General features: G+C 37.9%; 6 protein-coding genes and 2 pseudogenes across 8 annotated transcripts; 4 read left to right on the plus strand and 4 right to left on the minus strand.

Annotated features, from left to right (window-relative positions):
• Positions 1-18153: 18153 nt before the first annotated feature.
• LOC143563255 (MADS-box transcription factor PHERES 2-like) lies at positions 18154-18657 on the minus strand. The gene has a single exon (XM_077050842.1). It carries the CDS (start codon positions 18655-18657, stop codon positions 18154-18156), a length of 504 nt encoding a protein of 167 aa, XP_076906957.1.
• A 13910-nt stretch (positions 18658-32567) lies between these two features.
• On the minus strand, positions 32568-37777 carry LOC143563245 (serine/threonine protein phosphatase 2A regulatory subunit B''beta-like). The gene is made up of 12 exons (XM_077050836.1): positions 37464-37777; positions 36891-37100; positions 36630-36735; positions 36432-36531; positions 36247-36349; positions 35867-35957; positions 34913-35054; positions 34672-34819; positions 33801-33910; positions 33576-33732; positions 32874-32999; positions 32568-32791 (listed from the first exon to the last, which is right to left on the minus strand). The coding sequence occupies exons 1-12, from the start codon at positions 37593-37595 to the stop codon at positions 32651-32653; spliced, it is 1566 nt and encodes a 521-aa protein (XP_076906951.1). The 5' UTR covers positions 37596-37777; the 3' UTR covers positions 32568-32650.
• Positions 37778-41661: 3884 nt separating this feature from the next.
• Positions 41662-43838, plus strand: LOC143563213 (pentatricopeptide repeat-containing protein At5g27110 pseudogene; annotated as a pseudogene).
• Positions 43839-43846: 8 nt separating this feature from the next.
• LOC143563214 (HVA22-like protein i) lies at positions 43847-45669 on the minus strand. The gene is made up of 6 exons (XM_077050806.1): positions 45638-45669; positions 44876-44974; positions 44745-44801; positions 44528-44591; positions 44230-44436; positions 43847-44135 (listed from the first exon to the last, which is right to left on the minus strand). The coding sequence occupies exons 1-6, from the start codon at positions 45667-45669 to the stop codon at positions 44046-44048; spliced, it is 549 nt and encodes a 182-aa protein (XP_076906921.1). The 3' UTR covers positions 43847-44045.
• A 5857-nt stretch (positions 45670-51526) lies between these two features.
• Positions 51527-52003, minus strand: LOC143563236 (glutathione S-transferase T3-like). The gene is made up of 2 exons (XM_077050830.1): positions 51916-52003; positions 51527-51840 (listed from the first exon to the last, which is right to left on the minus strand). The coding sequence occupies exons 1-2, from the start codon at positions 52001-52003 to the stop codon at positions 51527-51529; spliced, it is 402 nt and encodes a 133-aa protein (XP_076906945.1).
• Positions 52004-53134: 1131 nt separating this feature from the next.
• Positions 53135-55188, plus strand: LOC143563215 (uncharacterized). 3 transcript variants are annotated; one of them, XM_077050807.1, is made up of 4 exons: positions 53135-53332; positions 53405-53484; positions 54567-54824; positions 54923-55188. In XM_077050807.1, exons 1-4 carry the CDS (start codon positions 53221-53223, stop codon positions 55079-55081), a joined length of 609 nt encoding a protein of 202 aa, XP_076906922.1. In that variant the 5' UTR covers positions 53135-53220; the 3' UTR covers positions 55082-55188. The 3 variants fall into 3 exon arrangements, with proteins under 3 accessions (XP_076906922.1, XP_076906923.1, XP_076906924.1); XM_077050808.1 differs by having other exon boundaries at positions 53408-53484; XM_077050809.1 differs by having other exon boundaries at positions 53411-53484.
• Positions 55189-57039: 1851 nt separating this feature from the next.
• LOC143563246 (plastocyanin pseudogene) lies at positions 57040-57760 on the plus strand (annotated as a pseudogene).
• A 5839-nt stretch (positions 57761-63599) lies between these two features.
• On the plus strand, positions 63600-67545 carry LOC143563216 (RNA-binding protein 1-like). The gene is made up of 2 exons (XM_077050810.1): positions 63600-63878; positions 66592-67545. Exons 1-2 carry the CDS (start codon positions 63654-63656, stop codon positions 67363-67365), a joined length of 999 nt encoding a protein of 332 aa, XP_076906925.1. The 5' UTR covers positions 63600-63653; the 3' UTR covers positions 67366-67545.
• The last annotated feature ends 4287 nt before the right edge of the window (positions 67546-71832 follow it).

Consider the following 71832-nt stretch of genomic DNA (forward strand, 5'->3'; position numbering starts at 1 on the left):
AGGAAGTATTACCCACAAGTGGAGAAAATGCTAAATCAACTAATAAGAGTACTCCACTCAACCCATATGTCCCACCTTATGTGAGACGTATGGTTAGTAATACTGCCTCCACATCTAAAACAACTGCTGACAGGAAAGCTGATTATAGATGTTGTTTTAGATGTAATCAAACAGGGCACCTTGTTGCTGATTGCCCTCTGAAGCAGCGTTTCAGAGAGGTGAGGCCCTCGAAAACTGAGACCAAGGTTTTTAGTAATCGTTTACATGTTAAAAAAGAAAACCATTCAAATTTGAGATATAATACCGGTTTTCAAAGAAACACATCTCGTTTTCACACTACTAATAACCAAACCAACTGCTATAATTCTTTTAATTCTCTTAATGTTCGTCGGTTTGGTAGGCCTCACTATCAGTCTCCAAGGAGGTATCCTGTTAGGACTCGTGGAAATTTTTATAATGCTAACTTTGGTCAGCCAAGGTGTGTGAGTTCGGTTGAGAAGGTTAATCGACCCAAGACCAAGAGGTCTTGGGTCCCCAAATTTTAATCATCTCTTTTATTTGTGCAGGAACAGTTGAACAGGGCTTCCAATAATCTTTGGGTTGTGGATAGCGGCTGTTCCCGGCACGTGACTGGTAACAAAAATTTGTTACAAGATTTAAAACCTGTTCAAGGAGCGAGAGTCAGTTTTGCCGGTGAGAGTGGAGGCAAAATATCAGGAAAGGATACGGTAACTAACGGGAAGATGACGTTAGAAAATGTGAACTTTATTGAGCTAAACGGGATGATCAATCCCGAGTAACCATGTTTTTCTTCTGAGTAAAAAAAAAAAAAAAAAAAAAAAAAAAAAAAAAAAAAAAAAAAATCGTCACTAATCGCTTAAAATTATGTCGGTTATCTCAGTTGGAAGGACATGTCTTAGGATATGTTTTGGTCCTCATTTTCTACTTGTAGATTTTGAGGATAGCCATTAACCTGATGACTGAAAGTGACCGGGGCGATTTATGATGTGTTTTCTTTCTATCGCTGAAAATTAGTCGTTCATACTTAGTTAGAAGGACACATACTTGTATGTGGTCGGTCCAGTTGATCCATTGGATCTTCAGGATTGCCGTTTACCTGAAAAACTTTGACGTGATCGGGGCGAATTGAAGTCAAAATTTTTTTGGGAAATGAAATTACTTTTCAAGTCTATTACTTCGTTTTGAAGTAAATGTGCTATGTTTAACAGAAAATTGATCCAACCTTGGAAAATGATATATATACTGATTGTGTGTGCTTAACTAGTGAAGTTATTAGGCTTAAAAGGCTTTAGAACAGTCATTGTATGTCATGGTAATTTTAATGGTGCGTAAAAGTGTATGTGATACTAACTTAAATTTACTCGAATTTATGTGGAAACTCCTTAAGAGTTTTGTATGTCTTCATACATATCTTTTCGAAGGATAGGCAGAAAAGCGACTACCCAGTCATACACGAGCCCGTGAGTGTTCTGATTCCCGTGAAGAAAGCATTTCAAGACACTGCAGTGATCCAGATTCGGGACTTGCAGTGGTTTCATACTCCGAAGTCGATAAAAATGTTTATAAAAAAAAAAAAAAAAAAAAAAAAAAAAAAAAAAAAAAAAAAAAAAAAAAAACGTGTATATTTTTAAGTACTTTCGAGACATAGTAACAATCAAGACTTCTCAAGTCTGGAGTTAGAAGAAAACGGGAAGCAGACATCGTGTATCTACAAGATAATCAGACACTATGGGTCGAAGTCAATTCGGGGTGACTTGGGTATAGCCAAATACGCTTTGAGAATAGATAGAAGACATCATTATCTCTGAGATGTTGCCATCTTAAATTTTTGAGCTTAACTGAACCTTAATCCGTATCACAGAAACGATGAAAACCATTTAAGTTATTTACATGCTTACAACCTGTCTCTTTATGTCATAATACAGCTAAACACGGATCCAAGTGACAGTCACATAATTAGTATGATTCCTGTTAGGATCTTTTCTAAAAACGTAGTGGTCCCTGACTAGACTGAAATTTGATCCCTTATACTTTAAATGTTTTAAGTTTTTGTACTTAGATAGTTTTATGTTTTTCTAAACTGGTTACTTGGACTTGATCGTTTCATTTAAATTCTTAAAGGGAAGTTTTATAACTTAATTGAAAAATATTCAAGCCTAGTGGAAGCAATTCAACTACATGCAACCCTCCTGGTTGAGCATGGGAAAGTTATAGATGTCTTGAAGGTGTTCTTGGCATCTCAGGGGGAGATGAGGTGTAGAGGCGACAAGCTGAGGACGCAAAGAAGAAATGATCGAGACAATGATCCCAATGCACCGGAAGGTGCAGGTGGTGAGTTGCCAAGAACTACTATAGCTCTTGGGACTTCCACAGCTGAGGGGGAGTCTGCAGCTGGTGATGATGTGGTTGCTGTTGGTGATGATGTGGATGTGTTTGAAAATGTTGAGAGTGTTGATGATGTGATAGATCCACTGAAAGAGATAGACGATGTGCTGTTTGATTAAGATGTGCTGCCAAATGATATTATTGAAAGGAACTCGACGTGATTGATATGTGTTTGATCAAGATGTATTGAAGAGTCTGAAATGGTGGTATGTAGACTGCCAGACTGCTGAAGCTGTGCTGGAAGACGAAGACGAACAAGAAAGTGCTGAGGGTTTGTGATCCGATGCATCTTGTTAACTTATCGAAAGCTGATCTGAAAGTACTCAACGAGAAGAAGATCTTCTACATTCCTGCTTGGAAGGATCAAGCTAGGAAATATCAACGGGTAGTGTCGGTTTGTGTGAGAGAAGGGGCGCACGCGTGAAAGTGCAAGATTACAAGACTCAGAGATCAAGATATGAAGCTACTGCCAAGGGGGAGTCTGTTGGTACATGTTTGTCAGTAGTTCATAGTCTAGTATTTGTTATCGAGTCTGTAATATAGTTAATGGTTTGTTTATGGTTTGTTTTGTAAACTAGCGAAGTTATCAGCAAGTTCGCTATGGCGAACTTGCTGATCTAGCGAGGTTACTGACAACTTCGCCAGTGGCGAAGTTGTCGTGTTTAAATAGAACGTTTCAGCAGAGAACGTGAGTTAGGGTTTTGGTTTTACGTTTTGTTTCGTTTTGTTCTCTGTAACAGTGACCTACTGTCACGTGTTTGGTTATTCAATATAACGTGTTTACCTTATAGCTCGTGTTCATTGTTCGTGTATTCAATCTCTACAATATCTACACTCGTACCTATATACGCAGGGATTCCGCACCTGCGTTGTTAGAGATTTCCCGTGTACGATCCGCGTTCAGGAACCTACACAAACACATCCGAAGATAAGTCCTTCAAACAGAAGCAACCGACATAATTCTAAGCGGTAGTGACGTTTTTTTTTTAAGTAAAAACGAAAAATACGGTTACTCGGGATTGATCATCCCATTTAACTCAACAAGGTTTTGAAAGCGGGTTCTATCAAACGCTTTAGTAAAAAGATCAGCGAAATTATCCAATGAATCAACCTTTTCGAGCACTATTAATTTCTTCTCAGCACAATCCCGTATAAAATGATGACGAATGTCAATGTGTTTAGTTTTGCTATGTTTTACGGGATTGTTAGTTACTGAGATTGCAGCAGTGTTATCAATACAAATAGGAGTTTGAGTGAAATTCAGACCGTAATCGCGCAATTGCTGTTGTATCCAAAGAACCTGGGAGCAGCAGTTTGATGCTGCCATGTATTCTGCTTCACAGGTAGAAATGGCTACAGAGGTCTGCTTCTTGCACTGCCACAAAACCAATCTTCCTCCCATAAACTGACATCCACCGGTCGTCGACTTCCAGTTCTGATTGCAACCTCCATAGTCAGAATCTGTATAAGCGACCAAATCCAAGTCTCCTCCTTCGTGTACCACAATCCCATCTTAGGCTTGCCTTTGAGATACCGCAGTATTCTCTTCACTCCCTTCATGTGAGATTCCTTTGGGCTTGCCTGAAATCGAGCACAGAGACAAACTGCAAACATAATGTCAGGTCTAGATGCAGTTAAATACATTAAAGAACCTATGATTGCTCGATATTGAGTGGGGTCCACATCTGCGTCACTGTCTGAATCAGCGCCCATCTTGTGGTTGACGCAGACCGGAGTATCAAATGGAGTGCTGTCCTCCATCTTGAAGCGTTTGAGAACATCTTAGACATATTTAGTTTGATGGATGAACATCCCATCTTTCTTCTGATCGACCTGCAACCCTAGAAAGAAAGTTAATTCACCCATTGCGCTCATTTCAAACCTCTTTTTCATGACTCCCTCGAATTCCTGACACATAGCGACTTTTGATGCAGCAAATATGATGTCGTCCACTTAGACTTGAACTAGGAGAAAGTCTCCCCCCTTTTTCTTGACAAACAGCGTGCTGTCGATCTTTCCTCTTTCGAACCCATTCTCAAGTAAGTAATCAGACAAGGTTGCGTACCAGGCACGAGGGGCTGATGTAGTCCATATAGCGTTTTACTTAACTTGTACACGTGATCAGGAAAGTCTGGGTCAGGAAAACCTGGAGGCTGCTCAACGTACACAACCTCTTCGACTTTACCATTAAGAAATGCATTTTTCACATCTAACTGGAATACCTTCAACTCATTATGTGCAGCAAATGCCAAAAACAAACGAATCGCTTCCAGTCTTGCCACAGGAGCAAACACTTCATTGTAGTCGATCCCTTCTTGCTGATTAAATCCTTTTACGACCAGCCTGGCCTTGTTCCTGATGATTATCCCTTTCTCATCTCTCTTACATTTGAAAACCCATTTGGTGCCAATCGCATGCACATTCTTCGGTTTTGAAACCAATTTCCATACCTCCATCTTCTCGAACTGGGCTAACTCTTCTTGCGTGGCTTCGACCCACGAGCTGTCTTTTAGAGCCATTTGATATTTCTTTGGTTCAATCTGGCTGATGAAGCAGGTGTATAAGCACTCGTTAATGATACCTGTTTCTTTAATGCTTGCGTAAACACAGGTGTGCTCATTCAAGCTTTGTCTTGTTTGTACACCGTCAGATAGATCACCTATCACGTTCTCTAAAGGGTGATTTTCGTGAACTCTAGTAGTCGGAACCGAACTGACTTGCAGATTGTCTTCCAGGTTCGAAGAGAGTTCATCAATGGGCGATTGTTGTTGAGAGTGAAAAGGGTTGTAAAATTCTTCTTCAGTAGAGGCGGCAAGTGCATTAATGGCACTTGACGTGGAAGGTTGACTTTCATCGTGTCGTGGACGTTGCACAATGTTTTCCTCCTCGTCATACATGATCTGTGAAACAATTTTCTCATCAACTTCTGCAAAATCCAAGTAAGGCATATTAAAAGATTTGAACAGTTTATCATAGTCAAAAGCTTCAGCGGGTCCCGTGCTGGGCATTGGTGGTTTGTAACTCGTGATGTCGGTGTTACATACCACTTCAACCTTGCTGTTCGATAAATCAAAGACTCTTCTGTTGGGTGTCTCAACTACATATCCGACTAAAATACCTTCGTCGGCTTTCTCACCAAATTTAGAGTTTGTCTTTAATATCGTACATGGGGACCCGAATGGTTCGAGACCATTCAAGTTTGGCTTTCGAACATGCATAAGTTCATAACAAGTTTTATTTAGCCTTTTAACAGTTAAAACACGATTAAGGATATAACAGGCTGTGGCAACTGCTTCAGCCCAGAACACCACGGGAAGTTTAGCATCAGCCAGCATGGTTCTGGCTCCTTCAATTAGCGTCCTGTTCTTCCTCTCAGCCACCCCATTTTGTTGCGGAGTATACGGGGCGCTGTACTGGTGTTCTATCCCTTTCTGTAAGCAGAACAGCTCCATTTGGTAGTTTTTGAACTCTGTCCCATTATCACTCCTGATGTACTTAACCTTTCTCCCCATAATATTCTCAACCTTGGTAATCAAGTTAATTACCAACTGAACCGTGTCATCCTTTGTCTTCAGAAAATACACCCAAGAGTATCGCAAGTAATCATCAGTTACTACCAAGCAGTATGAAGTTCCACCAAGACTCTTTACATTCACGGGACCAAAGAGATCCATGTGAAGTAGGTCTAGTGTACTGACAATTGAGTTAACCATCTTGGAGTGATGAGGTTTCTTGTGTTGTTTTCCCTTCTTGCACGATAAGCATTGATCTTCAAAGTTGAAATTCTTTAAGGGAACACCAAGCACCAGCCCATTCTTGACAATGTAGTTCATTTTTCGAAGATGTATATGCCCCATTCTTCGATGCCATAACTCGGACTCAGATTCAGTTGCCTTTGACAGAAGACATGATTCTTCAGTTGTCATCTCAGTTGACCTCATATCCATGACGTATGTGTTCTTTTCTCTTGGAGCTTTCATCACCACCCATGCCTCTGTTATCTTGAAACCAGGATATAGAACAATTGCTTCATCTTTAGTAAAGTGCACTGTGTACTCTTTGTCACAAATCTGAGATACGCTCAAAAAATTATGCTTCAACTCTTCTACAAAATTCACCTTCACCAATTTCATTTTTCCATTTGTTACGGTTCCAATACCGGTGATTCTACCTCCGCTCTCTCCAGCGAAACTAACTCTTCCTCCTTGAACAGGTTTCCATTCATGTAACAAATTCTTGTTACCAGTCATGTGCCGGGAACAACCACTATCCACAACCCACCGATTGTTTACAGTCCTGTTCAACTGTTCCTGCACGATTAAAGCAAAGGATTAAAATCTGGGGACCCAAGACCTATTGGTCTTGGGTCGATTAAATCTGTTAAACGGCATCCCGTACTTTGGCTGTTCAAAGTCAGTTTGAGAATAATTTCTGTAAGTTCTATAAGGATACCTTCTTGAGAATTGACTATGAGGCCATCCAAACCTTAATGAATTAACTGAATTATAATTGTTGGTTCGGTTGTTTACTGGGAAAAACTGAGATCGATTTCTTTGAAATCTTGGATTAGTCCAATGTCTGAATTTTGGAGAGTTAGCATTCTTACCATTATAGTAATTACTATTAGTTTTATTCTCAGTTTTCGGAGGCCTCATACCTCTGAATCTCTGATTTAGAGGGCAATTAGCAATTAGGTGTCCGATTTGATTGCATCTGAAACAACTCATGTGTTCAACTTTCGTCTCAATAGTTGTTTCAGATGTTGAGGTTGCATTACTATTCGTTTGTCTAACATATGGTGGGACAAACGGGTTTAGGGGAGAATTCTTTTCAGTTGGCTTATATTCCTCCCCACGTTTTAGTAATACTACCTCTTCTTTTATCTCACTAGATTCGGATGTCTTGTCCGAATTTGATGAGACAGAACTAGGGACAGAAATCTTAACATTCGAAACAGGCTTACATGTTTCGCTTTTACTAACTTCGGGTTCTTTAATCGAAACTTTGACAGGAACTGTCTGACTAATTTCAACATCAACAGATTTCTGATTACTAGGATCATACGTATAGTTATGGTTATATGGTGGTGGAACTTCAGAATATCCAATTCCCCCCTTTTTAACTGGGGAACGTTGAACACTTACGATGTGATCAAGCATTGCTGAGGAATTTCTAAACTGTTCAATTTTTCTGTTTAGTTCCACCAATTTTACCTGGTAATCAGCTATCTGTTTATCCCTTTCAGCAATTAGTTTGGTTTTCTCTTCTAACACTTCATAACTAAGATCAATTACTTGTATTTTTTCAGCTAGACTGGCTTTAAGACTTCTGATATCCTTTTCACTAGCTTTTATTTTTACCGTGTAACTGTTTTCTCTAGTTTTAGTGTAATGGTGATCTTCTTTTAACGTTTTAAATTGAGCGTCCAAACTAACAAACTGATCAGTTATTGTTTTCAATTGTTCAGACAGATTTTCGCATTGCATACAAGGGAGTTCAGAACTTACCTCGGAAAGCTGATCGTTCACTTCTGCCATGTAAGCTTGATTTCCCCCCTTCTCCCTCTCGCTTCCTCTAGTTTCGATGTTAACTAAATTTGTCTGTTCGAAGACTTCCTCAACCTGTAGATTCCAGTTATACCCACTATTGTGTCTAGATACCATAGCCTTATTCTCACTATCTCCCCCATTCTGTTGTGCAGGCCTGGTCTGGCTGCGTTCGACTCTCTCATTTGTACATTCCTTGGCAAAGTGACCATTTTGTTGACAGTTATAGCATCGAACCTTTGACTTGTCAAACCCTGGTCTTTCACCAACGAACTTTCTACCCGTTTTCTTCATGAACCTTTTAACTCTTCTTACTATCATCGCCATCTGCCACTGCAGATCCATCTCTTCCAGATCATCAGCATCAAACTGATCATAGTCTTCATCCAAAGTTGCGGGATCGACTATTTTACCTTTGATGTAATTTTCATAAGATGTAATGAAAGATGCATAGAGGGCAAACTGTTGTTCAGCTGATTTAACACTCATGGGCATCTGTGAGTATTTGTTGGTTTGAGCATTTGATGAAAAGTTACCAGTTGCGGCTTGAGGTTTTGAAGAATTACTTCCTCCAGCTACAAAACATACATCACCATCCATGTTGAGAGTCACATGACCGTCATGAGTTGAGTTTGAGCTTGAGTCTCCCTTTGAGTAGTAAGCAGATGATTCTGATCTTGAACTTGAACTAACTTTTGCACCGTACATACCCGGATCCTGAACCTGATCAGTTGGTGTCTCTTTCCGAACCATGTTAAGTTCAAAAGTTCGTAATTTATTGACTGTTGTTTCCAAATCAAAATCGGCAAACTCTTTATCTTCTGTCATCAAAACCGTGTACATTTCCCATTTCGGTGGAAGAGCATCAAGGAGTTTCTCTACTATCTCCTCTTCTTTGTATACAATGGAGTAATTTCTGAGTTCGGTCATTAGGTGATAATATCTTGTGATGATATTATCAACTGATTCATTTTTCAAATATTTGAACACCGAGAATTGGGTTTTTAGTAGCTTAACTTTGGATGCACGTATTCCCACATTACCTTCATATCGATTTTCTAGCGCTTCCCATAGCTCTCTAGCGGTTTTGTATTTCCTGAAAGTGTGAAGAATCTCTTGTGGAAGAGCCATGGTGATCGCCACATAAGCTTTACTCTCTGCCTCATACATTTTTCTCTCCTCCTCATCCATCTAACTGTACTTCTTTATTTGATCACGACCCTCAAACAAGGCCGTTGGTGGAATGTATCCATCTTGTATGCACACCCACATCTTATCATCTTGATATTTAACATACTGTTCAAACTGATCTTTCCAAGCAACAAAATCGGTACCCTTAAGCATTTTCGGAGCCTTAGTAGCAGAACCTGCTTCCACCTCCATTTTCACCAGTTCCGTAATATTTATAGAAGTCATCTTTGAAAGAAATACGACTCGAAAACACAAAGAAACCCAAAAATAATATTATATTATTCTGAACAGTACCCAGTAGGCGAAGTTATGCTTAACTTCGCTTAAGCTTAACTTCGCTTATACTCAACTTCGCTACAACCTTAACTTCGCCTGATGTTAACTTCGCTTAATGACAACTTCGCTTAATTTAAGCGAACTTGTGAGACAGGCGAAGTTAAAGATAACTTCGCTTATACTTATATCTTCGCCTAAACCCTACAAACAGTGGCGGCAACTTCGCCTGATGAACACAAGGTTTTTGCAGGTTTGATTTTGACGTATTGCGAGGTATGCGAAGGTGTAATGGGTTATTCTTGATGGTGGGAGATGGGTAGGACACAAAAAACTCGATATTTCAACGTAAACTCATCCCGCGAATAGTCGAACGGAACGATTTCTACACTCGTGTGATAATCCCGAACCACACAATCACGAGCAAATGCTCTGATACCAATTGTAGCTTCCCAGCCGGATCTACACGGAAATATCTCGTATTACGTAGGTGCGGAATCCCTACGTAAGACGATACGAGTGTTAGACGCAATATACGTTAAACCCAAGTACAAAGACACGTTACAATACTCAATAGACACGTTGTATTGCAACTCCTTTAACACGTGATAGCCAAATCACAATTACACGTACTGAACCACCGTTCCAAAATAACCCGTACATCAAACATATATAGTTATCGACAACTTCGCCTAACAGGCTAGGCGAAGTTGTTGATAACTTCGCTTGTTCCACAAGTTCGCTTATAACAGGCGAACTTGTGAGACAAGTTATCTAAAACACATAAACAAATCCAACTAACACGATTACAGACACTAGATACTGAACTACTGACATCATGTACCAACAGGTACTGCTCCGATAGCCAAAGATCCATATTGCTTAGCGCCGACTGAAATGAAAAAGTTAAAGAAGCAACTCGACGAAGTACTGGAAAAGGGTTTCATTCGACCTAGTTCTTCGCCTTGGGGAGCGCCAATTCTATTCGTCAAAAAGAAAGATGGTTCCATGCGAATGTGCATTGATTATCGTGCGTTGAACAAAGTCACAATCAAAAACCGATATCCACTTCCTCGTATCGATGATCTTTTTGACCAACTTCATGGTGCTAGCTGTTTTTCAAAAATCGACCTTCGTTCCGGCTATCACCAACTTAAAGTCCAATCCGAAGACATTTCAAAGACTGCTTTCCGAACAAGGTATGGACATTATGAGTTCACGGTTATGCCGTTTGGACTTACTAATGCTCCGGCCGCATTCATGGACATGATGAACCGAATCTGTAAGCCCTACTTAGATAAATTTGTTATCGTCTTCATCGACGGCATACTTATTTATTCAAAGTCAAAAGCCGATCATGAAATTCATCTTCGAACGTTGCTCAAAATCCTAAGGACCGAGAAATTGTACGAAAAGTTCTCAAAGTGCGAGTTCTGGTTGCACGAAGTGCAATTTCTTGTTTACATCATAAATGTTAACGGTATTCAAGTGGACCCCGCTAAGATTGAAGCCATCTCTAAGTGGGAGGTCCCGAAGTCACCAACCGAGATCAGAAGTTTCTTGGGTTTGGCCGGCTACTACCGTAGGTTCATCGAAAACTTTTCTCGTATCGCCGTTCCCTTAACTTTGTTAACTCGTAAAAACATCAAGTATGAATGGGGAACAAAACAACAAGAGGCGTTCGATATACTTAAACAAAAGCTCACCCCGGCACCTATCTTGACTTTGCCAGAAGGTACTGAGGATTTTGTAGTCTTTAGTGACGCATCACACTCGGGTTTGGGATGCGTACTAATGCAACGCAAGAAAGTAATTCCTTATGCCTCTCGTCAACTCAAGGTGCACGAGAAGAACTATACAACCCACGATCTAGAGTTAGGCGCCATAATCTTTGCACTTAAGATATGGAGGCACTATCTCTATGGAGTAAGATTTATCGTGTATACCGATCACAAAAGTTTGAAACACATCTTTGATCAAAAAGAGCTCAACATGCGCCAACGGAGATGGATGGAGACTCTTAACGACTATGATTGTGAAATAGTGTATCATGAAGGCAAGGTGCCTTAAGTCGTAAAGAACACGAGAAGCCCAAAAGGGTCCGAGCTTTGCGCCTAGAACTCCAAATTGATCTATTTGAACAAATCAAATCCGCGCAAACTCAAGCAATCAACGAAAACCAAATCTCCGACGAAAAACGCAATGGCACCATTGACTCGTTAGTCAAAGGTGACGATGATATTCTAAGACTTGGAAATAGGATATGGGTACCAATCGTTGGAGGCTTGCGTGAGAAAATCTTGAGCGAAGCTCACAAATCGAAATACATGATGCATCCCGGAAGTGATAAGATGTACCATAATCTAAAAGCGAATTATTGGTGGAACGGAATGAAAAGGGATGTCGCTTCGCATGTTGCGAAATGTTTGACATGTTTGAAAGTCAAGGCTGAACACCAACGGCCTTCGGGATTGCTACAACAACCCGAACTTCCTGTGTGGAAGTGGGAGTTGATTACTATGGATTTCATTACCAAACTCCCAAAGACAACTCGACAACACAATGCTATATGGGTAATTGTGGATCGTTTGACAAAATCCGCGCACTTCATACCCATCAATGAGTCATACTCAATGGACAAACTAGCGCATATTTATGTGAACAACATTGTTGCTTTGCATGAAGTACCACTGTCTATAATATCTGATCGAGACAGTCTTTTTGCGTCTCATTTCTAGAAAAGCTTCCAACAAGCTCTTGGTACAAAGTTGAATCTTAGCACTGCCTATCATCCACAAACGGATGGGCAGAGCGAAAGGACGATTCAAACGTTGGAATATATGCTCCGAGCTTATGTGATCGATCTAGGTGGAAGTTGGGATGACCACTTACCCCTAATGGAATTTTCATATAATAATAGTTATCACGCAAGTATTCAAGCTGCACCATTCGAGGCGTTATATGGTCGAAAGTGTAGAATGCCTGTGTGCTGGTCTAAAACTGGAGATAATCAATTGTCTGGACCTGAGATAGTCCAAGAAACCACCGACAAAGTCCTTCAAATTCGAGAGCGACTTAAAACGGCGCGTGATCGCCAAAAGAGCTACGCCAATGTTCGACGTAAGCCATTAGAATTCAATGTCGGTGACAAGGTTCTGTTGAAAGTCTCGCCTTGGAAAGGCGTAGTTCGCTTCGGTAAGAAAGGAAAATTAAGTCCTCGATTCGTCGGACCTTTTAAGGTACTCGAACGAATCGGCACTGTTGCATACAGTTTGCGAATGCCCGAGGAAATGCAAGGGATATATGATGTATTCCATGTTTCGAATCTGCGTAAGTGTTTGACTGATGAATCTTTGGCTATGCCATTGAAAGACGTAGAAATAAACGAAAATTTAAAATTCGTAGAACGTCCAATTAAAATTGAAAATTCGAAAACAAAGAAATTGAAAAGAAAAACATTGAAAATAGTGAAAGTAAAATGGGACTCGTGTAGAGGGCCTGAATATACTTAGGAACTCGAATCGGAAATGAAAAGAAAATACCCACACTTGTTCGAGTAAAGCAATCTCGAGGACGAGATTTGTTTCAAGGTGGGGAGGATGTAACAACGTAAAAATTTCGAGTTCAAAGTATCAACTTTCCAAAGTCTAAGGACTGAAATTGTCAAAATCCAAACTGGAGGGTAAAAAAGAAATCTGATTTCCTGACACATCGCGCTACGCAATAAGTCAGAAGAGAACCCCATCGCGTATCGCGATGGGGCTTCTGACAATTTGTGACACGTGTGCCACGTGGCACACGGTGGCACCGGTTGTCGCCACGTGGCAACACGTCCGCCACGTGTCGCCACGTGGAGCGGTGCCTGCCACGTGTCGACACGTGGCAGACCTACCCGCCGCGTCATCTGACCTATATCACGGTACGCGATAGGTCAGCCCAGGGACCCATCGCGTACCGCGATGGGGACCAAATTTTCGTCTATAAATAACAGGCATGGGATGTTCATTTCTCACATCCAAAAATCAACTCTAACCTCTCTCTACTATCTCTTTAGCCTTACCTCGATAAGCGTGCCCCGATCCCTCGTATGTGTATAATGTTTCCTCGAAGTGTGTGCCACCCTCCACCCACATACAACCAAAATGGTATTTGTTCTCGAAGTTCGTGCCAACAAATATTGAAGATTTGGCGTGCCTCGAATTGCGTGTCGAGCAAAGTAAGCGGCGTTGGAGTGCTGCCCAAGTCCCTAGAGTTTCTTTACGCCACTTAAGGTTAGGCGTAATATCGAATTCATTACGATCTAATATTATATTCAAGGCTTAAGCTTTAAGTCGAGGATATACTCGATACCTCGATAAAAGAGAAAAGAAAACATAACAAAGAAACGAATGAAAGTATGATTATTGAATAATTGTTAAATACGTATATATGTGTGTAAGTATATATGTATATATTCTTTGTTATGAAATTATTATTTATTGAATAAGAGTATTCTTAAATAATAAAAGAAAATAATTACGTTTCTTGGAGAAGAAGAAACGTCGGGTTTTGAATATAAACTAAAAGTTTATAACTTACTTTTAAACTAAAGGTTTTCAAGTAAATAAAGAATTGAACTAGAAGTTCAATCGAGGATTGATATAAGACTAAAGGTCTTAAGCCGGATCGTGTATCCGATTAACAAGTATTTATACTCGTACTATAGGTGCGAGATAAAGAAAGGGAAAGACCCTTGGACGGTGAGTAAAGCCGATCCTAAAGAGACGAGGTGAATACGCCCCCAAACTTTTACTTATTTAAAATGAGTCAACTTGCTTTATGAAATTGTTTACAAGGAACTTGGTGTTCCTAAAACCTTTATGAATAAGGGTATAAACCTAGCCCTCAGGCTGTGGTATACGTATGTCTGGATCCTTACATAGGTGGTACTATGTGATGTATGTGCATGATCGCACCACCCTTGGTCGTAGGATGCTCTCCTGCAGGGAGTACGACCGTTGTGTATATTTACGGGTACTTAACTAAGTTGGACGCTGCGGTGTTTGCTGAGGTGACCTAGCGTAGAGGCTCGTATTTATAATGTGTTATTTGACTTGGTTATTCCTAAGCCACGTTGGGCCGAGGCAGGCGTAGCCTCGAAGGGTAATTAAGTAAAAGAAATATTTTTGAGTCAGCGTGTTCACCAGCATTCGATGCTGACGTATTTTCTTACATTTTGCAGGTGAACAAGTTTAGCACTTGGAGTAACGAAGTGCCTAGATATATCCGATGGCTCGGATTTCTTTTTGTAAACTTAAACATATGATGGTTTGTAAATTATAAACACATAAATATTTTGTTAACTTAAACGGGTGTTTGAATCCCAACTTTTGATATATGTAAATATTACATTTTCGATCCTTAAAGTTTATAAGTCTTCCGCAAACTAAAAGCAACTCTGATTTATTAACAATTACGATACCAACTTATGGGTCATACTCCTAGGCCTTAGATGGGGGTGTGACAATCTGTTTATACATTCTGTTTAAACATATTATACGTTCTGTTTAAACGTTCAGAACATAATCAATTAAACTTTAAAAGTTGAGTACAAAAAGTTTATACGTTTTTAAATAATGTTGTTTATAAGTTCAGTACAAATATTATGTTTAAACGTTCTGAAACAAAACGGAATACCTTTAAACGTTCTGACCAAAAAAGAACATCTTTAAACATTCTAATACATTCAAAGAAGATCTGGGTGTTCAAAAAAGTATTGAAGTTCTGATAAAGTTTAGAAGTTCTAAGAAGTTCTGGGTGTTCAAACTGGTAAAGTTTAGAAGTTCTATGAAGTTTTGGATGTTCAAATCTGATAAAGTTTAGAAGTTCTAAGAAGTTCTGGGTGTTCAAAACTTCTAAAACTAACAAAAAAAACTAAACACCTGTAAACATGAAATTGAACATTGAAATCACTTCATATAATCTCATAATCATCAAACAATCGTCAATCGACTATTAATTTGATCATTGATTCGATCATATGAACAACAAATGGAACGTCTGCAACTGGGTTTACTCAAAACTCAAAATTGATTAATTGAAACTTCAAATTGATGATTAATTGGACCAATTTCAAAGTTTAATTGGTCAATTAGTTCAACAATTTCAATTTTAATTGGTCAATTTTATCAACTGACCTGTGAAAAAGGCGTGACGAGGAAGATGGTGTTCACGACGGTACCGTCGACGGTCGCAGCGGTAGATGCAATCATTGGACGGTGACAGTGAAGGCGTACGGAATTGATGGAGCAGTGGAGCAGAGGATCAGAACGGTCGCGTGTTTTTTGAAAATCGATAGTGAAGAAACTCGCGTAGCTATTGTATGATAAGGGATTATTGTATTTGATCCTTTATCTATATATATATATATATATATATATATATATATATATTAACAACCTATATACCAATTAACCAACTGTAATTTGTTGAATTGTGGAATATATGCACGTATATAAGGTGTAAAAATATTTGTATCCAAGGGGAATTCAAGAATTATACGTTTATTTGCTTGGGTTATTCGTTTGTATAGCAAGCCTATATGATCTATACCAGATCTACAGGCTTGTTTAAGAGATGGAATGACTGATGTGACGATATGTGGGTCCACATATGTCACACCCCGGTTTAGGGCCTAGGCGTGTGACCACAAATTGGTACCTGTTTTGTAAATATATCAGAGTTTATGGGTTAATTTTAGCGGAAGACTTTAAGTTGAATATAATATTAATTTGCATTGAAAATTTACTTGGGAATTAAACACCCAAGTATAGTTTACAAAATATATGTTTCATAATACAAGGATTTGTTCATAAAAAACGGAGTCATCTTGTACGCGCTTCTATCTTTATAAGACTCCAATCCTTGCTAATGCTACTAATGCTTAATTACCTGCAACGGGTTGGACGAATACGTCAGCTATATGCTGGTGAACACGTATGACTCAATGAAACATTTGAATGACATTACAATACAAATATAGTTTTCTCTACAAGCTCAGCAGAAGCATTTCTACTTCTGGTCTATGTACCACTGCCCTACACACACAATTGTTCCCGAGCCACGTAGCCCTTACTAGGAGACTAGTTATGACCATTAGCCCGCGGCCACGTAACCTTTGAATGATTAGGCTGAACGGTTATGTTTGGATCCAGACACATGTGTATTTGGTCTGAGTTGTTTTTATTTTCTACTTTGTATTATAACGTTTTAGAGATCATACAACCTCATGTAAACATTGATTGACTCGTTAAGACAAACACCCGTTCGTCTCATTGAGTATAAATATTTTTGACTGATCAAAAAGGTTAACGTATTCACTTGTACCGTCGGTGTTGGAAAACCTTGACTGATTGATTGATTGTGAATGATACTTAACATATACATAAATAGGTTCGTATGAATGTTTTGAATGATGTTAAGCTATGATTGTAAGCTTAACCTTGAAATCGTTTATCTTTGATTGTGAATGAAAACACTTGTTTTATGTGACGTTTGATATAGCATGCTTTGGCCTAATAGGTTCTATCACGTTGGTAAGTTTCTCCAGGTAAGTAAACGGGTCCCTCCGTTGATTGAGATTTATACGAATTACTTTTCCTTAGGCAAGAAACTTATTACTAGTGATATCCCCCTTCCAGTTACTACATGCCCGTCAAAATATATCTTTCGTTTTAATATTACTTCATCATGAAGTAACGTTTATGAAAACATGATTGTGAATGATTTGTAAAATACGATCAAGGTTAAAGGCCATAGCCTCGATTGATAGTCTAAGCAATAATAACTTAAACGTAACTCCTACCTCGGATTGGATGCTTAGATTGATAATAAGAAAAATGCAGGATCTTGATCTATTTGCTTAAGTGATTGTTACTTGATTATAACTTCGTTTCTTGCACGAAATACGAGAAAACAGCACGTCGGCTTGTTACGGCAATGGGTCACGCTTTCCAATACTATATGTGTGTAAAGAGAGGTGTAGTTGGGATGAATGGGGTTCATGCCCGTCACCCCCCTTTTATAGCCATTTTTGAACCCCATCGCGGTACACGATGGGTTCCTTGGGACCCGTCGCGTACCGCGGCGCCGCCTTATGCGGTGGTGACACATGGCCTGTCACATTGCGCCACGTGTTGACACGGTGTTCGACACGTGTCGGGTTACTCACCAAGCCCATCGCGCTACGCGATGGGTTGACTGTTACCCCGTCGTGTACCGCGATGGGAGCAAATTTTCAGAATTTGCACTTTTGGTCCCTGTACTTTCTAGGTTAGTATTTTTAAGCCTAACTTAAAGAGAGTAAAGGACGCGATGTTACAACATATGTTTAGCAGTACCAGGTTTATCAACATATTTTCGTAAAACACGTAATATTTAGATTCTTACTAAATGAATTCCAATTAAAATAATTAACAAATTATTCTTCATAGTCATAGCTTTCTGCATTTACAAAAGCCATATCAAGAAAAGTTGACTTATGTCAAATTTGTCGATTAGTCTGAAAAAATGTCATGAAAAAGATGGAAAAAGTTATTGAAAGCAGTCATTTTCTAGATGCAGCTTGCAATTTATATGGGATATTTTTAGAAAAATAAACATGAAAAATAAATCCAACCAAAGGCCATTCTTTTATTCAGGTAAAACTGGAACATAGCGACTCAATCGCATACATATCACATTCTCTCAAAACAAGTTCTTAAACCCCATTTGGTTTGCTGCTGGTTGATGTGCTGCTACTTGCCTCCTTTTCCTTAATCAAAGCATTCATCACTTTCTGCTCTCTAACAAGCATATCACGCATTGCACTCAATGTCTCTTTACATGTGATCTCGCTAATTGCATTCACATCATACAGATTCTTCATCATAAGATTCCTCATATACTTCTCCTTCTGTATCTCGAACTCCTTCTTCATTTCGGCTACCCTTTTCTCTAAAAAGACAGCGTAGTTCTGCATAGCGTTTACACGCTGCCTTTTCGATTCATAATACTTTTCAATCAAACGGTGTGCTTCAGCAGTCGATGGCCAAACAGTAGGAGGGCCACCTTCTTTGTCATACATGACAAAGCATGCATCGACATCACCAAACTTTGTCAACTCAGACATCTTCTTGATCAGGCATTTCTTCCCCTTCCTCAGGGTTTCATTCCTGGCCTCTTCATCTTCAATGAATTGGTGCTTATTCGTTGAACGAGGCATGGTGTTTGGTGACTAAAACAAATGCATATACACATCTATATATACACATGAAATGCACATATGATATCTTGGTAAAAAGATATCAAATTATTATGGTCAACAATATATATTTCGCATTTATGTTAAAAGTTTTCTCGATATTAAGTTAATTAATATTATATAAAACTATAAACGATCTAACATCGCATTTAAGTAAAACTTATCCGAATAAAGTTAATATTATATAAAACTATCAAAAAATTAATTTCGCATTTAAGTTGGAAGCTTTTCTAATTTAAGTAAATAATTTATAAAACTAGTTAAAAACGTGTTTTAAATTTGTAGAGAATGTCTTTTTACTAACCTTGTTTTGATCTATATCAAATCACACGCCAAAGTTTTATGGTGGAGTAAAGCGTTGGCAATTTTAGTGTTATTAGATTAACTTTTTGATCGAGGAAAAAACGTTAGAAATTAAATGAGTTAGGTGACACAGGAATGTGGGCTCAATTTAATTATAAATGTTATTTTGGGCTTTATAATAACACTGGTTTATTATTTTAGCATTTGGGCTTAAGTGTTATGTTAGTTGGGCTTAACCGGAGGCCTTATTGTTTTAACAAAAAATAAAAGGATTGATACAAGTATTACATCTTTCCTTTGAAAAACATTCACAAATAACAATCAGAATTCAATTCCATGAACAGAAATCTCGGTCTAATCGATAGATCATTGTGTAACCAACAAATAGGTTTATCTGATAGTAATTCACGATTCAGAAATCAATCCAGATTTGATGCAATTGTTTACAATTACATACAATATTAGGAGGTTTGTTTTAAGTCAGAAGGTTAATTATTTTTGTTGTTGGCCAAGGGATTATCATTAGGATCATGAAAGTAGTGTGTTATACATGTATGGCCATGTATGAACAATTTTACACATATAAATACACAGATGAACATATACACATGATTTACTAGCCTAAAACCTAAATATATACTTTTCAATGCATATAATAATATATATCAATGAATCTATACAGTAATGTAAATACATAAGCGATATCCGTCGTGTATCATATTAGTTTAAGTCGTTAATAACAGGAACAGGTCTAAACGCTAGTAAATGTACACATGTGACTCTTAGTAGCTTATCTTATAGATACAGGAGTTGTTTGTTTCTAATATAGCTATATACGTATAGCACACCCAAGAAAATAATAATCGAGTATGTAGAAAACCACGATGACTAATGAGAAAGATTATTATCAATAAGATAAATGTACGATTATCAACTAATATTCAATTTTGACATTACATTACATTACTTTATTTAGATGCTTCAAACCAGAGTTCTCGCTTTGAAAACACACTTCTAAACATATGCTTTCTTTGAGATAGAGACATTTGCGTCAACCTGTTTTGATGTTCGACTTAAAGGAGCTGCACCAAAAGGTGTTTTGAAGCTCATGAATTTTAAAGGTAGACAAATTATTGTGTGAAAGACCATTTGCAGGTATGTAATAAAGTGTTTCTTTCTTTCATCCTCTTAATCTTGAATTGTATTTTTTCTTGCATTTGTTCCTCCTTTTCAACTGACTATAGTATACTTGCTTCATCGTTTCTTCAAACTTAGCATTCGTTCCTTGAGTACTTAACTTGAACCATGTTGCTATTTTCTTTCTCAACTCGCTTCTTCTCATCAACTCGTTCTTGACTAATACTTTCGCGGACTCCAAACAAATCATTCGGAATCGTTCCAAACCGAATATCCTTCACTTTCATAATCGGTTTCACATCATAACTTTCACTCTTTTCAACTTCAAAGCTATTATGTTTACAACATACAAGAAGCTGGATGTTGTATGTCATATTCAGATTTCTCTGAACCTTCATCAACAATCTCTCTTTATGATCATATAGCCTCAATATCCCATTGGCTATTTCAATCTTACATCCTTCTTCATCCAACTTTCCCAAACTAAGAAGATTGGTCTTCAACTTAGGGATATAGAAAACATCACAAAGCGTTTTCTTTTCACCTGTCTTACTTACCACAGTCACATTACCTTTACCTTTGATTTCGATCTCGGATCCATCACCAAACTTCACTTGACCCGAAACTTGTTCATCCAAGGTACTAAAGAACTCTTTCTTTCCTGACATATGATGACTTGCGCCATTGTTTAAGTACCACGTTCCTTCATTCTTTTCATCTTTTTCAAACACACCAGGGATAACCCTTTCTTCATTCAGACTTACTTGTTTCTTTCTTCATATACCTTCAAACGTCTAACCACATCTTCAAACGCCATTGTTTCGATGTTTGCGAGTAGCTCCATCGAACAAACAACAGGTAAATATTTATCCGGCATAGAGTTCAAGAACTTTCTTACCAAAACCTCTTCTTCAAGTACCGCTCCCAAGCTCTTGTACTTTGACTGTACTCCACCCAACTTCGCAGCATAATCATCAATACTTTCTGTCTCTCCCATCTTCAGTGCATCTAACTCGGTTCTTAGCATTTGAACATGAGCCTTTTGAGTTCTTTCTGCACCAAGATAACGAACTCTTAACGCTTCACAAACATCTTTCGGTTTCGAATACTTGGCCATCTGAAGCATCACATCTTCAGGTAGGGTTTGAAAGATAACACCCAAAGCCATAAACTTCTTTCTTTAATTCCCGCACCCTTTTCTTTATCAATCACATCGTTCAAACCGTTCGCACCCAAAATAATTGTCACCATAACCGACCATGACGCGTAGTTGGTCGAAGTTAACTTTGGTGCTTGCAAAACAAAACTACCTATTGATTCTTTCGTTGTTCCTGAACTTCCTGCTTCTTTATCTCCAGCCATGACTCCTTATATTTTTAAATCGTAACTCTTAAGTGGCGGATTCAAAAAGTGACAAGATTTTATCACTCCACAATTCCGGTCCCCAAGAAACCTTAATATGCCTTCCTATCTATTCTGTGTGTTTCCTTATGACCAACACGAAAGGAACCCTGGCAGTAAACATCTATATATAATATATAATCTATGGGTGGAAGTAACTTTTCTCCCAAGAAATAAAATAAACAAATAACTGAAGTTGTGGTGATGCTATTTCCTTTCCAATTCGAGAAGCAAAAATAAGAATTAATTTCTCTTCAAACAAGGTGCCAAACAACTACCAAATAACACTTTCAAGATCGACCAGGAAAAGAAACAGGACGACACCGCAATTCAAATCAACTGTGTGTTCAACGAGCCAAAGTTCTGATACCAATTGTTGGCCCAGACGGATCAAACAATCGAATCAAACGAACTTATCAAACAAACAAACACGCGATATTGGGGTGACAACCCTCGACTCTTTTCATATAATTAATCAAATGAACTTAACAAACGAACTTAACGAACTTATCAAACGTACATGGAGATGAGACTCCTTGACTCTCTCTTAACTCTCTCTCAACTCTTTTTTTAAAATTAATAATCTAGACCCTATATATAGACCTACTTAACTTGATCTTCAAGACATACCTTTCATAAACCTACTACAATTCAAGTAACTATATTATAACTTAATAAAATAAACCTTTAACTTTACTAATAATTCAAGATTAATCCTTCAAAACACACCCAAGAAACATGATTATCAATAAGATAAATGTACAATTATCAACTAATATTCAGTTTAGCATTACATTACTTTATTTAGATGCTTCAAACCAGAGTAGTCGCTTTGAAAACACACTTCTAAACATATGCTTTATTTGAGGTAGACTGATAGAGAGACATTTGTGTCAACATGTTTTGATGTTTAAGCACACCAAAAGGTATTTTGAAGCTCATGAATGTTAAAGCCTTTACAAATTATCATGTGAAAGGCTATTTGCCGGTATGTAATAAAGTTATTTGTAACATTCATCATTGACTGAAGATAGTTGGTTTGACCACCAAAGTCAAAGTAATGACCCATTTCAGATTGATATTTTTTGTTTTGTTTCAGAAATATAAAATAACCAGGTAAAAGCCACAGTTATCTAACCGTTTCGAGGTAAATTTTACATCTATTGATTCGTATCCTTCTTTCGATCAAAATCCCTAAAGCATTTGTTTGAAATTAGGAAAAAACTTAATGGAGTCAAGGTTTTTCAATTTTTTTTTAACAGAGGTCCAATGAAAACAATTAGTGTGAAAGGCGGGTCCGGTGACAACTATTTTCTAAGGTGTGGTTATTATCAGCCAACTACAAAAAGGTGGGATTACTAAATCAAATTTGCTTGTTTAAATAAGAAAATTCTTGGTTTAATAATATCGTTAATGTAGGAACATAACAGAAGAAATCAACTTATGTTGATGAGATTGGAGCAATGGATATTAAAAACAAGTTTGTTTCAACTCTCTAAATGATCAACAACTTTTTGTTTTCATGGGCCAACAGTTCATAACATCCCATCAATATGTTAAATTATGTATATAGTTGTATACTAGATGGAATGATTGATATGACGATGTGTTAAGTACGAATTGATAACGGAAACACAAACGAGCACACAATATATAGGGTAAACTCACGTATTATTATAATCAAGAAACTAACACAAAACTTGAATACAATAATCCCTCTCACTTATCCAATAACCCTAACATGGTCATGTATTTATAGGGAGACCCTAACTTGGTCAACAAGTAATTACCAAATAAAAGCCCAGTTTTAAACCCATTACAACATTAATGAATTCCATAGGCCCAATAAGTCCAACCCGATCACCTACACGTGACAGGCCTAATAAGATGGAAATTACCCGCAATGTGTGGGACTGTGGGTGTACGTTTGGTACAACCCCAAAGTGTTTCTTTAGAAGTACTAGATTTATCAATGTAACATCCCAAAATTCCAATCCAAAAATGACATGTTAGTAAAACTAAAGGGGTTTAAAAATAAAAATCCTGATTTATTGACCCATCGCGGTACGCGATGGGCATAGCCAAGGAGACATCGCGATACGCGATGAAGACATCACAGAAATCCAAAAAAAACGGTGTCGTGATACGCTACGACTCAAGACATCAATGACTAGGATAATGGAAAGGTGACACGTGTCAACACGTGGCAGAAGGTGTCTAAGAAAATGACATGTGTCTGCCACGTGTCAACACGTGGCATAAGGTGTCTAAGACAATGACATGTGTCCGCCACGTGTCAACACGTGGCAGAAGGTGTCTCAGAAGATGACACGTGGCGACACGTTCAGCTATAAATAGAACGTTTCATGGCTCATTTCATACACACAACTCCACTATCTCTAGAAATATTTTCTCTCTCTAGAATACTTTCTCTCTACCTCGATTTCTATGCCACCGACCCGACAACTATAACCTCGTAATCCGCACCATATACCGACGACACCTCGAAGTTCGCACCAACAATCCCGACAACCGGCGCACCTCGTTTTGCGTGCTGACCTCGAAACACGTGACGACCTCGTAAACCGTGTCAACTCGAGAAGACCCGACATTCCACCTCGAAGTACGTGCACGACCCGGCGACTCCCGAACGTTGTCTCGATTTGCGTGCTGAGGAGTTGTTGATCAAGATTCTCAAAGTACGTGCAAGCGTCGAAGTGCTGTCCGAGAATCTATAAAATAATAACCTAAGCAAGTATGAATTCTGCCCAAATAAAATATTATTATTTCAAAGGCTTAGACCCTAGTCGGGGGTATAGCCTAGACCTTGATCAAAGAATTATAAAATACAATGAATAAATTAAAATAATGTTTCTTTGAGAAAGATGGAATTTTTAAAATAAGAATATAGTTAGTACAATATTTCTTCATTAAGAAACGTAAGATATTAACAAAGAATAGAAATAATTTACGTTTCTTCTTGAAGAAGAAACATAACATATACATTTCTTCTTGAAGAAGAAACATAACACATAGTTAGCAAATTTAAAGAAAGAAATTCATATCATAATATTTCATTCAATTCAAACAAAAGATCAATCAAGGTTTAAGTTATCAAAACCAGACTAAAGGTCTGTAGCCGGATTAAGAGACGATCCGAGTATTTATATAAACCTATTTTATTATAGGTCAATCATTCATTCATTCACAAAAAGTTTTCAAACGAGATCACCACATCATTCAGAACAGACAGTCACAGGTGAATACGTTAAACCTTTATCAGTCAAGATAAACGGGATGTTTATCTTAAACAAAGACAGTCAAATAAAGATTTATGGGATTACGTGATCCCTATTAAAATACAAGATAGAAAATAAAAACAACTCAGACCAATTACACATGTGTCTGGATCCAAACATAATCAATCTAGTCTATCAGTCAAGGCTACGTGGCCGCAGACTAGAGGTCATAATAAAAGTTCTCCAAAGGGTATCAACTCCCGGAGAACCGTAATTGTGTGTGTATGGAAGTGGCACAATCCCAGAAATAATAGACGTTTCTGCTGAGATTGTTTCATGAAAACTATTTTGTCAGTCAAGGAAAGATTTATAAAATGTTTTTAGAGTCAACGATTCACCAGCATATCGCTGACGTATTTTCCCCCCAAAATATTACAGGAAATAAAGTTAGCACATGTAGCATGGAATTATAGCCAACTCATGAAGATAGATGCTCGCAAGGTAGAGATGGTTCAATATTTTAAATTATTAAAATATTGCAAACAATATTCAAACAAGTTTTATAAATAAAACAAAGGTTTGAAAAATCAAACTCTTGAATATTTATTATTCGAGAAGCTTTATATTAAATCAAAAATTTTATTATATTTTAATATTTCAAAACATAAATATTTTATTATAAACTAAAGACTTCCGCTAAAACTCTGATATATTTTCAAAACATGTACCAACTATTGGTCACACGCCTAGGCCATAAGTGAGGGTGTGACAATCAACATAGTTTCGAATCGTATAACACATATTATTTAAATTCCAATTTCAAAGTTAATACGGTATCCGAAATGGTATTAATTATCCAAACATTAAAAAAATTAAAAAAAACAAACAAATTAATTTCAACTAAAATCATTAACAACCTTGTTCTGTCATAGCTTTGTGCATTCACAGATAGCCAAATCAACAAAAGTTGACTGACGTCAATTACTTTATGAAAAAAATCCATGTAAAAAGATGGATTTTTTTTTTGAAATGGTGACTATTTTGTTTATGTTCTATGTTGTGAGAGCTTCACAACAAACCAAACCACGTCCAAAACGGAGTTAAGTTGAATGAGAAATCGATGCTCGAAGTTAGGTGTTTAGATTGCTAAGGCTGTCAAACTCAGTAGAAGTGGGAACTTGTCCCACATTGGTGAAGAGATAACCATGAATGGTTTATAAGAAAACGCCTTGAGAAAGATGGTTCGAATTTAGTTCTGTATTTTCTTCTCCAACCAACTTAAAAGCACATCTATAATAAACAGGTTTGTGTTCTTGAGTGTTGTTTTATTATTTTTGTTTTGAAAATTTGTGTTCTTGAGAGTTGTTTTATTTGTGTTTCGAAAATGATTAGATATGCTCTGTTGTTATAGCCATTGCCACAGATTCGCAGCCGCTAGTGCATAACAACCAATAAAGTGTTTTTTTTTAAAGATGGTAAAATTTATCTTGCTATATGCCAGTATATTTGATACATACGTCTCTATTGATACGTACGTATCTATACCGGATGAAATGACTAATGTATAGATGTTGTAAGACACCCTTTTGGGGGTTCTCCTTTAGCAGGTGCCAAATTCATCTACATATATTTGTGTCGTATAACACACTTTATCATACGTGTTGTATATTACAAAATCGTAATTATGACCCAATTTAATTATTTTTTGTTGGGTGAATTCCCTTTTTATAATTTTTTTTACAATTCTATAAGGGAGAGACAATATATATTAACAACCTATATAACAAAACTGTTAATTTGTTGATTTGAGGAATATACCTCGTATACAAGGGGTAAAACATATTCGTATCCTAGGGGCATTCAAGAATAATACGTGCGTTTACCTGGGTTATTCGTTTGTATAGCAAGGCTATATGATCTAAACCATCTACATGCTTGTATACGAGACGAAATGACTGATGTGACGATATGTGGGTGTACATTTGGTAAAATCCCAAACTGTTTGTTTAGCGGTACCAGATTTATCAACATATTTTCGTATAACACATATTATTTAGATAATTATTAATTTTAAAGTTAACGCAGTATCCGAAATGGTATCAATGATTCATACTTAAAAAATAAAAATAAACACCAACCAGATTAATTCCAATTAAATCATTAACAATATTGTTCTTCATACTCATAGCTTTCTGCATTTACAGAAAGCCAAATCAAGAAAAGTTGACTGATGTCAAATTATCGATTAGTCTGAGAAAAATCATGAAAGAGATGGAAAAGATTGAAAACAGTCATTTTCTAGATGCAGCTTGCAATTTTGATGGGATATTCTTAGAAAAAAAAACATGAAAAATAAATCCAACCAAAAGACCATTTTATTCAGGTAAATCTGGAACATAGCGATTCAATCGCATACATATCACATTTTCTTAATAAAAAAGGTTCTTAAACCCCATCTGGTTTGCTGCTGCCTACTGTGCTGCTACCGTCTTTCTTTTCCTCAATCAAAGCATCAATCACTTTCACATCTCTAGCAATCATAGCACAAAGTGCACCCAACTGCTCTTTACATGTGATCTCGTTGAGTGCGTTCACATCACGCAAACACTTCATCATAAGAATCCTCGTCTTCTTCTCCTTCTGCATCTCCAACTCCTTCTTCGCTTCGGCTATCCGTTTCACCAAAAAGGCAGAGTGGTCTTGCATAGCGTTTGCACTCTGCCTTTTCGATTCATCATACCAGTTCAATCAAACGGTGTGCTTCAGCAGTCGATGGCCAAACAGTAAGAGGACCACCTTCTTTGTCATACATGACAAAGCATGCATCGGCATCACCAAACTTCGTCAACTCAGACATCTTCTTCATCAGGCTTTCCTTCCCCTTCCTCAAGGTTGCATTCCTGGCCTCTTCATCTTCAATGAATTGGTGCTTAATCGTTGAACGAGGCATGGTGTTTGGTGACTAAAACAAATGCATATACACCTCTATATATACACATGAAATGCACATATGATATCTTGGAAAAAATTAGGGAAACTCCAGCAGAGGTTTGAGCATGAAGAGGGCGAGGGTTAAAAAATCCCTTACCTGGCCGCGTGGCGTTCAAAATCTCGTGGCCCGGCGGGTAGACCTCCACGAACCTATCCGCCGTTTGCTCCAAAATGGGCAACTCGTTCTCATCAAGAGCACGAGTACCCAGCCGAGCGGGACCACCGCTCTCACGCGGTTGCAGAAGCGACTGCAAGTTGTTCCCCTCTGAAAATAAACAGAAAAACAGTTAGAAGAAAAACCCTAAATCAGCAAAAAGAGATGGAGCATACCATAGGGAATAGAATTCGAACCGTATTCGAGGACGATGGGAATCTGTGGCGCCTCTGCCCCAGCATCCTTCCATACCCGGCTCATCTCAAGCATCACCATCCCAGACTCCGCAAAGCGGTAAACCGGAGTCTGGATCCGGGAGATCTTGGTAAACCATTCCGCCTCCTGGTAGTTGGAGGCGTGAAGGTTGGGGAGTGCCCTCCCGTTCTTGAATGTCATCACAATAGGGACGACACGGGCAGAGATATAGAAGAACTCCTACTTCCAAGACCGAAGACTGCGCTCGGTAGCACAGATCTTCAAACCCTTGATCCGAGTGATCAAGGTGTACCAGCCCTGGATGCACCTCCAGGAATAGAAGGTCATCAGGCGGTCGACGCCATCGGAACCTTTGCGATCGCCATCGGGTGCACCTCCGTTAAGTGTACACCGTGTTTCTCCAAAACACAGTACACAAACTTCGTCAATGGGAACCTGAGATTCCCATAGATGAAGAATGCAGCATACACCCCTATCTTGCCCTTGGGGGCATCGTACACCGTCTGGTGAGGCTCAGGAAACTCAGGCTCGAAAGGCTCGAGCATGAACTTCTTGACGATGTACTGATAAAGGTCGACGGAAAGAGCACACTGGCACTCGCCAGCAGTACTCTTATCGTCCTTGTCAGACGCGGACATCGGGTTCTCAGGGTATACGTCGGACTCTTCGGCAGTAACCTCAGGATCATGAGTAGAAGACATGTTGAGGTTGGAAAGAAAAACGATTTCAGGAGAATGCTCGACAAAAGTTAGAGTATTCGCCGGAAATCGCTTAGAAGAAGAAGTGAAAGTGTGAGTTGAGATGCATCCTCTTCCCCCTTTATATACCCATCGCAATGAATGCGATGAATTTAATGGGGGGAGAGGGAAAAGCGCAGACACAATGAGACAACGACACGTGGAAAGCAAGCTGGCAACAGCTGTCGACAGAACGCGTGCCGTAAAATTCGCGCCCACGCGCCCGAAAACTCGCGCCCACGTGCCTGAAAAATCGTCTGGAATGACCATATACTGTCACGTCGCCATAACTTCCTGCACGTCCTGAAACTGTCAGAAGAAACCGTCGGACGACGCTAACGTCCCTTCAACAGTTTGGACTGTTCTTATCCTTTCACCAACTCTTCGAATTTCAAAAAGATTCAAAAAGATTCAAAGATTCAAAAATAAGAGGGAATATACCCCCTTACCTTGGTAACCAAGAAACCGTAAGACAAGTGCGGGTACAGTGTCAAGGCGAAACCCTTCACATACTTAGCACCTGCAGAGAATTGAAGCCAAGAATACCTTGGTAACCAAGAAACCGTAAGACAAGTGCGGGTACAGTGTCAAGCGAAACCCTTCACATACTTAGCACCTGCAGGGAATTGAAGCCAAGAATACCTTGGAAGTCAAGTAACTATAAGACGAGTGCGGGTACAGTGTCAAGGCGAAACCCTTCACATACTTAGCACTTGCAGGGAATTAAAACCAAGAAGGATCTTCTGGGCCATGCTTGTGGAAAGGGAAATAACATCCCCGCATAGCGGGAACGTTGAGAACTAGATTGTTTGAAGCTCCAAGATGGAATTGGTTGTTTAACATAATTGATCACTATGTCTAAAACTACCAAAACCTCGTGGAGAATCTACACAAGTGAAACTCAACGCTCCTGACTTGCGAGGAGGTTACACACCTACCCGCATCATACCCAAAGATCAAGCAGAAAAGTCGGGAATTTCTGCACGTGACATTAGGAAAACCGCGGGAAGAATCCCCACGGAAAACCTTAAAACTAAAACCCTTTTCAAAACCCCTTGCTTAAGTCCAAAAGTTCACCTCACTTATTAACAATTCATGAGAAGAACATTGGACTGGGGGGACTTGAAGAGGTAGATCCCAGCAGAGCCCAGTTGGACCCGCAAGACTCACCTTGAAGAGGGACGTCTGCGCAAAGACCAACTGGTTCCGCAGGACCCACCATGCTCAGAGAGATGAAGACCTTACGCGCAGTACGCCAGCTGTTCCCGCAGGAAAAGCCACCCAATGGTGAAGTACCCCGCCTGTTCCCGCAGCTGCGGATACAAGCCATCAGGGAAGGCTACCCGCACTAATAGTAAGGCTACACGCACAAGGCACTAACTCTCAATAATTCAGTAATGTCACCTGAAGAAGGAATGAGCAAGGCGGGAATACTCCCGCCCAAATGAGCCAGTCCGTACGCTTCTGGATGATCTTTTGTACTATACCTGCCAAGGTATGGACAAAATAGACAAGATCTGACCAAAGCAGCCCATCACAGGGTGACAGCTCACTGACAACAGTACGAGGAGGAGCACGCTCTAGTACAAAATGTCACTATCAGCCGCTGCCTACTCACCAACCCTCATCGTGGCACGTACATAGCCTGCAGTTGGTGGAAAAGGAATAGTACACAGCCGGCCATGTCACTATCAGCCGCTGCCTACCCACCAACCACCAGCACGGCACGTGCGTAGCCCACAGTTGGTAGAAAAGGAATATTATACAGCTGGCTGTACCTGCTTGGAAACCTATCTTCGGCTATAAATACTCCAACACCTTGGAACGGTATGAAAAAACACATCTTATACCATCATTATCATCTTATATGATCTCAGATTATTTTATGCTATCGCATATCATCTGATATTATCTTATCTACTCTAGCTATTTCTCTTAATATACACTTATATTCAGAGCAATCTAGTCTGATTCTCACGCCGGAGGGTGGTCACAAGGAGGTACCCCCCCCCCCTTCTCAGTGACGAGCTCACGGTGTCTGTTTTGCATGTCATCAGAAGAATAATCATCTTTGCCGGACCTAACCCTCGTGGGAAACATCTACTTAACCCTAAGATTATCCGTAATCTGCCGGGGTCACTTAGTGTTTCTTCACCTATCATTTTATTCAAAGATTGAAAATTATTATAATAATTTAATTTTAAATTTGTTGCATTTTAAAGGGTTGTAACATTGATATCTAGCTATTAACTTAATCAGGAGCGGATCTAGTATGTAAGTTGCGGGTTCACGGGAACCCACTGAATTTCGTTTTTTAAGTAGAATGCCTATATAAAATATTGAAGTGAACCCACATATAAAATGGCAAGTGAACCCATAAACAAAATGAATTTTGGTCTAGCTGTCAAACTTTTACTCCCTACAGTGAGACAACCTAGGTTCGAAACCCCTCATGCACATAATTCCCTAAAGCCATAAAGAAAAATCTAGAACCCGTTTCTTCTTTATCACTTCCATTTTTCATCTACCAATTTTATGTATTTCACATGATTTGTACTCTGTTCATGAACAACTTTTCCAAATATTATGATCTTCATAGAAATTTGTTTACTAAAAAACGACAAAAATTAACTTCAATTTTGGGCGATTCAGCTATAATATAATTTTGGTTTTGATTTGAATCATTAGGGTATCTGGTCAAACCATAGGTAGTTTTTTTAGTTTGAAAAGAATCGAATTTATATTATGTGTTTTTAGATTTCTAATGACGATGCTTGTTTTTTGTTATTGTATGCATTTCTATTATGCGATGAACCTTACCAACCCGAACCGTTGAACCGACCTGAAAATTTTATGTCCAGTCGTATAAAATTAGAGCATCTAAAACAGTGAACCCACCGAAAAAAAAATTCTGGATCCGCCACTGCCATTGAACTTAATGCATTATACACGCATACACAATTCGGCAACTTTGTTTGTGAGTGTGATGTAAAGTTTTAGCCACTTAAAATTTGCCATGTGGCGTTTAATTATTTTTTTCTACTTTCTGTTTCTCCCCCTTATAATATAAAGAATATACACTTTTAACCCACTACATTTTTTAATAACTTATTTTTCTATAATAACTTGTGTTCATTATTTTTTGAAAAAAACTAAACACGTGGTTATTTTTTTCTCAGCATTTTGATATAAATTTTATTAAAATTGGACTTGTATTCGAAATAAAGTTTTTTAGTTCCGTAAACCATACCGAGTCCTGGCACCGAAACGAACCAATACCGACCGAACATGGTAGTCTGGAATTGGTATTCGTTTATGGTTTCGATCGATGTAAAATGTGTGTCAGTATCCTTTTGAGCATATAATGACTTTAATTTTTGGGTTATGCGAGGCAACTTTTCTATAATCTAATCATTGTAGTCTTGTAGATAGACTATTTTATTTTGTAAAACATATCGTTTTACCAAACCTAACTGTACGAGTAGTCGAGTACTGCCCGAACAACACCGCTACTAGTACCAATATTCAGTTTTTTATAGTTTTTGGTTTTGATACGAGTATTTTTATTAGTATTTTACCATAGTGCAACGCATTTATGTTTGTAACTTTTATTTTATTAAGTTTGAACCTATTGTAAACATTATTTATGTTTTGTGCATATTCCAAATTCCAGTACTTAATTACTTATATACATTTCTAAACTTATTAAATCTACATTAAAATCACACATTTTAAGAATTACTCTAATAAATGAATACCTGAATTAACAGTTGAAGTTAAAAGGGGGCTTCAAGAGACTCATCCCATACATCTGCACTTCCGTTAGAAGCATCATCTGCATCTTCCTCCATTGAAAGCCTTATATATTCCCGATGTGCAAACCGATCCCACTCAGTTAATGTTGGATTCTCACGCTCCTGTTTACCACAAAACGGTTATTTACGTTTCTACCCTCTATTCATTTTAGTAGGAAAAAAGTTTAAAAAATGGATTGCATACTTGGCGAATGAGAAACGGATCGCGAGATTCAAAGGCCATGAATTTGTTAAGGTTAAATAGGATATTAAAACAACTGCCAGACAGCTTGTTTCCTTTCAAATCATGTAAAGTAAAATATGCCTCGTCCTGTAGGTTGAATATTTCTTCATTACATGAATAATATGAGAGCTTTAATAAAAATTTTATGAATCCGTATTTTTCCGGTTGCGTAACTTGCGTTTTTATCTAAATTAGATTAAACAAAATCGTGAACACGTTTAGTAAATAGCTAATGGGTTGTCTGTCATGTCTGCGAATTGACTCATTTAACTTGTTTATTTAAAAAAAAGTTTTTATGTAAGAACTTAAAACTGGCAGGTAAATTTATGTCAAAATTCATAAAGAGAAAAGATAACTAAGAATCATGTTTTATAGTTTAAAAGTAACTACTTCATATATATTTGTATTTTTGTAGTAAATTTAAAGTTTATATTATTAATATTGAAAAAGTAAAATAAAGTTTCAAGTAACATGTGTCGTGTTCGTGTCAGCTCACAATACAAAATTTAGCTAAAAGAAAAATGGGTCAAACATGATCCTTTCCCCCCTCAAAAACCGGTTCCAACCCAATCGGTATGGCCAGAAAATGGTTTGACTTTTGTTGACACAACCAGTTTGGGGCCTTTGGGCCTGAACCGGGAATCACCAATAGGAAGCAAGTACCTGTGGTTTAATCATGTCGACTATCTGACATAATATGTCCTCAAAAAGAACAGGCTCTTGGGCCATACATTCCATCCTATGCAACTGCTCTTCATAGAAAAACTGTAATTCATTCCTAGTCAGCGCACCGTTTTCATCTAAATCTATGCACTTAAACCTGAAAACAAATTTTCATTTTTTTATTATATTACATATAATTATATCATTATAATAATAGAGCTATACCAGCATTCAAGACTAGGCTCAGAGGATTTATCCTCTTCAGACAAAATGAAGTAAACAAAATCTTCATATCCCATTTTTCCCTCAACTTCACTTGTGAACTTTCTTGGAACCTGGTATTTTTAAGTTAAGAATGGCAGGTTAAGTAATCAGGAGTGCATAACGTGCACAATGTGCTAGTGATATCACACGGCACTCTAAATCGCAAAATGCGTGATGCGGTCTGATGCGTGAATTTATGAATTAAATGAGTTCTTTCATAAGTTACTTGTACCTTATGCATAGACTACATGTACAAATAATTAAAGAATTATTTTGGTTATTCATAAAACTTCTTTGATGGTACTACAGCTTCTTTTTAAGTTACTTATTTTGATCTCTAATTTTTTAGTGTTTAAAAGTTAACAAGTTAACTCGCATGCATGATGCATGCGATCGCACGTCGGCTTTTTGGATCAAAATGCATCGGAGCGCACCACACACTTTAAAACCAAGATTCGGGGTGACCTCAAAACATTCTTTGTCCGTTCTTTTTAAAAATTAGCTTGTTAAATATGAAATCATACCCTTTTTCTTTTGATGAAATGGTTAAAGCAGTTAAATAAAACTTTTGACCTTATTCGACTTGTTTCCTTTTAACCTACTTTTTTTATACTTTATTTGTTTAACCCGTTAGAGATACGCCATTATCTGAATCGGCCCGTTTATAATAAACGGGTCAGATTGCCACATCTAGAATGTAGAGGTGCAAAAATGGGAATGTTGGGTAATGATCAAAAGTCAAAACAAGCCGTTTTTGTATAGGTGAAACGGGTTGGCTTGAGTTGACCCAGGAATCCAGTATATTATAATTCTTCAAATAAACATTACAAACCTGAGAGAATATTCTGTCAACAATTCTGTAGGTAAGCGCGTGGTTACCATATCTTATAAGATTCTCTTTATCAATCAAGAAATCATGATCAGTGTCAAGTTCCCAGAACTTGCAATATATTACATAGAAGTGTTCATAAGAGAAAAACCTGAGTTAAAAAAAAAAAAAGAATTTATAAATATTCCTGAGTTAAAAAGTTAACTTTAAACTTTTAAAATTAAATTTCTTGATAAACTATTACTTTAAAACTTTGTTTATGTCCTCTTCTTCATCAGCATGAAGCATTGCAGCAATTAAATTTCCACATTTGAGTTCCCTTAGTGTAAGAAGACCGTTACCCGTTCGATTCACATAGTAGAATATTCTGTATATTACCGTTTCAGCTGAAAATACCAATAAAATTTTTTCTTAAAATGAATACAATAACTAATAATAGAGAAAATGCATAAAATAGGATCAAACTTTAACACTTTCTCCTTATTTTAACAATCAACCTTAAGGCGCAAAATGTAAATCACCTTTACATTTTAGAATCAGTTTAACAACTAACCTCATTCTAACTGAATTTATGTTTAAACTTTAAGGGTGTAAACGAGCCAAGCCGCTCGTGAGCTACTCGAGATCGAATCGCTAAAAGCTCGAATTGAGCCAAACTTACACAAGCTATAGCCTAAAAAACGCTTGTACAATAACGAGCCCGAGCCCCAGCTTCGCTTTTCAAGCTCGACCAGGCTCACAAGCCTAAACGAGCTGGTTATTTATATAGTTTTAATATAACTACTTTAATATATATTCACATATTAAATAAATATGTAAAATTATGATAAATACATTAGATAATATATATTATGTAAAATATAAAAGCTATATTTACAAAAATACCTATAAATATACATATTTTTTAGCATAAAATAAGTTGAGAATATTAAACAAACCAAGCTCGAGCTTGAAAAACTACTCACGAGGTGAGCTCGAGCTCTGGTAAGTTAAACGTTCCTAGCTTGAACTTAGTCGAGCTCGGGCTCGGCTCGTTTACATCCTAGTAAAACTGCTTATTTTGCACTTGTTGATGTATCTATCTGCCAGCACCACATATGCAAAAATTCTTATTGAAAAAAATCAAATTAAAATTATTTAAAGTAAAAAAAAAGATCTTTAAATAACATTTATTAATAAATATGTAAAAAGAATATACCATATCTCTCTTGAAATTCAGGTGTGCTTTGTAAGAATTCCAACCCTGGATGAGTTGTCAATAGTTCACGAAGAATGGGTTTGAAGTCCTCCTATCGCCAAATTAAATACCAATATTCTCAATTTACATACGCATGACAAAATAAATCAATCAATAAAAGAACCATGGTAATGAAAATTAAACACTAATGATTCATTAAGATTCATGTTAAATCGTTTCAAAAGTCGATATATCTCTAATTTCTAACAATATGTAATTATTGTTTCAAGAACTCCAAGAAAGACAACAACGTTGTTTTAATAATGTACGTTGTTTTTGGTAGAAATTACTATACCAAAAAAAGTAGCATTTTTTACATCCAAACGAGTAAGAAAAACGACCTGAGTTAGACATTTCAGATCCGGCTGCTTTAATAATGTAAATATCTGAGTTGCTTTGTCTTTTGTCAGCATGTTATTCACCCAAAAATCCACAAATGCATCCCTGAAAACAGATTCATGTTATTAATTAGCAGCAATATAGATTAAAATGGATACTTAATGTTAAAAAATAGTAAGAATCTCACTTGGTTACAATGCCAGTATTAGCAGTATCTATCTTTTTAAAAAGAGTGGCAGAGAAAAATGACGGCAGCATGCATATTTCCTTCGTAACAGGTTTGAACTCTATTCATTCAAACCAAAATTAGCAAAATCCCAAATTATTTCAGTTAAACTAATTCATGGTCTATAAAAGGTTACAAAAACTTAAAATCAAATTTCACCGTCTAAGGATAGGCCATTGGCATGACCATAGAAGAACTGGTTGCTTCTAAACAAAAACCGTTCGTTTAGCTCGTTAGGTAGCGGACGCCCATTTTTAAAATAAAACTGCAACAATAACAACTATTTTAGTTAAATGTAAGCATTAAAGAAACATTGTTACAAACCAAAGATGGCAATTTTCACCATTTACTTATTTTATCCATAAAAGGGTAAATTTGGCATTTTAATTATTTAAAAATGCAGTATTTGGGATAGCAAACCTGCGGTATTAACTCTTTGACGGGCTCGGTGATTACTTTCAAAGGAGAACCTAGAACAGACGGGCCCACCCGCTTTGTTAACCTAGGAGAACCAGAAGAGCTTCTTGGTGAAAGCGGAGGCACAGAGTTGTACGGAGACTTCGGGCTCGAAGTTGCTCCTGATATGTTTATTGGCACACCAGCCTTTGCCTTATTTAGGAAAGACTTCACCTGTATTAAAACAAAACAAACATGTAAGCATAATTATAAATTATTATTACAGTCCATATATTAACAGTTTATTTACTAAGAATTCTATCATTATTTTTGTGTCATAATGTGGAAAGCTTAATTGTTAATATAACTTTAAATTTCACTTATTTGAAAGGGTACTTTAATTGTGTGTGCTTATCATTATACATAATCATACTTCCATTTATGAATATTGATATCTTAACCCGAATCAAAACGGTCAATTCCCGATTCATCATTGAATTGGTATAAATAAAGATTGCATATATCTATATATATTCACATTTAGATCATAACAACACCCATCCAAATTGAAACCAAATAATAATAATAATAAATTACCAAAGCAGTGGTTTCGGGCAGCGAAAGCCATTGATCGAATAGGTTATCGGCAACGAAAGAATTGGACTTGATTGCCAAGGAAGAGACTTCATTGAGCTGCAACAATTCAGGGTCGAGACGAGCCATATCCATTATTTTAATTATTCAATCAATGTATGTATATATATATATATATATATATCATCCAGATCTCAAATTGAAGGATCACTGATTAACCCGAACAACCCATCGGTTAATTAATAATAACAATCAATTGAACGAGGGCCAATGAATCTGGTACATGTTGATGTTAAATAAAATGGAATGAATTGAAATGGGTTTTGTTTGTTTATGTTGTTAGGTTAGTGAAATTATATTAAAAATAGTTCCAATATTACAATAAAGAGGTAGGTAAGCCGCCACCCCTTTTGAATGATACAATCGATTCTACTGAAAACAAAGTTATCGTTCTTCGGCGTCGATGAGTTACTGTGCACGACCCGCTGAACTCTTTTTAGAAACGCAACAGCATCGGGGGCAAGAGACCCAAATGTGTCAAAAGCAAAAGGAATGAAGGCGTGTTGATTCTCCACACACTCCTTCTCGTGCTTAGCAATTTTTCCTGCTTCTGCCTTTAGCACGGCATGCCTAGCGACAAACCCGGTGTCCCTAAGCCCGACAAGAGGGGACACCCCAGTAAGGTCCACACAAGCATGTTTCCCCCCGCCCATCCAAACACAAGAATGTCCGCTGGTCGGAGAGTAGACCTTCCTTCACGTGGATCCGACAAGAAATTCACAGGAGCCTCTTTTCTGCCGAGATTCCCGCCCGTTTTAACACATCACAAAGGACATCTCTGACCAAATCATGTCTATATTTGAACCCAGGGAGTTCTTTGCAATGAATCGCGTGTTCACCAAAATTATCTAAACAAACCTTACGACAGACCGGGCATGGCTCATCAACTGGGAACAGTGGGATCATTAAACGATATTTAAGAATGGCTCGGTACTCCACTGCTGACATGTGCTGGCCTAATCCTTCGATTGGGGTGACAGTCAAAAAGTCTTGAGCATGAGGAGCCTGAAGACATTCTAATACCGCTCTTTGACGAGAGGACATGCCAAACTTTTCTCCCAAACTTTGGACGGTTTTACTATAAAGGGCACTCGCCAAAGCATTTTGGGCTTTAGGGGGGGCGGTGTCCTTATTAGCGAACCCGCCAAGATCAAAATCGGGAATAGAGTTGTGCAAATAATCCATCGCACACCCAAAATCGGAATCCAACCCATCACCACCACAATCACGCAAAATGTGGTCCTGTAACTTCCAAGATTGTGCTCTCGAGGCGACGAAAGCATAGGTGGAAACATTCTCAGCTGAATATAACCCTAAACTACCGAAATGGATATGGAGAGAGGCTAGTCTCCATTGAAAATCCCCAAAAAACGGACCCCCACATACCACAATATCCTCAATCGCCGCTCGAAGCCCTTTGTCAAAAACAGAGACAGCTTCCTTAACAAACATAGGCTGACATGTTCGGAGTCCAAACAACAATTTAGCCACCCCCATACATGAGCGAAGCAAGAGAAGCTCACATTGAGGGTCATGCAAACAAGTAAGACATCTCATTAGTTCCACGGCTCTTGAAGCTCTGGTAATGGCCAAACTACTGATAAACCCAGCATCCCGGCTAACCGCACCTCCAAGGAGTTTTACCCCTAACTCCGGTCTCCCAATCCCTATAGGAAATAAACCTATTTTTGCCTTTACCCCATTGCACGACGGCCAGTATACTTCTGTCTTTTTAATATTAAGCTCAAGCCCTAAACTTGGCCCCTTAGATCTAATTATATCCAAGGCTTTAGCCACTTCAATGGCGTCTCCTATAACCGTGCCATCATCTAAGTACCATGCATGGAAAAGTAACTTGCAACCATCTCGTACTTGATGAATGAGGGGGTGTAAAGCTAAAGCAAAGAGAAGGGGTCCTAAAGGATCGCCTTGTTGAACCCCAGTAGTTGACTGGATACAATCATTCCCTACATATAGCCTTGCAGGTTGCCCGTAAAGAAAATTAACCCATAGGGAAATAGATGGCATCTGGCACGAACTTCCTGCAGGAGATTGGTCCTATCCACCAGGTTGAAGGCATTAGAAAAATCTACTGTAAGCAAAGCCAACGGCCCATCCGAGTGGAACATATTAAGAAATCTATTTGCGCTATGAAGCACCGCCTCCGCTCCACTCGGGACGCCCACCCCGAATTGAAAATCACCAAGGTATTTTGCCATCTCTTTCCCAACACTCCTCATAGCCACTTTGGATACAAGTCTTCTCCAAATCGCGCCAACGGCAATAGGCCTAACCCGATTGTCGGGCTTAAGCAGTGGCGTTAGAGGGGCCGAGGCCACAAACTCCGCCAAAGAAACAGGGCATCTCCCCCCTAACCACAAGTTAACCACCTCAGTGATAACCTTAAGCAACCCCACGGCAATCACGGATCCTTCCCCACATAGGGCATCCAAAATATGTTGGGCCCTAAGCCCATCTCTACCACATGAAGTCCCTTTAGGAAACAATTTAATACACCCTAGGACACTTTCAACGTCCACAACCAAAGGGGCCACCGAGAGTAAGGCATCAGGCAAGACGGGCGGAGGCAAGACGAGATGCTTATCAAACAACGCTTTCATAGTAGCGTCAAAACAAAAGTATCATGAAATGATGATGATATTCATATTATTATTCATCAAGGTATGAGACAACCCAGGAAGTGGGAGGGAGGGAGGGAGGGAGGGAGGAACAGAAAAAAAAATATGTAATACCTTTTTCTTATATTATTATTATTTTAATATTATTTTATCTACACTTTAATAATTTAATAATAGCTTTCAAGCAATGTGTTACACTTAAGTGCGATCCCTGTAATGTAACCACCATTTTGTTTTGTGTGTCACCTGGTGATGAAACTGGATGAGTAGGCGGTGATCGCTGTTTCGATTCTTTAACTGAACGATTTTTGTCTCACGGCACTGTCGTGTTTTTGGGCGAGTATTTAAGGGTATCAGTCTTAGGTGAGGGTTTTCCTCGGATCGAAATGCGGGTGTATCCCGATATGGTGAATTTCGTTAGTGGCTCATTTGGACGATTCGTTGGCTGTTCTGGAAAAAAAAGTAAGGGTGTTTATTAAACCCATAAAAACATTAGTTTTTCGTACGATTTTAGAATGCAATTGAACGATTTGGTTTGTGCCTTGAACTAAAAGTCAGTTTTAAAAACTTAAACTGGATTATTGATGTCAAGGAAATGAAAAATGCAATAATGCAGCGTATGTTCTACTTTTTTTAACTTGAATAGCCTTGCTATTCTTGTTTGCCCGTTATTTGTTGTCTCTGTTAGGAAAGGTTTACCTAACTTCTTTAAACGTATATGTGATAAATTGTAATGGATACAAAGCACTTATTTGAACTATAATCAAGTAACACATTGGCAAGTCTATCGCTAACGAAGAATGTACGTGGCACAACTTTTGTCAGGCCAGCAGTCATGTTGTAGGATCTCCTCTTAAGCCATAGTATATCATTCTTTTATGTGGCTTGTCGCCACTTGTCCCTTAGATTTCCCATGTTTGTATTATGCAACTTCGAATAGTTAGGTTTGTTTTGTCCCGACTATCGGGTCTCATAGCACGATGTGTTTTTGACATTGTGTAGCCAAATGTATGTATGTGCCACGCTTTAAGTAATATCCAAACCATACCTTACACGCTACTATGTAGTTTTTATGATACTTCTTAAACTTCAACATTATGTAAGATCCTATAATGATTAATAAGTGGTTTTGAATAATTTTTGATGGATGTTAACGAATACATCCTTTGTCCATTACTCGATCTTCAACCGAGAGTTTATCTTCACTAAAATCTCTTCTGTGAGTCGGTAGATATCACTATTAAAACGTATCTATAAGAAGATAGATAGTGATTGATCACCTCTCACAATCGAGTAATGATCACTTTTGAATGTTTAAAGTCATATTGCTCTTGACGACGACGGTGAAATATAATATAATGACTATTAGGGGGCAATGAAATGAGGAATAGTTGAATTATTATTAATTTGCCTTAAGATAAAAGCTTGGCCAAAAGGTATCACACTCACATGATCCAATCACAGGGCTCTGTGTTCTGTTTTCTATGAGTCGAAGCTAATCAAGATTTGAATGGATCCAGCAAAGCTAATTCCTCTAATAAAACTCGCCACTGAATCAAAATCCATCAAACACGCCCACCTCATCCAACAAAAGGTTATCACTTCCGGCCTACAAACCAACATTACAATATGCAAAAGCCTCATCACTCTCTTATTTTCTTGCCAATTAATCCAACCTGCAACCTTAATTTTCCAATCCATTCATAACCCATCCGACATTACTCTATGGAACTGTTTAATTTCCAATTACACCAAAAGTTTCATGTTCAATGAAGCCCTGCAACTCTTCCAAAACCTGCTGCATTTCGGTTTCTTGAAACCCGATAGTTATACTTACCCAAGTGTTTTAAAAGCTTGTGGTGGACTAGGGTTAGCTAAATTCGGTAGAGTGGTTCATACCCATTTGGTTAAACATGGGTTTGTGTCGGATGTTGTTGTCACAAGCTCTTTGCTTGGTATGTATGCGAAATGCGGTCAGGTTCGGGTTGCACTCCAGATGTTTGATGAAATGCCTGAGAGAGATGTGGCGTGTTGGAACACGGTGATATCGTGTTATCATCAAGATGGGCAGTATGAGAAGGCGTTAAGCTTGTTTGGGCAGATGAAGGATCACGGGTTTGATCCTGATTCTGTGTCGTTCACTACGGCTATCTCGGCTTGTGCTAAGGTTATGAATCTCGAAAGAGGGAAACGGATACATGATGAAGCGGTTAGAAACGGGTTTGTATCGGATCGGTTTGTTCAAGCGGCTTTGGTTGACATGTATGGGAAATGTGGCTGTTTGGAAATGGCCGTGCGGGTTTTTGATCAAATTCCGTTCAAGAATTTGGTTTCGTGGAACTCGATGATTGCAGGATATGGTGTAAAACGCGATAGCGAATCTTGCATACATATGTTATCAAGAATGAACATGGAACAAACAAAACCTAATTCCACAACTTTAAGTAGTTTGCTTATGGCGTGTTCTAAATCAGCAAACTTGAAACACGGAAAATTCATCCACGGTTACATTATAAAAAACAATATAAAATCCGACGCCTTTATTCACACCTCGTTACTAGACATGTACTTTAAATGTGGAGCAACTTCATCAGCCGAATATGTGTTCAACACAATGGTTAAAACACATGTTGTAGAGTGGAATTCGATGATTTCCGGATATGTGTCAGTGGGCTTGTATCTTGAAGCTCTGGAAGTTTATAATAACATGATTGCAGCCCGTGTAGAACCCGATTCCATCACGATTACCAGTGCTTTATCGGCATGTTCACAGCTTGGAGCGTTAGAATGCGGTAAAGAGATTCACAAATCTGTTGTTGTTCGCAAGTTTGAGTCAAATGAGATTGTTATGGGAGCACTTTTAGACATGTACACCAAATGTGGTGCAGTAGATGAAGCACGTCAAGTGTTTGATAAAATGCCGGAAAGAGATTTGATTTCTTGGACTACTATGATTACAGCATACGGGGCACACGGGCAAGGTTTCAAAGCACTTGAACTCTTTCAACAAATGAAGAATTTGGGTATAAAACCGGATAGAATCGTGTTTTTAGCGGTTATTTCGACTTGCAGCCATGCTGGATTGGTTAATGAAGGGTGTTTTTATTTTAACCAAATGGTTAGTGATTATGGGATAAAGCCGAACATGGCAGACTACTCGTGTCTAGTGGATTTACTCAGTCGTGCAGGAAGGTTACATGAAGCTTATGGCATTCTACAAAGAACGGCAAGTATTAGAGACAATGTCGAGCTTTTGAGCACATTGTTTTCTGCTTGTTATTTACACGGGAATTTGGAATTAGGTGAGAAAATTGGGGGTTTGTTAGTTGACAAGAATCCTGATGATTCATCAACGTATATTGTGTTGGCTAATATGTATGCTTCGATTAAGAAATGGGATAAAGCAAGAAAAGTGAGATTGAAGATGAAAGAAATGGGATTGAGAAAGAATCCCGGGTGTTCTTGGATTGAAATTGATAAAAAGATTGAAGCTTTTTTTGTGGAAGATAAGTCGATCCCGAAAGCTGATTTGGTGTATGAATGTTTGTCGATTCTTTCTGGTCATATGAATAAGGACGAGGCTTTGTTTTTGAACATTGTATCAGATACGTATGAATGTTGATAGTTTTTTGTTACTAATTTTATTAGTTTGTTGTGCTAAATATATAAGCTTATAAAGTGTTGTGTTAAATATTAATACTAACAAGGTAGTGTAATAGAGTAAATTTATAAAGAATAAATATACACAGTGAAAAAAAAAGGTTACATCAATCTCAGTCACAATGCCTAAATAATCACAACTTGAAGACTAATTAACATGTGGAAAAAGATGACCTGTGCATTAATATTATAATATACACATCAGATAGATTCAGGTGGCACCGGTTTATTTCCTCAACCTGGCACCGTTTGCGTCTGTTGCAGTAGAAGTTGCACTTGCAGCCGATGCCTTGCTGTCCGTTTGGGCCTGTTGTCCCTGCATATTATTTCATTTCATAACTTTTATACATATATATATAAAGGTAATCAAGATTCAAGACTCGGTTATCAAAGAGGAATGATATATATACCTGAGGGGGAGGTCTTTGTATAGATTGTGCCATAACAAGTTGTAGAAGATCAAAAGACCTTGTTTGAGCATACGATAAAACTCTTTGGAAGTAAAGAGATGCAGAATCCCCAGCCCTCGTTTTGAATTCGGACAGGGTACGATCAATCTCCGGTTCATGCTTTGAGATGAATGGTTTCAAAAACGACTCGTAAATATACTTTGTTCCCTGCAATAATTCCACCAAAATAAACATAATGTGAACAAAAACATCCATTTTTCATCTGATAAATTTTATTAATGATAAGGAGAAATCTTACTTGTGTCTTGGGGTACCACAAGTATACACATATTATCAGCTTTGTTTCGCTATACATTGGGAGCCTACAAAGTAATCTTAAATGTGTTAGGATTATTTTTTACACGAATAAAAATAATCTGTCATGTTTGAGTCCAACAATTCTATCAGTCAACTGACACGATTGACACCCTTATATTAATTAGTAGACTTTTAGTCATCGTATGTTATGTAGTTACCATCCAATGATAGCATCACCAAAGGGATCCCAAACGGTCATTACAGCAATTATTAACCTGAAAACATGACGAGTATAAGCGTTAAGAAATGCGTTGCCTTTAAGTTGAAACCTATAGTTATAAATTTATACCAGTATTGGCACCAAAAGCGAAGTTGTTCCACATCTGGTTTATTTTTCTCTATAGATTTGAAGCATGCATAAGCAGGATAAGCATATGCAAGCAGTAGTCTATACACATCAAGTAACATGTATAAGTTAAATACAAGGATAAATATTATCACTTAGTATTTAGTAATGCATGATTAAGTATTCTCATTCAATTGTTAACTAAAATAACAAAATTTAATGATATTATTTTTTAAAAAAATTGTTACATAGTAACCAAGTTTTTATAAACGTTTATTCAAACTGATTCAAAGGCTTTTTTTTAATGATGAAACATAATTGAAACCATAATAAAAAGAAAAATTACTAAAGAAGGACATAAAAGGAGCCAATTATTTTAATGGAATATACTTAAAGATGAGACTTATAACTAAAAAAACATCATAATAATGTGTTAGAAAAGCATATATACATGAAGGGTTGGGTTCAATTACGTAGTCTTTTTAAACTAGGAAGAGTATCAAATGGACCTGACTGAACTAAAACTAGCGGCATTGAAAGTTTGAAACCATCTCGCCGAACTCGATGATATTAGATTTTATGTTTTCACTTTTCGATTTCTAGCTAGCTTGTAGATTTTAGAATTTTTGTTCAGATTGTGTTCTTTGTTTATTTTTGTCGTTATGTCTTTTTTCCTCGACATTGTGTGATATTACTCAGCATTATGTTATATTTTGTGATCTATAGATTGTGTCTAATTTGTAACCCTATACAATGAAACCATACATAAGCAGACGGTTGAGCGTATATCCCAGCATCTTGCCCTGTCAACAACAACAACAATTGATCAATAAATACGTATGTATAATCCTCCCAAACACATATAATAATTAATATCACATTTTTGTAGGTACAATAATAAACGGTTTAAAAACAATAATAACAAAGGTTAAAAACATTCAAACCTATAGACAATGCATGCATGCAAAACATATAAAAAAACGATTTAATAACAATTAATATTAGTTACCGATCGATATCTGAAGGAAGTTAAGGAAATGTGTACGGTGGAGAATGCAACGACGTCGCCGTCAAACCGTTGCGACGGTTGACGGAGGAGAGAGAGAGAGAACGGAGTGGTTCGTTAGGGAAACAAAGCCTCCCTCTATATATTTATTATTATATGGTTTTTGTTTTTTCACATGATACAAAGTATTTATAGGACTAGACTTTTATCAAATAACCATCCAAATTGCAACAAACATGGACGGTTTACAATTAAACCCAATCCCATATCATGTAGTTAAAAGAATTTCACATCATAAATTTTTAAGAATTAGTTTATCCTTATACGAAACAGATCAAATACATTTTATTTTTGACATGAAAACAGTGATAACCAATTTGTTGTTATTATTAGATTTTTTTATAGGTGTCTGCTATTATTTTTGTTTGTGTTTGCTAATTTTCGATTATAAGACGTTATAAGTATTTTCTGATTTTATTTTGTTGTTATTATTAGATTTTTTTCTTTTGTTGTTATAAGTATTTGTTGTTATTATTTTGTTCTTGATTTTATTTTTTTTTTGTAATTTTTAGGTTTTTTTTTGTTATTACAAGTCATTGTTTATGTATATTGGTTTTGTAGTAGATATTGTTTCTTACGTTCTCATTTTTTTTATAAATTGGTATTATTTTCTACGTTCTTATGTTAATAATATTAAAATACAAATGAACATTCCCCATCCTTATACAATTTTGAATAATGAATAAGGGTTAAAACTCTGGCAAAATAGTCATGTCAGATAAAGGATCTAACATGTTTAAGTTAAACATGTTGTTTTAGAGAAGTATCAATCGGTTTGGATCAAAACTTGCTCTAATGAAAATTGGATATGATTAGTTTTAAAACAACATGTATCACAGTAAGCTGAGTTTATCTGTGTATATTTTACATGAAGACTGGTGATTAAGTGGAGGACGCGGAAAATGTTACAAATTTAGGTGACTATATCGGAGGCAATAATGGGTGTGCCAGTAGCTAATACACAATCGCATATGTTGTCGCAAGCGATGGCGGTTTTGATTGTGATGGGTGGTGTGGGTGGTGACTAGTAGTTGCGGTGACTGGTAGTGGTGGTAGTAACAATTAATGGTGGTGGTCATGTTGGAGCCAGGTAGTCATGTTAGAGCCAACTAGCAAACCATAATGATGATTTAGGCGGCGGTGGTGGTGATGGTGGTCATTCCGACCAAGTGTAGCCTAGACAATTATGTTGGGTGGTGTCGGCTTATTTGCACTCATTCTAAGCTAGCAAGTTTGTCAACAATGAACCCTTTAACTTATTGTATACTTTGTGTTATCTTTAATCAAACCACTTATTAAACATAAATACATACTCTTATGTAACATCCCCAAAATTTCGATCCAAATTTAACAACTTAGGAAAGTTGAGGGATCAAAAATAATAACAAGACAAGTTATGAGAAAATAATAAATAAAGAAATATAAGAAAAATAATGAAATAAAAATATTTCCTAAGTTAAGTCTACTTACATGAAAGAAATTACATCCCACATTGGAAGATATAAGAAAGTGGAAGCATTCCACTAAGGTGTAAATAAGGAAGATGAAATCAATTCCATATGAAAAGTGGTAAATAAATAGAAGCTCTTTATAAGGAAGAGATTTTCCATAGTAATATTCTTTTATGAATATCATGCACCAAGTGGTCCTAGCGGAGGGTGCGTAGCACCCGACGCGCACGGGCTCGGGCGAGGACGAGGACTAGGACGATGGCGACGGCGATGGCGAAGGCGAATGACATTGGGCGCAATGTGGCGCTTTGATGGCGCACTTTAGACCAGAAGTGTCAAGCTACAAAAGATGAAGGACTGAAAATGAAAAATAATAAACAGGGACCCATCGCGCTACGCGATGAGTCCAAGGAGACACCCATCGCGTACCGAGATAGGCCGTGATGACGCATCACACACGTGTCACAACCAGGTGACACGTGGAGACAGGGCATGACGTGTGGCAGAACGTGTCAGACCACGTGGCGACACGTGGCAGACGTGTCAGACCACGTGGTGACATGTGGCGTGACCTCAGGAAAGGAGCCGTCGCGGTACGCGACGGCGGGAGAAGTAGGACCCATCGCGTACCGTGATGGGATCCAAAATTGGCTATAAATAGGAGGGGATCGGCTCATTTCACACACACCCACAGCCACTCTCTCTTTAGAAATCACTCTTTCTCTACATCGTTTTGCGTGCCACCGACCCGAAAATATCACCTCGTAGTCTGTACCAAATACCCGGTGTTTTCTTCGAAGTAAGTGCCACCCAAATAAGTTGACTTCTGCCTCGAAGTACGTGCACGACCCGACGACATCTGAACATAGTCTCGATTTGCGTGCCAAGAAGGGTTGATCAAGAACGCCTCGATAAACGTGCATAGAGTAGAAATGTTGCCCGTATAAACTTAGGAAATCTAACTCCGAATACCCGTGCGAGGTAGGGGTTCTGCCTAAGTTATTATTTTATTATTATAAATGGCTTAGACCATAGTCGGAGGTATAGCTGAACCTTGATTATGATTAAGAATGAAATAACTTTTCTTAAGCAAAGGTTATAGTTAAAAGAGTATTTCTTTAATATTATGAAATATAATATTCAAAGAGTATAGTTAAAAAACATTTCTTCCTGAAGAAGAAACTCAGTATAGACGTTTCTTCCTGAAGAAGAAACGTAGCATATGATTGATAAAATAAAGAAGAGGACTAAAGGTCAAAATGTTTTAAATAAACAAATGATTTTATCAAGGTTGAAGTTATACCAAAATAGACTAAAGGTCGATGATCTAGTTATTTATACAAATGTTATTCTCGTACTATAGGTCCGAGGTAACAAAACAAGAAGAAGATAACAGAAAACAGGAATCAGTATCAGAAACTGATTATAAACAGAAAAGGTGAATACGCCCCAAACCTTTTATAATGAGTCTGAATGTTTGCATAGGATTTACGAATCCTTAAAAACTTTGTGTACAATAATAAGAAACCGACACTCTGATTAAGAGTATACATATGTCTGGATCCAAACATACATGGTGACTCGGCATTTCCCCGAGGCCATGCATATCATCAACATGCCTCTGAAGGTCTACGGGACTGTTCAGAGAAATGATATTGTGTATATAATTAATTGTACATGGTACTTAGGGTAATTTGATCCCAATTTAGTTGGGTGCCTAATGAGTAGTCACAAAGGTATTATTGTTGGTTTCACAAAGGTATTGAAAAGAGATTTTAGAGTCAGCGTTATTCACCAGCTTTGTGCTGACGTATTTTTCCACCCATGTTACAGGGAAACAAGAAAGGTTAGAACATACAAGCAAGAAGGAATAGAAGATTAGAGTTATAGTCATTAGATGCTATCTGGTGGCTCAGATATTTTATTTTAAAATATTACAAAGAGTTATGTTTTCTAAAGAAACATATTTGAAACATTGAACGGGTATTTTAACCCGAGAGTTTAATAAGTTTTCAATATAATAATATTTTATTTAAAGACTTCCGCTAAAATAAAACCCGCAACTCTGATCTATTTATAAAACAGGTACCAACTATTGGTCACACGCCTAGGCCCTAAGTGAGGGTGTGACATCTTAACCTTTTGGTCTAGTGGTATGGTGATACGAGTGAACTAACTTGAACCACGTTTCCATTTACTTAGGATGAATTAGTTATTAGTGTTGCATGTCATTTGTTTTATTTGCATGTTTTCATATTCCCACTTTCAGTTATTGTTCCTCCATGTTTCCCTTATTTCTAGGTTAGTTTGCATTTTTAAATGACATAATTACAAATTTTGTTCTTTAATAATAGTCAAATTACGGTTCGTGTCCTTTTTTTAGTTTCCTTGCATGCGGTGTCCTTTAAACATTTTTCTCCTACACATTATGTCCTTTAAACATTTTTTTCCTACACATTATGTCCTTTACGCTAACTAGGTTAAAAAAACACAGTTAAATACCCTCACGTGAGACGCATGTGAGGGCATATTGGTCTTTTCAAAAAAATTTTATATACTCATATTAATAATAATAACTATAAATTCACAAACACACACACACACACCTCTCTTCACCCTTCTCTTCTTCACATCAAATCTCCCAGACAACAATTTCACAAACAAACACACACACATCGCCGCCGCCCTAACACCGTCGTTACCGCCGACAACATAATTCCTCACCTCCATCCTAATCATCTCCTGCACCACCGACAAAAACTCCGTCGCCGGAAATAGATTGTCCAACTGATGACGATTCCGACGAGTCAACTCCGGGAAGCGATAAGCTTAACATCGTCAGATCTGGGTTTGTGGGTTCTAAAATAAAACCCGAAACGGGTACGTGTACACCCGACCCGGGTTTGTGGGTTCATAGCCGTTCGTCGGATCTGGGTTTGTGGGTTCTAAGCCGGGAGAGTGGTCGGATCTGGGTGGTCGGGATAAGCGGTGGTCGGATCTATTGGTGGTCAAAGAGATGGTGACACATGTTGGAGGTGGAATGGATATGAAGAAAGAGTTTGGAGATGGTGATGGTGACACATGTTGTAGGTGGTGGCGGTGGTGATGGTGGTCGGGAGAGTGGTGGAAGAAGAAAGAGTTTGGAGGTGGAATGGAGATGAAGATGGAGATGGGTTGGAGAGAGAGAGAGAGTTTATTTTATAAATATTAATTATTAAATATATTTGAACCACTTCGTTGAAAAGACCAAATACCCTCACATGCGCCTCACGTGAGGGTATTTAACTGAGTGTTTCTAACCCAGTTAGCGTAAAGGACATAATGTGTAGGAAAAAAATGATTAAAGGACACCGCGTGCAAGGAAACTAAAAAAAGGATACGAACCGTAATTTGGCTTTTTATTAAATGACAAAATTTGTAATTCTATCTTTTTAAATTCTATAAATTGTACTTGCATTTCAATTGGAATTAAGAGAAAAATTGCAACAAAGTTCTATCTTATCTTCTTCTAGCTTTCTTGGAGTCTCACCCGCTTAAGGGTTCTATCATATAGTGTTTGTCGTTCTAAAAGTGAGGTGGTAGGAGTGTTTGTCATTCTTGTAAATGCAAAGTTTGAAGAATTTAAGACAACATTTGTTGTTCAATAAAATCAAGCATAAATACATAAACTAACCTATTTATATACACACACATTTTTATATGTAATTTTCAGTTTTATACATACGCAAACATATTTTTGCCGGAAATCGTTGATTTTAGCGGGAACCTCATCAGAAAAAGCCGATTAAACCTGATAATGGCCGAATTTGACCATTGACCGATTAGCCAAAAATAATCAATAACATAAGGCTATTTGTTATGGTTTAACAAACTTAGCTAGTTAAAACGTCATATCAGTGCAACATCACTGCCACGTAGACAACATATTTTAACTAGCCAATCCTTTAATCGGTGTGTTATGGTTTAACTAGCACACATTTATTTCCTAATTATTGTTTTTATATTTCTTGATTTTTTCTTCTTTTTGTTAAAAAGCAACAAAGATATAACATAAATATTAATTAAAAAAAATACAATCCAAGTTTCGAATAAGAAAACTACAATAATGCAAATTAATAAATAAAAATTTAAAAGCGCTTAGTTTTGTCGATATATGGCACTAGCGGATTCTTTCAATGCCTCCCAAGGTTCAATCATCGTAAACGAAAGTGATTTTTCGGCTCTATATTGTTTGTGGGCCTCTTTCATCACATCGAAATCATTTGTACCGCCTTTTCTATTTTGATTGTTTGCAAGCCGGTTGTAAATGTTGTTGAAATATGTGAGTTTGGTGCGCATTGCCGTCCATTTTCCAGAAATGGTGTCGGGATTGCGGTAATCACCACAACCCATTGCTTGGAAAAACTTGGCCCGAACATCCGCCCAAAATACATTATTACTTTGACCATCACCTGTTAAAAAATAGAAGTAACATTAGTAAAAGAATAGAATAAACTAGCACTTGTAAAACAAATATTAATAATTACCCTTGATGGAATTTTCCGACGAGTCAATCCAAGCACGCGTCAATGCAAGCTCCTCCGCCGGTGTCCACTTCTCATTGTTTGGGTCCATGATGAAAGTAAAAATATTTGAAAATACAAAGATGTATAAATAAAAATAAGAAAGGAAGGGAATAAAAATGTGTGTGTTGGTTAAAATGTGTGGCAGTATGCATATATATATATATATGTGGAGGGTTTAAAAGATTAATTAGTTGATTTGTTTTTAAACAATTAGCCGTTGCCAAAGTCAAACTTTATGTGCTTGTATATACCTTGGGGCCATAAATCTCAACCAATTTCATCCGTTAAGGCCTTGACGCTTTCATCCATATTGCCACTTTGGCACCAGATTTAATATTGGTTGCATGGGTTGGCGGCGTTAAAAATGATGATATGGCATATTTGGCTCTTGGGCGTGAAGGCATATAACAAGTAGCCTAAAGACTAGCAATTAATCAAAGAATAATTAACGCCTTATCAGAATTTTTACCAACGTTGTCGTAGAAATAATTCCCGAGTGCTGATAATAAATTTAAAAAACTTTGGAATCAAAGATAGTTTCAAATAATATAATATAATATTGGTTGAACCCTAAGAGCATTCTCAATCCGTTCCTCATCTCTATCCCTATAATTACACTAAAAAACACTACAGTTCTCTCTCATGCTTAATTAAATAGTATTTTTTATACATTTATCATTACAGCTTTCTCTCTCCTCTACTCACAACCAATCCAACAAATATTAAAAAATAAATAGGGAAAACAATGTTTCCCCAAATTTACAAAAAATCACTACATTTCTCTCTCCACCCTATAATTTACACTCACAACCACTCATCATCCCACCCTATAATTTACAAACTTCGCTCACATATTTACAGAGAATCTCTTAGAGCATTCTCATTCCACCCTCTATCCCTAAATCAAAAATTACACTAAAACTCACTATATTTTCTCTCTCTATTTCAATTAAATAATACTTTTTATACCTTTTATCATTATATTTTCTCTTTCTTTCACTCACAACCACTTTCAAAATATATTAAAAAACTATAGGGGGTGAACAGTAGGTTTTCAAATATACAGAAAAATCATTACTTTTTCTAAAATATAAAAACTTTTCACTCACAACAGTCTGAATCACTCTCTAAATTATAAAAACACCCCTCACATGACGGGTTGGATGAGAATGCTCTAACCACTCTATTTTTCCCCCAAATTCTCCGATCAATAATTCAACATCTACAATTTCATCCGTGAATCATTACTAATTAATTACAGTAATTATGGAAACCCTAACTTCAATTGTGTCTTCTCCATCATCGCTGTCAATCTTCTCTCCAAAATCAAACCATCAAACACTCAAAAGGCGTTACCGATTCACCATATCCTCCAAGAGTAAGCAGCAATTGTTAACTTTTTGTGTATCGTGTTTTTCATGGATATTGATTTGTTCATTTGTGATTGCAGCAGCAGATGATGACAACGTCCGATCGGCCGCTAACGATGCCGGTATTGTTCCGGTTTCCGCCAATCAAAGCTTCTCGAAGGTCATCTTTTCAATATATTGTTTTCATTGATTAATTGTTTGTTTGTTACTGAAGCTATGGTGTTTTCAGTGGGTCGAGCTAGCTCGAAATCGGCTAAGTTGTAAACGAGCCTAGCTCGAGTTGCTCATTTGACTCGTTTAAATTAAGCTCAGATTGTAATCTTTAAAAACTATATCATAAATAACAATCAGTTTTACATCAAGCTAAGCTTTTTGATCGCTCATTTTGTTTGTATTGAATTCTGTTTATGAAAAATTATACTACTTTTTACTAAAAATTTAAAAATTAAACGAGGTGGCTCGATGAGCCACGAGCTGTATGCAACCTTTACATTTTCGTCAATTGTATGCAAGAAAAATTGTTTTTTAACATTGTGTGTGCTATGTAACACACTTAGTTTCTTTACCATTCTTTTAAACAGCCTTAATATAAGATATAACGGTGGCGTGGCCGTTTTTAATGATCGATTTATCATGGTAAATATTTTGGTATGTTGCATACAATGAGCCAATGAGAAAACAGAATAAAAATAATTTATTGCATGAAATGACAAAAAGGTGGAAGTTACATTTCAGGGTAACAAAATTCCTTTATTCAATATTATGTAACCACTTTCAAAATGCACATTCAAAGTAGGGGTGCCAATCGTGTAGGTGGACTTATTCTACGCGAACGCAACTCATTTTTTTACTACTCTAACTCAAACACACCCAATTAACCAAATGTGTCAAACAGATTGGCGGGCAATAATCAAATTGTACACATGTTAATTAAGTTGGTGGGTTATAACAAAAGGGTTAAACGGGTTAATGGTTTGGCCCGTTTAACTAAACTAGTTGAACATGCCAATACAATCTGTTTAGCCTATTTATCTAAACGTGTCAAACGGGTTGACAATTAATAATCAAGTTGTAAATGTGTTAATTGGATTGGTGAGCTGTTAAAAAACGAGGTAAAGGGGTTAGTGGGTTGATCTGTTAAACTAAACGGGTTAAACAAGCTGACCCTAACGTGGTTCGTTTAATTAAACAGGTCAATCTTAACACGGCCTGTTTTTTAACGTAGGTGTTCTTTTTTTGTAGGATGATGCAATGGGATTAGTTCTTAGCGCAGCAAATGTTAGGGGCTGGACAACAGGTTCGGGCATGGAAGGGCCGCCAGTGCCTGCAGGCGGTGAGCAGGAATCCAGTACACACAAGATCACCACCTTCCCATGGTCCCTCTTCACCAAATCTCCAAGACGTCGTATGCGTGTTGCGTTCACTTGTAATGTGTGTGGTCAAAGAACAACACGCGCTATTAATCCACATGCATATACTGATGGCACCGTCTTTGTTCAGGTACTTGTGTTTTTTCATATATCGTTGATGTGACGTCTTGTTTGTCGTTTTAGTAATAAGATTGCGCAAATGCTGATGATGTGTGTGCTTGATTGCAGTGTTGTGGATGTAATGTGTTTCACAAGCTTGTGGATAATTTGAATCTGTTTCATGAAATGAAATGCTATGTGAATCAATCCTTTAATTATCAGGGCCCAAATGCCAATCTTGGATTCAAGTATCTTGACATGGATGATGAAAATTTTCCACTTCTGTGAGGTTTATATTATTATGTAGATATTTATATGTATATTCTTCTAATTGTACCTATAATCTATGTTTATTGTACTTGTAAATAATTTCTTTGATCATTTGATGGGATAAATATGTTTGTGACTCTGTCATTCTTTTAGACTAGGAATGTAAACTAGATCTGGATTGGCTAGTTAAACCTTGAATTGAGCTTAAGTGATTAACTTAAATGAACCTGAGCTTATATTTAAGCAATATGAAGTTATCGAGCTTGACTAGTCTTGCGAGTTTGCATTAGCTCATTTATTTACATAGTTTTTATGTAATATATATATAAAATAAATGTCTGCATCATAATTATTTATTATGAATTAGGATACATATAATTAACTATAATGTATATGGTAAGGTGGATAATTAACCATAACTTATATACATGGTGGATTTATTAATAATAAAGTATAAAGTATAAACACAACTAAAGATGCTACGTAGAAAAAACAAAAATTAAAAGAAAACAAAATAAAAAAGCAAATATCAAAACTAGTAGTTTAGTACTGCGACACTTGTACTACATCACCAGTACTACATAACAAGTACAACACCATGATCTTTGTAGCTCGTAAATATCATTCTGATATTTGCCTTAATAATAAACAATGATGAAGTAGAAGAAGATGAAGTCGACGAGAGTTGATGTCTTAGGAGGTCCAGAACGGTTTGCGGGTTCAACCGGGTGCACGAGAAGCCGCTTGGTTCACCCTGTGACGGCCCACACCAAGCTAATCGAATCGGGTTGGCCATTCGCTCTTGATCGGGTCAGGTTTTGGCAACATTGATTATAAATTTATAACTTGTTAATGGTGTGAACTATTGTGGTAAATATGGGTTTTGTAATGTTTTGTAGCATAGCAATCAAAGTGGTGAGGGCACTAGGGAGCTCAATAATCGATTTTAACTGAAACACGAATTGAATTACATATTCGGTTTGGTTTTAAATCGAAACGGAATTAGGTGATTAGTTAGGTATAGTAAAGAACCCTTCGTTTAATATATCAATGTGCATTGAATTACGCTTGTAAACGAACCAAGTTATGTCTTTAATTTGGATATTTGTGTTTAAATTTAACTGGTGTACGTTTATGTTTGTTGGTGTATGCTCGTGAACAGTTCGTTTAAAATATTGACGAACAGACATAAACAAACATGATAACATTCATCGTCTTAATGAATGAACACGAACAAGATAATTTTTTCATTTGGTGTTCGTGTTTGTTTGTTTCTTTGGTTAATGTTAAATGAACGAACACAAATAGGCTCTGCTTGTGCTTGCTCGATTTTGTTTACAAGTATGCTTAGTTTGGTTAAAACTGAGAAACCCAAATTACATCTATTGGGCAATAGATTTTCCTTTATTACAATCTGGTAAAAAACCTATTACGTAATAAAAGTAGCTGATTTGAGGAAACTGAAATCTGAACCGCTGAACAATCATCTTGTTAAAATTCGTGTTTTTTTAAATGAAACCGTGTTAGAATTTGGTTATGACTTGGTTTTGCTAAATTTGAAATTCTTTTCGGTTTTCAGTTTCAACTGAAAAAATATTCTCATTTGAAAAACAAAAAATCGAGGCGAAGAACACTTTACCAAAAAAAAATAATAATAAAAAATGAAAGCAACAACAGGAAAAATAGAGCACATACAATGACAGTTTGTTAAAAAAATAATTTTGAGTTCATAGCTTATATATTTTTGAAAATTGTTTTAGAAAAAAAGGTAAACCGGTTATTTTATAACATTTAAGTTTTTTCTTAGTTTATTTTTAAAAATTCAGTAATTTAGACTATGATTAATTTCCTTCATATATATAGGATATCAGTTAGTAACATCCTCCAATCAAACACCTCCACATCAGATAAGTGGATAGATAGCATTGTCCACTTGGACAGATATCATGAATCCAAAATAAGATAACTGGTTCCTCCCATACCACACAAACTGAACCAAAAAACCAACCAACTCACTTTATAATCACACACACCTCTTCTTCACACCACCAAAACCACAAACTTCTTAACCAAATGGCAAGTGTTGTACCATCAGCTGTTTCAGTCCCCACATTCACTGGTCTCAAGGCCACCCCAAGGGCCAACACCACAACCACAACTGTCAAGGTTGCGGCTGCTGCTGGCCCTAAACTTTCAGTGAAAGCTTCACTGAAGCTTTCACTGAAAGAAGCAGCGATTGCAACAATCGCTGCTTCAGCCAGCGCGTTGCTTGCAAGCAACGCGCTGGCGTTGGAGATCAAGCTGGGAAGCGATGACGGTGGACTGGTGTTTGAGCCATCCACCTTCAGCGTCCCAGCTGGCGAGAAGATTGTGTTCAAGAACAACGCTGGCTTCCCACACAATATCATCTTTGATGAAGATGAGATTCCAAGTGGTGTTGATGCCGCCAAGATTTCGATGGGTGAAGAGGATTATTTGAATGCGGGTGGCGAGGAGTACTCGGTGACATTAACCGAAAAGGGGACTTACAGTTTCTATTGTGCACCACACCAGGGTGCTGGTATGGTTGGCAAAGTTACTGTTACATAAGCCTTTTGGTGGCTCATTTTGTGCTTATGAATAATTTATTTTAAGATAATGGTTTTGTAAAGAGTTTAATAGTCCAAAATTTATGCAATCTTTATTATGTTGGTTTAAGTTTATACTTTACATGTTATAATAGTGTAATAGTTTAGATCTGGAATCCCTTAATTAGGCTCACATTAAATCGTATTAGATCCATTACGTGAGAGGTAAATCAAGCTCATCGAACAACACCAAAGTTTAAAAAACCCATGAATCAATAGATTTCAACTAGGCCATAAAATAACGGATACAAGATAACAAGGCTGAAGAGTTACAGGAATGTAATTTGTGTTGTCTTAAAAATGACACATAATTTATGAGATTATATCATTAGACATTCTGGTACTTAAACGCAATTAAAATATTTGTTATTGTGCTTTAGTTACTTGTTATTAGTCGCGTCATAATCTTGGTTGTTTGAACTTTTAACAATTATAGATATGTAATAAACTTGGGAGTTTAAGTTATTGCTATGATTCAATATAATTTATTTAACCTGACCGGTTTTTTATCTTACCTGTTTTTTGCCTCTGCTGATAAGAGATTTTGGATCTATCACTGAGGATAGAGCTTATAATGAGTGAATAAATCAGTGTGTTACAGCAACAATAAAAGTAATAATAAGTAAGGAAACATATTATACTTGGTAGTAACTTATGTAGTTTTATGACCAACCTCATCCAGTCATTCCTATAATTTTCTAGAAATGTACAAAAAGCCCGGTAAGGCATTACGATTTACGAGCCTTGATCTTGGATCTGGCCCAAGTGTTCGGCCCATAAAAACATTCTGTATTCGTACACTTGAAAGGTCATTGATAGCTAAAATTAGAGGTATAGCATGGGTAAGTATCTCACTTATTCACTCTACGTTCTTTCCCCGGTTCATTAATTGGGAGTTGCTCCACTAACGTTTATGTAGAATGGAAGAGATCACAATACACCAAAACGTTTCACTAGTTCAAAGATAGTGATCACCTTGAACAAACATGTCACTAATCTAAGATAGTGATCACCTACTTCATTTCACTAATCTCAGAAGTTAGTGATTACCCCTCTCACAAGTCACCAAACAACTAAACAAATATGGTAAAACTCCTCAAGAATGAATAAGATGCTTAGTTGTAAGATAGCTCTTCTATTTTTTTGTGACAATCGTCAATTTCAGGTTAACTCCGTTAACTCAACTTCGTCAATTCAAACTTAAGATCATTGAATCTATAACGCACACTTCATTACATTTAAACTAGGGTTTAAATGACGCTTAACACTTACTACATGTGTAGTCTTTCGGGAATTGCACCGAAACGCAAACGAGTTGACGCAAACGATTGATGAATAAACGAAAAACGTCAAAACAGTAATTATGTGATAATTATGTGTTAGACTTATGTGTTGTGTGATAACATGGTTATAAACGTTAACTCAAGATGTAAACAAGTTAGTTTAAGCTAGGAAAAGTAATACTTAAAAGTGGAGGGGCTAAAGTGTAACATAGTATTCTATAAATACTATGTTATAATAAACCCTAACTCTTATTTTTCTTTCTCCCAAAACCGATCAGCCAACCCCTCCATCCCTCTTGGCTGCCGTCACCTTCACACACACATACAACCACCAAATCAAGCCCTTGATTGAAGAACTAGGTGCTAGGAAGGTATAATTGATTATCCTATACATTCTTATTACTTGATTTGATGTTTGTTGGGTTAATTGTAAACCCTAAGCTGCCGATTTCATATATACATGTAATCAATATGATTGTTGTTGATTGAGTAATGATTTGATAAGTAGAATTGATATTGTAACATGTTGATTGTTGTGTCTTTTATTTGAGTTCAAACACAAACCCTAATCAAATTTGTAATATGTAATTGATGTGCATGGATGGTGTTTATGGAGTCTAGAGTGTTATATGAATGCATGATAGTTCATAGGTTGTTAATATATTGAGTTTGGATGCAAACAGTTTCTGGACAGAATGTGTATTTGATGTTTAAGTGACTGTAACGAAGTGTAACCATGAAAATTGGTTGAGATTATTAATACTACAGTAAACTAGGTTGAGTCTAGTTTCTAAGGAATATAAACTTGTAATTTTTGGACAAGTAGAAGTTAACTTTTATGATTTTACAAAAACGTTGTGCAAAGCTGAGCTGTTAGACCTGCTGTTAGGTTGTTTTGTAAATGTTATATCTCATGAACTACGAGACCAATTGGGTTGGTTCCACTTCTGGAAGTTGACTCATTGAGTTAGGAACCTAACCCAAGTGGTCTTGCATTTATTGGATTTTTCGTTTAACGGGAATTGCAAATAACATTCTGTTGCACATGAATTTGACTGTTATGAGTTTGCTGTAATGATTTGATGATTGTGAGAAAACTATGTGGAATAAAAATATAATAAAATATGTTCTGGAAACCTAAGACATATATGCTTCTGTGATGATTTTTGGTAAATTAATTGAGATGCTATGATCGGTGGAATAGTACAATCTTTTAAGTAGAATTTCTGTCTCGGTGAAACTAGCTGATGAGTTTTGTGAAAATGCATGAAATATGATACTTGCTAATTTATTATCGTGTTTTGACCAAATTGCCCTTGAGGGGAATGATTGCAAGATAATTGTCGTGTTTTGACTAAAATGCCCTTGCGGGGAATAACTGCTAATTGATTGTCATAATTTGACCAAAATGCCCTTATGAGGAATGATGGCTAGTTAATTGTCATGATTTGACCAAAATGCCCTTACAGGGAAAAATTGCTAGTGATGTACTTTATGAATACATGACACGTATATGATTGCTTACACATGTAATGTGTCACAAATACACTTGTTAAAGTCACACACGATTCACAAACGAAACACGAAACATGTTATGTGCATAGGTATTATGTGCCGGGTCTAAAGACTCGATAATATTCCGACACTTAGAAAAATCTCTTTGTTGTTTTAGAACGCTAGAGAGAGTTTTTCTGTGACGCGCATCTTGGTGATTTAATTTGGGAAATTCTTCGCAAACAGTGAGTTTCACTTTCCCCTCTTTAAACTGTTTTCAAACGCTTTTCACTTGGGGGAGATAACATACTCCACAACGCATTTAAGATTTTGTTATAAATTATATATCACTTGTAAAGGCTAAGTGGCAAACGAAACATTTGAAGTCCTACACATCGAACCGGTTAATATTTAGAATAGCGAGTCACTGTTGAGTAGTACTACTGGGTTTGACAAACCCCACCCAACGCTAAACTCGACTGGAGGTCGAGCGGGTGTAATTTTGGCTAACACGTACCATGGTCTGGAGGACCTGGTGACAAGGCACTTAATAAACGAGTCAGCTTCGGTGTCGAACACTTAGTAAATACTTGCTTTATAGGCTAGCTACCTATAGATATATAATTGACATAACACTATTTGGTAACGCAAAACGCAAAACGCTGTAACGCAAAACGCTGAACGCAAACGCTAAACGATTTATTTTTATATAACTTGTGAACTCACCAACCTTGTGTTGACACTTTTAGTATGTTATTCTCAGGTAGCCGAGGCGGGCGCGCGGTTTAGGAACATGCATTGCTTGACACATTCTAATTATGCAAAACTTATTTTTAACGGTTATCATTGGTTTTAAGTCGTCCTGCGTGACGCAACTTTTGATTAAAGGTTTTTACGCTTCCGCATTTATTTACTCGTAAACGTTTTCATGGTTTTTAAACTTTATTTTATGGTTTGATTATAACTGATGATTCCGATCCTGTTAGTTCACACCCTCTGACGGTAAAACTCCGTTAGTGGATTTTGAGGGTGTGACATTTTTGCTTCTTTATTTTGATCTCTTCTTCAATTTGATGTGTAAATATAAAAGAATTAGAGAGATATATTATGTATGTGTGTATGAGAGTGTTTAGAGCAAAACGGGGTGAACAAATATGTTAGATAAGGCTTGTAGTTACACACAAAACAAAAAAAAACCAATAACCAAGCTACTTCAGGTCACTTGGACGGTCAGTCCAGCTATTGGACTAAGCCATGCTATTTACACAGGGTCATCGCCACTCCATATATGAAAGGCACGAGGTGGGTTTGATGACTCTCCTAGACCTGTTTTTCCTCCTATGTATCATTACTCCTGCCACGTGCAACGTGGAAAAACGCACTGACATGTTGTTTGACGTCTTCATACGGGAACAATCGAATGTGCTCAAGGGTCAAGGGGTATGTCACACAATTTGCACATGGTTTGGTATACTGGGAGATGATGGTACTTATTCTCATGTTATGCTCACCATAACGACTACACCTACCTTAGTGGATCAAGCGGTTCTTAATCTATATGATCTACGGTAACGGTATCCACTAATCGTATAAACAATTAAATCCATAACTTTACGGATTAAACCATTAGTATTTTCTCAAAATGTGCTAACTTGAATCTCACGTTTGTTGGTTTCACGTATAGATCGCAATGTTTTACATTTAATGGATGTATGAACGTTTTCTTGTTGTAAGTAATTTCAAATTGTTGTATGAGGAATGCCTAAACAGTTGTTGAGTTGTGACAACCTTTTGATGTGAACTTATCGCTGTTGTTTCAACACAAGGGCTGGCGTCATACCTGTCAAAATCAACTCTAACAAATTTTAATAATCACGCGCCCATTCTAGTTTCATGGGATAACCGTTTGATTATAGGGCTTACATCAAGGCCGCCAACAAGACCAAACGACGTTTCAATCTAAATTAAAAAACTGTTAAGCATGTTTCTAGTTTGTACCATATAAGTAGTGTGATATTAGATTTGTTGGTGAAGAAATAGCAGCTCCTATTCACAGTTGCAGTCAAATATTCAATGTTAAATATTCATTTTTCTATCTTTAAATGAAAAACCACACATTAAAACTTGAGCACCATAAAGTAAATGCCACCTTCTCTATAAAACACGTTTGATAATGTAACAATATACAAGTAAAAGGACATATACTATATTAGAATAAGACAAAAAAAAATTATAGCGACTTATCTACACCAGACAAATATATTACGAATATAGGATCATAGTAATAAATAAACAAACGATGGAATGAGTGGCAAAAAAAAATATTAAATCATATACATTCGAGATTATAAAACATAAACACAAACTCTCATTCGGAAATAAAAAGACACATATAAATATCAATAGAGCAGGTCGTTGAAATCATGACCTTTTGAATCTCAAACCAGCCGACTTGCTTCGATATTGACGTTTAAAAAAGTTATATTGTTTCATAATATTCCTATCATCATATTGTTTCAAATTTAGCATTACTAAATTAACATTAAAAATCAACTAACTTTTGTATTAGAGAGAGGCTAATTAATTAGAGAAATATAATATCAATACAATAGTGATAATGATATGTAGTTAGGATTCCTAGTACTAGTTGACCAAAAAACCTAATCCAAACAACTCTTTGGGAAACTTGACAAGATCCACAGTCAAAGTCAAGGAGCCCCATCTCCACTCTCACACCCCCCAACTCACTTTCTTTCCATTTCAATTTCAAACCCTAGAATTCAATTCAACCCAATTTGGGTTTCCTTTCACAAATCAAAAACAAGGGTTTTGCAATTCGCTTCTCAAAATGCCAATGCTCACAACAATTTCTTGAAACCCTAAAAAAACCCATTAAAGGGGTACATTTCTTTCTTTCTTTTGTTCAAAAGCACTTGTTTTTCATACAATTTCCATCTGGGTGTTGTTGAAATTGTCTTGTTTGGTAAAAAAAATCAAATTTTACCAAACAATTTTTAATGTATTTGCCCAAAATCAATTTTTTTTGGTTTCCCATGAAATTTTATGAAAAACAAGAAATGGGTTTTTGTTATTATTGTTAATAAACAAACCCAATTGGTAGTTTATTTTGAATCTTCATTAAAATCAAGAAAAGGGTGGTGTTTTTCGGTTTATATAAGGTTAAGAATGGATGATTGTGATCATAGTAAGGTGTTTGTGGGTGGGATTTCACGGGAGACAACAGAAGATATCTTAAGAGACCATTTCAGTAACTATGGAACCGTTGTGGGTTCAGTGATTGCTAAAGACCGAGCCACCAGTAGACCTCGCGGGTTCGCTTTCGTTTCGTTTTCGGACGCATCCGCTCTTGATAGAGTTCTTGCGGACGCTCATACGATTCTTGGCAGAACGGTTCGTTTTCTTTGCTTGCTTTCATAAAGTTGTTTATGGTTTTTGTTTGACTTTTAATTGTTATGTATTAGCTGTTTATTTAGTTACCTTTAGGTTGTTTTGGGAGTTTTGGTTTAATGATGATTAAAGGTTGATATAGTTTGGTAAATCTACAATTGTTTGGCTTTTCGAGTGTTGTATTAGCGGTTTTTGAACTTCCGGTTCGAAAATGATTGTTACGACGTAAAGAACTCAATAATATGGTATTTAGAGCTTGATATAGTTTTGTTCTTTTACTATTATTACTATTGAGAGTTACATTAGTTCTTTTTGAAGTTAAACGTAAATACGCGCGGTTTTTAGACTTTCGGTTTGATAAAGAATTGAAGATGGTCGCTACATAAATAGAATATTTCGGTGATTAAAGCTAGATATAGCATGTAATTTACGTTCGTTTGACCTTTCGACGTCATTAATTATTTTAACGTTTAAATTTTGGCGGCTTTTGGACTTTTGGTTCGAAAATTGTTTTTTGAGTGTTATATTAGTTTTTTTTAAAGTTAAATATACGCGGTTTTTGGGCTTTCGGTTTGTTAACGAAATGACAATGATTGCTAAATAAAGAGATATTTTGGGTGATAAAAGCTAGATATAGTTTGCAGGCTCACAAAACTTTGATTATGATATTAGTTGCTTTTAAAGTTAAATCTTGTTTTTATTTTTGACAAGAAATAATTAGGACTCTTCAAACTGCAATAAATTGGATTGAAAGCACATCCATACACTCCTTTATAGTATATTTTTTCGGCTCGAGCAAGATGTTGGTGAATGCATCGAGAATTCAAGAAAATATTTTTGGAGTTACTAATTGTGCTGTGAAAAAGTCAAAAGGTCATATTGTGGAAATCTTTGGTCCCTTTTTGAGCAATAAATAAAAAATGTGACCTGATTTTGCATTTTAAACTTGAAATTACAAAAGTAGGTTGAATTTGACTTCTTTTTTAGTTGGATTTTCTTGACTTAAACTTGCTTTTTTTGGGTAACATTCATCATGGGGACTTAACTTTCTTTTTTGTTGTAACCTAATTGTTTTATTATGAGTCAAGAAAAGAAAACAATTGATTGAGTGATTTGGAACAAATTAGGTAAAGTGGTAAATATTTTTCCTTTTTATTTTTTGGTCCAAAATCACTTTTACAAAACTTAAGTGTTTTTCTTGCCATTTTACAAGAAAGATTATTTTTTTGACAACAGAAATTGAAAATTCTAAGAAACTTTTTAAATTGCATGGTCAAAATTGAAAATCTTTGTCATTATTTCTCATATATATGTGAAGAGATGACAATAGTTGGTCACCCTCGCTCAGGCCCGGCTCCGAGAATGGTTAAAATTTTTTGGGCCGAAGGCAAAAAAATTTTTGGGCCTTAATAGAAAGGGGTATCTCGTTGGGTTTACAAAAATTTTAAGTTTGAAATGAGCTTTAATTTTTTGGGCCGTATGATTTGGTTGTGTAAAGAAACATTTTTTTATAAAAATAAGGTTAAAATGTGTGAAGTGAGGTTAGAACCCACAACCTTTTGGTTGAAAGTTATACTCTTTTGCCACTAAACCAAGCGGGTATTATGTCATTAGGTTTAAACATTATATATACATATTGTTTTTCATAAAAATATATATATATAATTTTATTTTATTTTAAATCCGGGCCTATCGGGGAGTCGGGCCGGGATCCGTCGACCACCCGGCCCTCCCTTATAGCCGGCCCTGCCCTCGCTCGCTCTTTGATACCTAAGGTAAACCTTGAAAATATTAATTTGGCATAATGAGTGTGTCGAGTAATGGGTCAAGCCGTATTTTTTTACGGGTTGGGTGAGGTTGAATTGAAATACTTCCATCCCTTTTAAACTCCTTTTCTTTTTATAAATTATTAGTGTGCGAATTATAAAACCATAAATTATATATTGTTTCGATAGACGATAGTTATGTAATTTTTTTCTGAATAAATTGATTTGAAAGGCCAATGTCTTAAAAATACTCCGTGGGGCTTTCGACTCGATTCCTTTTAATCTATTCTTTTTGACTTGGTCCATTTGACCCAGAGAAAAAAGCCCGAATCGACCCATTCATAAGTTAATGGGTTGTAATTGCCATCTACTTTGATGATATGTGAATTTGTTGAAATTGTTATGTTCTGTAGTTGAGATTTGTCTTGACCAAAATAGTCAAACCTCACCATCAATTATAATATGAAGTTATGAACTAATTAGGGCGGTAAACGAGCTAAGCTGAGCTGAGCCGAGCTTGCCTAAACTCGAGCTCAGTTTGTGAGTAGCATTTTCAAGCTCGAGCTCGAGCTCGGGCTAGTTTATTATTTATTTTTAAAAATTTTATATGACAGACTATATTTATTATTTTGTTATTTTATCCTTATTTATAAACAGTAATAATTATTATATGCGTACATTGAAAAAAAATATATAAAAATAATAGGCTCTGTTTAGGCTCGCGAGCTAGCTCGAACTCAAAGAGCAGGTGGGGCTAGTTTTTTAAACAAACTCAACTTTTGGCTCGAGCTCGTTGAATGTTGGCTAGATTTGAGCTTTTAGCGAGCCGATCTTGAATAGCTCATGGGCCGCTTGACTCACTTGCACTCCTAGAACTAATTAACAACTCAACTCGCATTTATTTTCTTTTTCGTCATGATTAAAACCACACATTTAACTGTGTTTTACAGGTTGAAGTGAAAAAGGCGGTACCAAGAAGCGAACAGTACCAAAACCCGCAAGAACAGAACCAAGGGCAGAACAGTAATTTCAGAAATAACGGTCCTAAAGCCAACGATACCGTAAAAACTAAAAAGATTTTTGTTGGTGGGTTATCTGCAAACTTAATAGAAAACGACTTCAAATTCTACTTTGAAAAATTCGGTAGAATAACCGACGTGGTTGTGATGCACGATAACGTGACCCACCGGCCACGCGGGTTCGGGTTCATCACGTTCGAGTCTGAAGACTCGGTTGAACAAGTAATGCAAAAAAGCTTCCATGAGTTGTGTGGTAAACTTGTCGAGGTCAAAAGGGCGGTACCTAAAGAGGTTAGTGGCGGTGTTAGCAGCGGCATTAGGGATTCTAACTTTAGTGGCGGATATCAACCAGCAGGCCCGTATAGGCCTAGGTTCGATGTTGTTCCCAGTTACGGACTGTTCCCGAGTTATGGCGGTTATGGTTATCCTTACGGTGGCGGTTATCATGTTGGCGGTTATGGGATGGCACCTAGGGTTCCGTGGGGTGGTCCGGTGCCGGTTTATCCAGGGTACTTGAATGGTGGACATGGGTTAATGGGTATGATGTCGAATGGGTACAACGGGATTGTGGGACCCGCACCGAGCGGGATGCCGAGTCAACTCAGTGAGCAGCTTTGGGGGGGTGTAGATAACAATTATTTGGGGTCTAGTGGTGTGGAGGCTAGGAGAAATGACCAAAGTGGTGTTGGAGGTAACATAGACTGACTGACTATTTGAGACATTTATCATATCATGGTGATCTGGGGTTAGGGGTATTGTGGTAATTTGACCATGGTATTTAGCAACTTCTAACTTTGTTATAAAGATGTTTGTTTGTTTGTTTGTTTGTGTTATTTCTAGTTTTAATAAAATTGTGGATTATGGATTTTGTATTTGTGTAAAGTAGTTGTTTACCTTTTATGTTTATTTGGCTTTTGAATATGATGATAAGTGACTGAAGAAACACCAAGTGACCCTGTACAGATTATAGATAATCTGGGGGTTAAGTAATGTTTCCCACGGATGAGGTCTAGCTGAGAAGGCTGTTCTTCAGGAGACCTGCAAAACAAACACCGTAAGCTCGTCACTGAGAAGGGGGGGTTCCTCCTTGTGACCACCCTCCGGCGTGAGAATCAGACTAGGTTGCTCTGAATATAAGTGTATATTAAGAGATTGCTAGATAACTGGATAGCAGATGATCTTACCATTCCAAGATATTGGAGTATTTATAGCCGAAGGTAGGTTTCCTAGAAGGTACAGCCGGCTGAATAGTATTCCTGTTCAACCAACAGTGGACTATGCACAGGCCATACTGGTTGGTGGGTAGGTTACGGCCAACAGTAACAAAGTCGGCTGCACTATTCCACCAACTGTAGATTATGCACGTCCTACTTACTGTGGATTGTACGCAGGCCATGCTGGTTGGTGAATAGGTTACGGCCAACAGTAACACTATTCCACCAACTGTAGGCCGCGCATGCTCCTCAGTAAGGGTTGGTGAGTAGGCAGCGGCTAATAGTGACAAACAGTACTAGAGGGTGCTCCTCCTCGCCCTGTTGTCGATGAGCTGTCACCCTGTGATTGGCTCATGGGCTGTTCTGGTCAGATCGTCTGTCCTATCCATACATTGGTAGGTATGGTACAAAAGATCTTTCAGAATCAGACTGGCTCATTTAGGCGGGATTGTTCCCGCCTTGCTCATTCCTTCATGTGACTACTGAAGTAGCTAGTGTCTTGTGCGTGTAGCCCTGCTGTCTGCGGGTAGCCTTTCCTGATGGCTTGTATCCGCAACTGCGGGAACAGGCGGGGTACTTCACCATTGGGAGGCTTTTCCCTGCGTGTTCAGCTTGTGTACTGCGCGTAAGATCCTATGAGCATGGTGGGTCCTGCGGGAGCAGATGGCCTTTGCGCAGACGTCCCTGTTCAAGGTGAGTCTTGCGGGACCAACTGGTCTCTGCTGGGACCTACCTCTTCAAGTCCCCCCAGTCCAATGTTCTTCTCATGAATGTTTAATAAAGTGAGGTGAACTTTTGGACTTTGAGCAAGGGGTTTTGAAAAGGGTTTCTAGTTTTAAGGTTCTCCGTGGGGATTCTTCCCGCGGGTTTCCTAATGTCACTTGCAAAAATTCCCGATTTTTTTGCTTGATCTTTGGGTATGATGCGGGTAGGTATGTAACCTTCTCGCAAGTCAGGAGCGTTGAGTCTCACTTGTGTGGATTCTCCTTGAGGTTTTAGTGGTTTTGAACATAGTGATCAATTATGTTTAAACCACCAATTCCATCCTGGAGCCTCAAACAATGTAGTTCTCGACGTTCCCGCTATGCGGGGATGTTATTTCCGTTTCCACAAGCATTGCCCAGAAGATCCTTCCTGGTTTCAATTCCCTGCCGAGCGCTAGGTATGTGAAGGGTTTTGCCTTAACACTGTACCCGCGCTCGTCTTACGGTTACTTTACTTTCAAGGTACTCCTGGCGTCAATTCCCTGCGGGTGCTAGGTACGTGAAGGGTTTTGCCTTAACACTGTATCCGCACCCGTCTTATAGTTACTTTGTTGCCGGGGTATTCTTGGCTTCAATTCCCTGCGGGTGCTAGGTATGTGGAAGGTTTTGCCTTAACACTGTACCCGCATCCGTCTTATGGTTACTTGGTTGCCAAGGTAAGGGGTATTTTCCCGCTTACTTTTGAATCTTTTTGAATTTTGAATTTTGAAATTCGAAAGGTTGGTGAGGATAAGAACAATCCAAACATCTGAAACGTCGTGTGACGGTTTCTTCTGACTGTGTCAGGACGTGCAGGAAGTTATGGTGACGTGACAGAACATGGTCATTCCAGTCGCTTTTTCAGGCGCGTGGGCATGATTTTTCCGGCGCGTGGCCGCGAAATTACTGGCACACGTCCTTTCAACAGCTGTTGCCAGCTTGCTTTTTGCCACGTGTCATAGTTTCATTGCACCTTTGATTTCTCTCTCCTCCGCATTAAATTCACCGCATTAATTGCGATTACTATATAAAGGGGGAGAGGGTTATTTGCAATTCACACTTTTCACTCTTCTTCTTCTTCTTCTTCTTAGTGATTTCCGGCAAATACTCCCCTTTTTCAGGCAAGCATTTCCCCGAAATCACTCTTCTTTCTGCAAAAATGTCTTCTCGTGATGCTGAAGCTATAGCTGACGACAGGGGTACTGCTGGTGAGTGCCAGTGTGCTCTGCCCGGCGATCAGTACCGGTATGTTGTCAGGAAGTTCATGCTCGATCATCTCGAGCCTGAGTTTCCTGAATCCCACCAGACCGTGTACGATGCCCCCAGTGGCAAGATCGGGGTTTATGCTGCATTTTTTGTCTATGGGAATCTTAGATTCCCATTGACAAAATTTGTTTACCGTGTCCTTGAGAGGCACGGTGTCCATTTAACCGAGCTGCACCCCATGGCGATCGCCAAGATTCGCCATTTTGAGTGGGTGTGCCGGATTTTGGGCATCGAGCCCCATGTGGACCGCCTGATGACCTTCTATACCTGGAGGTGCATCCAAGGGTGGTACACCCTGACGACCCGTATTAAGGGTCTGAAGATTTGCGACACCGAGCGCAGTCTTCGCGCGTGGAAGCAGGAATTCTTCTACATTTCTGCCCGCGCCATCCCCCTTGCCATGAAGTTTAAAAATGGCCAAGCGATACCGAGCCTTCACGCCCCCAACTACCAGGAGGCGGAATGGTTTTCGAAGATATCCCGGATCCAATCTCCGGTTTACCGGTTTGCGGAGTCCGGGATGGTCATGTTAGGGATGAGCCGGGTGTGGAAAGATGCGTCTCTGGTTCCCATCCTCCTCGAATACGGTTTGAACTCTATTCCCTATGGTATGTCTTGTTTTTCTTTTTTTGATACAAGTTTGTCTTCTAACTGTTTCTTTTCTTTCAGAGGGAAATGATTTGGAGTCGCTTCTGTTTCCGCGGGAAGCCGACGGTCCCGCGCGGATGGGTACTCGTGCTTTGGACGAGGGCGAGTTGCCCATCCTGGAGCAAACAGCGGATCGGTTTGTGGAGGTCTATCCGCTGGGCCACGAGATCCTGAGCCACCGGCGGCCAGGTAAGGCGATATTCTTTCCTCAACCCCTTAACGCTGTACCCGCTGTTGGAATTCTTGACCTGTCTTCTTCTGAGGAATCCTCAGATGCTCCTCCATTGGTGCGGAAGAAGAAAGCTGCTGCCGGCGGGAAAGGGAAGGAGAAGGCCTCCACGGCTGGTCCGGTGGTTCTATCTGACTCGGAGTCAGATAGTGAAGAGGTGGCGGGGAAGCCCGGTTGTGAGAAGACCACTGTTCCGGAGGCTACGACCGTTACCTCCGGGGAACCAACGAAGACGACGGTGACCGGTACCAAGAGGCCGGCTCCATCGGGTTCCTCCCCGCCCGTCCGTACGTTCAGGGTCAAGAGAACCCGTAAGTGCAATCATAATGTCTTTGCAGATTTATTACTTAAATTTCTCACTTTCTTCTTTGTGCAGGCGTGGATGTTGACGCATTCCGGGGTGAAGCCCAGGGGAGTACCTCCCCGCCAATGACGGTAGGCTCGGTCAGCCTTCCTGAGGCGTCGACCCAGGCGCCTGCGCCTGCATCCGCTGGTCCAGTTGCTCGTTCCTTTGAGCCAACTGTTCCGGCCGAGATGACGTCACCGCCGGCCGTGAGTGCGATTTTTACAGCATCCTTCACGGAGCCGGCGGTTACTGCTGCTGCTGAGGAGGCGGCGACCGCGGCGGCGACCACAACGGCGACCACGGCGGCTGCCACCATGCCCGCGCCACCGGCACCTACGGCCGGACCATCAGGTACGCGCAGGGCTTCCCGCCGATCTTTGCCCCCTTCCCGTCTGCCTGACCTGTTGGATGGATTTCCTTTAGGTTCAGGTGATGGGTTTGGCGGCTATCGGCCTGTCATTGACCCTACAGGTGCGTAGGGTTCCTTTCTTTTTCCCTTATGTTTTTTATCATCTTTTCCTTACTGCCTTTGTTTCTTTTGCAGTGTCGGATTCCAATGAAGTGTATGTTCCGCGATGGAACATACGCCGAGGAACAACCCTTCGTACCCCTGTGGAGTGCGTGGACTGGGCTCGCCACGCTGCTCCTCATGGTGCGTTGGGGGAAGCCATGGCTAGCTACCAGGAGGGTAGGCTAACCAATGAGCTTCGGGTTCTCCAAGCCCGG

The sequence above is a fragment of the Bidens hawaiensis genome, unplaced genomic scaffold (genome assembly GCF_021521415.1).
Source record: "Bidens hawaiensis isolate Kalapana, Puna unplaced genomic scaffold, B.hawaiensis_p1.1 tig00021345_1, whole genome shotgun sequence".
NCBI classification, from domain to species: Eukaryota; Viridiplantae; Streptophyta; class Magnoliopsida; order Asterales; family Asteraceae; genus Bidens; species Bidens hawaiensis.

Coding starts and splice junctions, on each gene's coding strand:
- LOC143563255 (XM_077050842.1), bottom strand. CDS start 18,657: ATGCCTCGTTCAACGAATAAGCACCAATTCATTGAAGATGAAGAGGCC.
- LOC143563245 (XM_077050836.1), bottom strand. CDS start 37,595: ATGGATATGGCTCGTCTCGACCCTGAATTGTTGCAGCTCAATGAAGTC. Junction 37,101..37,463: donor TGCCCGAAACCACTGCTTTG/GTAATTTATTAT, acceptor GTTTTAATACAG/GTGAAGTCTTTCCTAAATAA. Junction 33,911..34,671: donor TTGACAGAATATTCTCTCAG/GTTTGTAATGTT, acceptor TAAAAATACCAG/GTTCCAAGAAAGTTCACAAG.
- LOC143563214 (XM_077050806.1), bottom strand. CDS start 45,669: ATGCTGGGATATACGCTCAACCGTCTGCTTAT. Junction 44,975..45,637: donor ACGCTCAACCGTCTGCTTAT/GTATGGTTTCAT, acceptor TGATGTGTATAG/ACTACTGCTTGCATATGCTT. Junction 44,136..44,229: donor TACAAAGACCTCCCCCTCAG/GTATATATATCA, acceptor AATAATATGCAG/GGACAACAGGCCCAAACGGA.
- LOC143563236 (XM_077050830.1), bottom strand. CDS start 52,003: ATGGACCCAAACAATGAGAAGTGGACACCGGCGGAGGAGCTTGCATTG. Junction 51,841..51,915: donor GTCGGAAAATTCCATCAAGG/GTAATTATTAAT, acceptor ATTTTTTAACAG/GTGATGGTCAAAGTAATAAT.
- LOC143563215 (XM_077050807.1), top strand. CDS start 53,221: ATGGAAACCCTAACTTCAATTGTGTCTTCTCCATCATCGCTGTCAATC. Junction 53,333..53,404: donor ATTCACCATATCCTCCAAGA/GTAAGCAGCAAT, acceptor TTGTGATTGCAG/CAGCAGATGATGACAACGTC. Junction 53,485..54,566: donor CCAATCAAAGCTTCTCGAAG/GTCATCTTTTCA, acceptor CTTTTTTTGTAG/GATGATGCAATGGGATTAGT.
- LOC143563216 (XM_077050810.1), top strand. CDS start 63,654: ATGGATGATTGTGATCATAGTAAGGTGTTTGTGGGTGGGATTTCACGG. Junction 63,879..66,591: donor ATACGATTCTTGGCAGAACG/GTTCGTTTTCTT, acceptor TGTGTTTTACAG/GTTGAAGTGAAAAAGGCGGT.